Here is a 60948-nt window from a genome sequence, read left to right on the forward strand (position 1 = left end):
TATTACACATGATGATCATACACAGAATACTCATTGATGAAATATATCAATCACAAATCTAATATCGAGACTGACGGTAGAAAATAAGAAGTACAAATTACAGAGTACATACATACGATGGGCACAAGATTGCCACCACCTTTATCTACACAGGGATTCAGCTAAAGTTATCAGACAAATGAATCAAACCCAGATCTCATAGACTTCAGTTCCCGTTCTCAATGCTAAGAAGACTAAAAGGCCGTGAACAAATAATCTACCTTCAGCAAATGGTAGCTTGTTTGTATGAAATATGCCACCTACACTTCAGAAACTGCTGTACTGGTTAACAGGAACCTTTCGTCCATTTTCACAGCGGGAAGTTCAAAAATTCCGCAATCTGTCTACTATAATCGAAATGAAATTGAGGGGAGGGGAGGAATCCCTTTCATTTGTCCACCAGGAGTTTGCCAATGAATTGGTAAAATTGAATAAGGTCTACATTATGGCACATATGCAGGAATCTGAATCTTCATCATCAGAGTCACTCGCATCACTGGAGGCACAGAAAGGAAAACAAAGTTTCAGCAAAGTGTCTATTCGAAAGGTATTCATTAAACTAGACAATCACTTTGCTAAATCACCATCTTCTGAAAAGATTTTCACCTTTAATCTTTCCAGAATAATAAACTGTTCTTTCCCCCCATAAAAAATAATGGATAAAGTGAGCATCATTTATTATTGCTCTACCAATGAGTGCAAAGAATCTCCAGTGAGTAGCAAAAGTTTCTCCGACTATTATAACATCGCACACTTTCTCGAAGCAGTTGTTAGTAATGTCATTCAACACAGCAATATGAATGTCATCACATCAAATTTATAGTTTCACTAAGCACTATCAAAATCAACTTCTACATAACAGGTATGCACACTTACTACGACCGTCCGTGATTAGTTTTCATTTGTGAACAAGCTACATGATACTATCCTTAATTATGCTATTAAACACACATTTTCATGTAAGTAACCGCATACTCATCCCCCCACAGATCACTCATTTGGCTAAACAAGTTCTTCATGCATTTCATTGACAAAAGAGTATAAGAACTCTTTCAGCAGTTGCAGTTGGGACTCATAAAGTGCTTAGGTTTGAGTTGTGACTATTTGGCGTGAGAGGAATTCAAGATGTTTTGAAGGGGTTGAAAAGCCTTTATTTAAAATTAAAAGTTTTGTGGTTAGTAGTTTGTATAGTTGGGACAAGGGAGAGTGTAATCCCTCCCTTGATCATTTTCTAGAGTGGTTTGAGTTGTTCTTTCACTAGGTGGCGTATAGGGCCTTTTTGTATACGGGTGGCATTCCCTTAATGCCTTCTTTAATATAATAATTTACTTATCAAAAAAAAAAAAAAAAGTGCTTAGCATTTTGATATCTCATTTCATGACACTATGACAGTGAAGTCGGAAATATGTAAAGACAGAAAGACCGTGACTTGAAATTAAATTCAAACACCAAGAATGAGAAGCAAAATCAAATGGTGGGGAAAATAAAACAAGTCTTTACAGCACCTAAGCACCAGAAAATTCTGAACCCTTACAACCTACTAGAAAAAGAAGTGCCACACGCACACGCTTAAGCCGATAGAACCGAAGCTGGATTTAGATTACAGACTGCAGATTACTTTTGGACTATATGTCGATTCCAGGACACAGGGAGAGTTCAAGCTGCCCTCCCTGTCAGTAATTACACACGAGAACTATCAAGAGGGCTTAATTCTTAAGTAAAATACCAGAATAACCGTAGACTTTAAAGATAAAACCACATAACTACTTTCACATTCATTTTGAATGAATTTGTGCTCTTTGGCTCTTCCCTTAATAGTTAAGAAAGCCCTTGGTTTTGTAATCTCCAACAGAAGATGCAGCTACAAATTCCAATCCACAGGTGTCTTAAATGTCACATTCCTTCCACAGAGATCAACAAAAAATGATAAATGCTTTTTAACCCAAAAACTGACAACCAAAATGTTATGACAAAAATAAAACAAACCAATCACACAATAGCACTAAGGTTTACATGGTTAGCTTAAATCCTACGTCCAAAGGTGAAGAGCAACTGAGGAATCTCACATCAAAAACCATAGAGCCCCTAAAACCTATATAAAGCAAGAAACCGCAAACCCATTACCTTGGAAAACTCTATTTCAGAAACCGGCTGGACCTATTGGGTGGCAAACTGGTCAGAAACATAACCAGTTCAGGTTGACTCAACCCAAAACACACACTAAAAGAATTGCAAAAGTAGAAACCTTGGTTGAAATCCCACTACCTCTGCTACCTTAGAACTCCGAAAGCATATAAATAGCACAATACCCAAAATATGTACTAAATTAGAACTTTAGATAAGAAATCTGGGTTTTGTATCCAATAACAGCAAATCAGGCCGGATCTACCTGGTCGTAAACAGGTTATAGCCACAATCTATTGAATTTCAGACAACAAACAACACAATAACTTTTTTAATCCATATAAACAAACTGAAAGATCAAAAGTTCTTATAACTAGACCTAAGGAGTTGCAAAAAATGCATTACCTTCTTTGAAATTCCACTACCTCTGCAAGCTTACTCCCATCCTTGTCGTTCCACTGCACCTTCAGCCGCGGCTTCCCCGGACTTTTAGACATCCCACCTCTCCGAGGCGGCAACAACGACACCTTCTCCTCTTCCCCTTCTATTTCTCCATTCAATTGAATTTTTTCCGAGCCTACACTAAGCAAGGGCTTAACTTTGGAGCTACTTTTCACATTACCAAAATCCTTAGCCCTTTTATCCATTGATGATATTCCCTATATAAACCTATTCATACATATACATATCTGTATATATCTACTGTAAAGCTCAACCTAACAAATGGACAAAGAAACTGAACAATGAGCAATTGCTAGAAAAAGCAGTGTCTTTTTTTTCATGGACTAGAAATTTCAAGTCAAAAACCCTAGCTCCAAGATTTGCAGAAATTGAAAGTCAACCCTGATTTGGATTGCTAATCAAGGAAAACCAAGAAAAACAACAAAAACAAGCAACAAAGAGTCAAGGAAAAACCATTATAAAGATGAATTACCCATAACCCACGAATTTCACCGAAAATTAGGCTATTGTTGCGTCCTTGATCGAAATTTCACGAGGAAAATTCAATTAAACTAAAAAGTTGGAATTTTTTGGAATGCTGAACTACAAATAATGCTACTTCTCACAGAGGTAGATGTGATTTCGCTTAATTTCAACAAAAGCCCTAGAATTGATGGAATTGAAATGGATCCGGGAGAGAAAAAGGGAGCGAGCATATGGGAGTTGGGAGTTTTGGTGGGAGAGAGGGATATCGTGGACAGTGGATTTATATAAGTATATGCGTGTGAGAGAGTATTTGTGAGCGTGTCCAATGGTTAAAATTACTATAGCCACTTGCTACTTCTAACACCAAAAAGTGATTAAAAAGTGGTTAGTTGTAAAATGGAAGGGGATGTTGTCAAGGAACACTATGCAAATTGGTGCACATCGATCAATCTGACGGCTTATCTTGGTAATTGATGGTTCGAATCTTAATTGAGTAATAAACGGTTTAGATTTGTATGGGCTCAGATTCAATCCGAACTATCCGTGCTAAGATGAAATCGACCGCTCTGCACCCGATCGGCAGACCCTCTCCTCTCCGATGCTTAGTTCTAAAATAGAACTCAAGAGTTCCAAATATTAACTAACTTTCTGTGGTGGCGGCTCGAATAAGGCAGCAATGGCATTGTCTGGCGATAGATTTCTGCAATGGAGGAGATGGCAGTGGAGAAGGCATTTTGGCGGCAGCGAAGGAGGCGATAGCGATTGAGGTGGCTGGGGTTCGGACAAGGACGAGATGGGGTTCAAACAAGGCGACCTCTGGCGAAGGGTTCCCGGTGTGATGTTGGCTGTTGTGATTGGCTAGGGTTTGGGTGCTTGGGCCTCAACCCATTAGGTGTGTGTTTGGCCAGTTTGGGTAGGACATTAAAAGGATGTGCTTTCCTTTGTTTTGTGGGAATTAAGCTTTAGGTGTTTTGTTAGATTCTTGTAAACTATCTTATTTTGAAAAATCAAGGGGCCGAGGGGTAGGTTAAGTGATGGAATTGCAATACTAGGAGAGTATAATACTCTTCGAAGCTCTCTCGATGGATTCGTTTTTTCTATTGTACTGTTTTCATATTGGCATATTTGTGATTAATGAAAACTTCTTTTGCCGTTCAAAAAAAACTCTCACTCCACTTGATTTTCTCCCAACTTTTTTCACCCCAATCCAAACTGCTACTTCAAGTTCAAAAATAATTGCCTTCTCCGCCACACGAGGACTTTAAAAAAAAGTCTTTTTTCAAAAAATTATATTTTATTTTTAACTTTCGTTCAAAATATATGTTTTGATTTTTTTTTCCGTCAAAACTATGTATATAATATTAAATTTTCGAGATGCACGTAAACAATTGTATTTTGTTTGTAAATAAGCAAAAGAGTTAGTGAAATATTTACATATGTATCGATGTCCAATTAAGTTGAGTATTTGTACAGGTGTTTAACCAATGCATTATTAAAACGGAAATGCTAGGAACAAGCCTCTCGTCCACTCTCTAAACGTGTGATTGTTGTTAGAAAACAAAGTTTCGAGGAGTATAGGAAAAACGAGTAGGAGTATTTGGGGGAGGCTTTGAAAGTTTCAAAGGAGATAATGTGAGAGCATGTGGGCATATGCATGGGGGGTAGGTGTAAAAAGAGACAAAACGTGGGACCAAGTGCTCATCAATTAAGAAATGGACGGCTTTGATTGCTAGCCGTTGGTTCGTTATATCGTGGTCACGACCACTTCAATTTTTTCCCCGAACTGAACCAGGTCATGGTTTTTCTATACTCTCCGGTTTACGCGCATCTCAATTTATTTTTGGAGATTAATTTCGCTGTCCACTTGCGAGTATTTGGATTAAAAGCTAGTGTTTTGCTCTATATGAACTGGCCTCCCAAAAAGCTGGTACACCTAAAAATTTTCAGAAAAATATAAAAAAATTGTGCGTTGTACGTCAATTTTTTTAGGTTAATAATTCGCGTCGATGAGAGGAATCGAAGAATAGAAATTTTGACTAAAAGTCCCACAAAGTTCACTAGAGACAAAATATATGTCGAACGAAACGATTTTCACTGTCTTTTTGTTCCTCGTGGAGACTTTTTTCCAACTCCGATTCATATTCTTTAGATTCCTTTCGTCGAAACAAATGAGATCCAAAAAAATTTGCTGAGTAATCAAACAAAAGTTCATTGTACCTTAATAATACCAACCTTAGAACATAAAAAATAAAAAAACACACACACACACACTGTCAAGTGTCAAACGTGGTGGTTAGTGAGATGAGTTGGATCAAAAATGTTACGCGTCAATTGTAGAGTATAGGAGTATTATTGTTAGATACTTTAGTCCATGTGCTAATGTCCAATGATGATGTAACAAACTCTCTATTGTTTAATTTTTTATAACTCTACTATTGGTCAGAACAACTAAGTAACGCTTTTCTTTGACTAATTCTAGCGGTCCAATTCAATCGCCCGCTTGCATGAAGTTTAATTAGGTTATATTTGGATGACAGATATCTTATTGGAAATGTGATTTCAGAATTCTAACATTTTTATGTTTGTGAAGAGTAAGAATGGGAATGAGATTAGTAATCTCCCAATCCATGGGGAATCACATCGCTGAATACAGGAGAAATTTGATCCCTCCCATACCCCATGTGTATCTTGGATTCCTGGCTCGATCAATATAAAAATGAAACGTTTGATTTTAGGATATTTCCAAAATAAATGATTCATAGAGAAAATTACTTAATTAATTCAAACGTCAGAATAGAATTTTCAGAGTATCGAATTACCAGGAATTTCTATTCCTATAAAAGATTATGGACATCTAAACTGAGCCTTAAAGCCGGAGCAAAGATTCATATGAACTGGCCCTCACAAGAGTTTCTAATACTTGGAAGGTTTCGAATCGATGACTTTAGCAAACCCTCTGGTCTTAAACCTTGACCCCCGGACAATGCTGGGTTCAAAACCTACGAGAGTGGGTGGAGACACCGATAGATGTTACGTTTATGCGTATGTAATGTATACATATGTTTTTTTATTATTCACTTAAACAAGTTAATTGGATAATGATTCACACTCTAAGTGTTATTTAATCAATTTTTTTGTCCTAGAATAGTACGGAGTACTAGATACTTTGAAGTTTAAAATACTATACAAAATTTTTGAGATGCTCCTAGCCGTCTAAAAAAGAAAAAAGAAAAAGAATCCAAAAACTTTCCTTGTTGGCTAAGGCTGTCATGTAAATTACTATAATAATTCTTTTTTTCTTTTTTGAAGAGAAATTACTAATATTGAATTCTGAATGCTACATGAATGAAATAGACGAGAGAATCGCTCTTTAGGAGTACCAGTGGGCCGTTATCTAATGATGGAAGTAATGATTGTTGGTGTCACCGTTGAGCTCGTTGGCATTTCTTTTCCCATTGTGCCATCAGAAAAGTCTGCCTCCACCGATGCTCCCACCGCAGTACTTAATTTTACCGTCCGTTTTGTTAATTAATGGTCCGGATTTTAAAAATCTTCCAGCTCTCTCTCCTGAAAGAGTTTTAAAAATTCGGACTGTCCAAAATACTTGTGGACAGTGAGATTGAGAGCGGTGGGACAACCGGTGAATGAAAGTGGTAGGGGTGGACTTTTTGTTATACCATTGATAGCACACTGCGTTGTCAACAGAAAAGAAAGATGCAAAAAAATACTAACAATTTGCAATACCCTTTTCAAGACACTCTAACGCTTAGAAAATCACATGTTTTGGTCATTTTCTACCTTATTGATAGCTCATTGGGCTATTTTTAGCATTTTTTTATGTTAGGAAACGACAATGCATTGCCAAAATTAATACAACAAAAGATCCAGAAGGTTTGAAAAAAATTAACAAAATAAAAACCACATAAATAGCAGGTGCGATGTTGGAGACCACCGATTTGCTCGCAAATGTGACCGGAGGAAGCTGGAGGAGTCACGGCGGCGATGGAGCTCACCATCCCTTGATCCCACTGTAGTCGTTGCTACCTGATGCAACCATCGCTAGTTCGTTACTCCGGGAGAACCCGTAGATTCATCACCTAAGAACAAATATTCACTATATAAGGCTTCCCTAAGAAGGAGGGGTTGTAAGTGGAGTGGTAGCCTAATGGTAGACACTAGACATTTTCATGCACCAGACTAATGTTTGAAACACACTAATTACAGCTAATAATTAAGCCCTTTAAGAAAATACATATATACCCCATGGGTGGTCATTTTCGTAATTGACTGGTAGTTGGATGGAGACAAACCAATGGACCAATTACCAATTGTAATTGAGAAGTTAAAGTGATAGTTGTAAACAATAAAAGGGTCAAAACAATTAACCAATAATATTGAAATTGGACATTTTATCAAAAGGGTATTACATGATTGAGGATTACAGGATTTTAGTTACTGTTGTTGTATTAATTGCATTTGTTTTTTTTCCTTTCTAAGTACTCTTGGTTCCTAAGAGTTGGTGGAGAGATATAGTTCTCTGCTATATATCACCAATGCCTTCTCTTGGGCCTGCGTCAGCTGGGCTGGCTCCCACATCGGAAGTTTGGGTATTGTGTGTGTGTATTTAAGGGGTCCATTATGCCTCTCTCTAGTCAGCAATTGCCTAGGTGAGTTGGTATGTAGAATTACCCTCTTGCCCTCCTTCAAAAACCAATACCTTCATGTAGTTTATGTATCCGAGCAATTTTTGCCTTAGAGGATGCAATCTTGGACATCATTGGAAGCTCGTTTGTTTGTATGTATATGTACTTACGGTATGACGTTGGAGAGAGAGAGAGAGAGAGATTTATGGGTGGTAGCTAGGTATTGCTTCAAAGTTTGCTAAACATCATTGTATCGTAGAACTTAAATTGCACTCAAAGTGCCTTACACTTCTTAACTGAGAGTTCAGTGATGATGCATTTCTTTCACCTTTTACTCCCCCACATACCAGAGAGAGAGAGAGAGAGAGAGAGAGAGATGGAGATGCCAGGAATAGCATGCTTTGAGAGGGCATCCCCAGCACTGAAGGAGATTCTGCTCAAATTGCACCGGTGAGAATCGTTACTTCTGATTACATTCATCTTCTGGGAAATGGTACTAGGACACGACCCGTAGCACTCCAACCCATTAACCATCTCAAAATCACAAAACCTTTGTGTTAAGGAAATAGAGTCTCACATTGCTTGGAAGTGGAATGGGTAATCACTTAATAACATTTGAGACCTCTCCACTCATAGCCGGCCAATTGGCTTTGAGATGGACATAAAGTTTCCACATAGTATCAGAGCGGGGATGAGATGGATATAAAGTTTCTACACTTTGACTTGATGGTTAGGCTGGCTGTAAAACATGAACGGAAACATGCTACTGCATGCGCGCTCTAGGAACGACTAACATAATACATCTGTCTTTCCTGTCTTACCGCAGCTTATAAATCAACCAAATTGAATCACAGGCAGACTACGAAAAATTTCAGACAGTTTTAAAACCATTTTTATGAGCAGCGTTTTTTCTTTTTCGTGACAGTTCTGAAAAGCCTATGGAGCTTGATCATCACTTGCATGAATTTGGATCTGTCGAATATCACATTCAGGTAAGACTTTGCAATATCCTAACAGTACAATACTTTGATCTAATCTTAGCATTCTAAATCGTATCCCTTTGCGGTTTGATTAATAGAGAGTACAAATGAACTCCCACAGTGACACATATAATCGAAGAATGGAGATACGAATATTCAGGGGTTGCAGATTTTAAGATCAGTGTTGTAGAATGCTTTTTAGAAACCGTTTTCAAAAATAAAAACTCTCATTGTTGTCAATAATTTTAAGCATCATGTCAAAAAAAAAAAAAAAAATTTAAAGCAGGAAGACGTATCCTGATGTTGAGGCCCAAAACCTTCGATCCCACTTTCTAAATGGGGATGAACTACTTGATCAGAAATCCATTTCAAGGATTTGAATGCATCTTTTGATGGCTTTTTGAAAATGGGTTCTTTCCTAAATGAAATACCAGAAAGAAAGTAGTGATAGATGTTGCCGATGCAATTTTGCGAGAAGAGTTGCTGCAAACGTTAGTGTCTCAAATCATTTCACTTTTGACAAGAAGTTAGAACATGTCCACAAAAGAGAAGGGGCATAATTTAAGCATGTATGTATTTTCTATAACGATGAAGCAATTTGCCACACGTTGCAATAATCAGACTGCTATTTCCATACCTTCTTTTAACAGTCTTCAGCATCGAATCAGTATAAGGCCTATTTATCGATATCAACCCCACTGCTCTCCCATGGTGGCCAGCTCTCATATGAGCTTCCACGCTCTTCTATCGAACTGGTGAAAGGACTGTGTTCTGATGCTGTGGAAATTGTTGAACCTGCAAGGGAAGGATATCAGCTTACTCTGGAACTTGATTTAACTAAAATTCCACATGGCAAAGGTACGTTCGTTTTGTTCACTCACTCTGTTCATGACCGTGACTACAAAAATATCAGTGTCCTGTTTGGATGATTTCTTTAGAAATAAAACAACTCTTTCATTGACCATATTGCTGATTGTAAAGTACTTAATTAAGAAACTTTCTATTAACTATTAGGCATGATATATGATAAAACACAATTGCTGAAATGGAGCTTTCTAATAACTATTATGAGCCAGATTCGACTAAAAAGAAAACAAAAAAGTCAAGATGAATGGGCTGCCTGATTGCAATATTCAGGTCATACATGAAAGCAAATAAAGTTAGAATGCTTCCATAGAGCGCTTATATCTGAAGACAATTAACCATTCGGAGAAAATATACACATAGAAAAAACAGTTTCCAATGTTTCGAATCTAACTAACATTCCCAGCACAGAAAAAATGCCTAAAGATGATATGTGGAACCATCATATAGGATGCAAAGGAACTCATCATTTTTCACTAAAAAGGAGCAAGGGACAAACTCCTGATGGTTTGAATGACAGTATAACCTGTCAGTCAGTTGACAAACAAATCTACAGGCTATGCTAACCCGGTTGAAGGTAAAAGAGTATCATAGTAGTATGCCAAGACGAAAATAACCAATAACAACAATGAAATGAACAGGTAATGAAAAACTAAACAACAACAGGAAAACCGAGAAAGACAGAGAAAAGGAAGAGAATCATAAACTGTAGATTACTCCAGCAGGAATATTTGTTCCAGCAAAATTATGCTATTGCGGGACAAAAACGATTTTTCTCCAAGCACTTATGCAGGTAAGGAAGTTCGATCAAAAGGCTTACGATTACATCATTGTCTTTGTATGTGTTTTCTTCCAGATTCTGTGAAGATCATCACACAAATTTCCACAGTCCAAGCAGTCATATTGAGCTCTCAACTGAAAGAACTGTTGAGGAATGTCAGTTCGCAGGATGCATCTCAAGGGAAGTACAAACCAATCAAGCTCGTTTATCACCCAAGAGAGCCTTTCTTTGTCATCAAACAGGTATCTTTACGCTTTGGGAACAAATTTTTTAAGTTTACAAATTGAAAAACTTTTGGCATCTTGTTTCAATTTCGGGCAATCTTTTTGACAAAAGTTGAACATCGAATTGAAGATACAAACTTTGATTAGCAAATATTATTCAAATTTGGAATGACCAAATACCATCATAAAAAGACGTATATCAAAGAAAAATGCAATGTACGAGCTTTAAGGATCAACAACCGCAACTTTTTAGCTTCCAATCTGTACAAATGATTCTGAACATAAATTTCTGCAATGTAATTGCCTTGATGGAACTGAGTGTGTTTGTTTGACAGCCAGCAAAAATTACTGCAGTTTTCCCGATGCGTTTTAAAGAAAATACAGACGTCATAATAGCGACAGCCTTCTTTCAGGTTAGTAGCCTTGAGACATAGATATTAATTTTCATAACATCGAAATAATATCTTCGAGTACTCTAAAAACAATAGAATTATTTTGGCAGGAACTAATGGATGTGGGAAGTTCGGAAGCATGGGCTAAAGCACCTCATTGCACCTGGTCCCCCATTCCACCTCCTGAGCTAAGAGGAGAACTCCTTGAAGATTTGAGTACTAATGGAGGGTTTGTCACTTTCGGTATCTACTTATCCTACCATATGCAAACATCATGTCAAGTATTTTTCGACCACTTCTAGCCGTGCAAGAAAAAGAATAAACACAGACAACCAGAAGGCACAAATACTCGAAACAAAACCACAACCCAAATGATAAGCATAGATCCATCTTTAACCGTGTCTGGTGACTAAATATGAATTTTGTATCAGTGCTGTTTTTCCAAAATATACATATGTACATACGTACACATATATTATACACACATACACACACATATTTATATATCAGAAGCCCGATCAAGATGCAAAACACTAACCCAAAGCATAATCAATTGAAGTTTCTTTAACCACGTTTCGAAACAAATCTCAAATCTTAAAACAGCACTTTTTCAGAAAAGAAAGCATGTTCACACAATGCACCCAAAGCGTAAGGCAATAGATCCATCTTCGACCAAGTTCTGTATCAGAGCATGAATTTTGAAGCAGCGCTTCATTTAACACATTCACAACGCTTGAATTGGGCTTTGTCTAATACCAATGTGGTGGACATATGCACAGATATTTCTTCGCGTCATGTTGAAGGCAAAAGGCTAGACAAGACCGTATGGAGCCTACTAAACTTCAATGCTTTTGTAAAATATCATGTCAAGGTAACATATCTCTGATCTATCTATCATCAAGCACTGAATTGTCCTATGGTTTAAAGCTGATGAGACTGGAAAACAGTGCACCAGGAGTTTCATACAGAGGAGGATGAGAAGCCGTTTAGAAAGTTTGGTTCAGGTGATGCACCTTAAAACTGTCATCGCAGTGGTTGATTCTTTCGATTTTCTGCAAGCACAATAAGCCAATGCTTTGATCATATTAAGGGAAAACTTATCCAATGGTTTTTTTTTTTTTTTCCTCATTATTACGTGTTTATTTTTCCAATTTCCAGGTGCTGCATAAGGAAAATCTAAAGGATGAGCAGATTGTAAAGAAGGTCAAAGGTATTCATTCGAACATTTGGATCTCAAATAAGATGACAATTGACAAACACAAAGTGCAATATCTAAGAACAGTACAGTTTCTAACCATGGGCAAATTTGGTTTGATGCAGGAGTTAGGAGCATGAGGAAACTTTTCAGTTTCTCAAAACCCAAAATGATAAGAAGAAGATGTAATTTTGCCAATAAGCTCAAGAGAATCCGCTCCAGAGTTAAAATACGTTGGTTAAGTCGTTTTCGTCGACGATGGCTGTCAATCTCCAAGTGTTCTTCTGTGAGGGGATATCAAAAGCTGGACTAGTTTTCTTTTACCCTCAAGAACAATATACCGTCGATTGCAGTTAAAACTTCCCCATTTGATTGGGACACATGGATCGGTTAGGTTTGGTTTGCAGTTATAACTTCATCAACATCATAGTATGAATTGTGGACTCTATAATGTACATATGATGAACTACATTTTGTCGACTCCCACGAAACCTTAAACGTCTCCGCATATGACTTAGCAACATAAACATGCCAACCATTTCTGTACATCATGTTTTCTGGTCAATTGTGAATGACCATGAATAGGGAGGAAAAAGCAAATTCCTAACACAAATTCTAAATCGAACCACGTCTGCTGCAGGCGGGCGGATGGAGATAATTCGCAGATTGCTCCGTACAAATTTACAATGGAAAAAAAAAAAACTCCTGTTTGTTGTAGGGTTCAGGAGATGCAGGAGATTTTGCTCACGTCCTGCTTTAATAGGCTGGTAACTAGATCAACGTGTTATTTCCCATTGGGTTTTGTACATCATGGACACTTCTCAGAATAGGAATTGATATATCTACAATCCTTGACCTTCGATCAGTTAAAGACAGAAAAACACCCACATGAAACTTCTGGTTCGAGACAAATTCATTTAAGTATATTTTTTTGATAACTTAGGTGACCTAGTTAGGTTATGCGCATCTCGACTATATACAATTTTTTTTTTTCAAATTATCTCATTCATTGTAAAAACATGTTCAGTACAAGTTGTGATGAACATCATATAATAGGAACTGGCATAAACAATAAACAAACCAACCAACCCATGTCGTGGTTGAAGTTTCCACGTATTGGCTCCGACTACGGCAGCAGGGGAGAGAGAGAGAGAGAGGGGGGGGGGGGGGGGGGGGGGGGGGGGGTAACTCTGGCCTGGACGCAAACTTTGGTATACTGGCCGTAAACGTTTGTACTCAGGACGCAATCTTTTTTATTCTGGCCGCAAACGTTTGTATAAAATCGTTTTTGTCTGTAGTGATTTTTTGTTGTATGGAGACAAATAATTCAAAAAAAATAGATGCAAAAACTAACAAAGGCAAAAATTTGTTGAATAGAGACAAAAATTAATCCAAAAGGATTATTAAGCCAATCTGCTACCTGGTACTTTTTTCTTTATTATTGTTCATGAAAACCAAAAGCCAGAATCGAAAAATAAGCCAACGGACGAGCGAATACTAACTCATTTATGTGCTTATAATATAAGGAGCCGCGTTATATACAAAATATGTTTATTTTTATTAACTAAACATTCTCGTGCATTATTTTCAAAACTTTATATTGATTTTAAAATTTAAGCGAGATCCTTAAATCGATGCAATTCTTTTTAAAACTATACTTTATTTGTTATCAGTGACAAAAAATAATATTTGCACTCTACTTTCTTATTAATGCACTTCAAAATTTTGCTTGTAGTTATTGTACTGTATGTAATTTTAAGCATTAAAAGACAAACTTATAAGTGCATTTACAGAAAATATGGAGTGCAAAAATAATTACTTGAAACCGAAACTGAACAGAGATCTAATTCAACTGAACTGCATTACTACTAAAACTGACCAAATTTAACAAAAAATGGTCCGGTCTAGTCGGTTGGTTGGTTTGATTTTCCGATCAAAACTTTCATCCACATTCGGAACCATTCAATGCACGTGAATTCCACACGTTAGATAAGACGATTGTGGAAGATATTCGCAGCTGGGTTGTGTCGAGAGAGTGGGCTTTTAGTTGGTGTAACAGAGCCAATAAGCCATCAACAAAGTAGCTAGCGCATTGGATTGCTAGCATGTGTAGAGATAGGACTTTTACTTACTTCGGGTTGTATTCTGCCCATTTTAGATGTTGTTTTGTGTAGAGACTTGTCATTGTAATGCTTGTTGAATACATTGACATTTTAAAAAAAAAGAAAAGAAAAGATATGAGACTCATACATTGACGTTGGAGCTGATTTTTACAGAGTCCCATAAAAATAATATTCAAAAATTTATGAACATTTTTCGAGATTTTTATAGGACCCAGAATAGGTCCAAATGCGTTTTTTCTTGTGTGATTCCCTGCAAATCTTCCTTGCAATTAAAAGTTCCATTATATGTATAGAACCAGTCCACCCACACAGACAAAAGTGCACAGATTTTTTTATGGGGCCCACCACGGATCCTACACAAATGATCCGAACCGTTCATTAAATGTAAAACACTTTTTCAAGGGTCCTTACCAAAAATCAGCTCAATCCAATACCTATAAATTCTCGACCCAATTATCTAATTTTTCATTAAGATTTCAAGAAAATGAAAAGTTAAATAATTGGATCTAACACCTATAAGTATCGTATTAAGATGATTTTTCACAGGGACCTTTGAAAAAGTGGTTTACATTCAATGAACGGCTTGGATTATTTGTGTGGGACCCGTGGTGGGCCCCACAAAAAAATCTGTGCACATAATGTCTGTGTGGACAGATTTTCTGATATGTAATATATATGTGTGAATCTTTGCACTTCGCCTTCTATATCGGTAACCTTTTCGACGCGTGTATCAAGAATGGCAGTCAGAACTTTCTTCCTCTTGAGTCTTGACATGGACATGGACGGTTGAAATCTCAGGGCTCCCATTTCAGCGGAGTGGCCGCTGGGCGTGGTTGTTGTAGAGTTTCCAACCAGCCATTTTCCAAACACGAGGTCCACATGATGCATTCCAACCAGCCATTTACTACGAAGGTTATTTTGGCACATTTCTGACCAAAGCCTCATTTTGGAAATTCCCATGTATGACTAAGCCAAAATGTTTGCGGTCTAGGACTATCACATCATTTTTTTAATTCGGCCCGGGCTGCATTTCTAGTAGTAATTTTTTTTTTTTGCCTTCGAACTAACTGCAAAAGACAACTCGTTTCCACTAAAAATATCGTTTAGTTCATTTAATTAGAGAACATGACTTGTCTTGAATGGTGGAAAAGAAGGTGCAAAATATTGAAAATACCGTCGAGTCAAATAGTGAAAACTTAGATGAGAGGTAGTGAAAAGTCTAAGATTGACTACCTTTCTACCTCTCTAAATTCACGTAAATATATAAACATCCTCATCATACTCAAACGTTCCGATAAGTTACCCGAAGACCCGATGCGGATCCCACAAGTTGAAGAGGAAGCCACTGGAAGGGCAGATTCAGATTGTTCTCCTAATGAAATAAAATGAAGACCGTGAGGAAAAGAAATTATTCAAGTAAAATACGCGTTTGAATGGAAAAAAAAAAAAATCAGAAAAACAAAAATCCAAGAAAGCCACCAGCGGTTCAGCACATGTGTGGTCCTGAATCCTCCTTCGAAATCTCTCACAACACCAACCAAATAAAAAGCCCAAAAGGACCCTCAAAATTCCACCACCACAAACTCATATCCCTTCCCACCAAAAACCACCGCAACAAAGTCCAGAAGGAACTAAAGAAAGAAGAAAACCCACCACCGCTGCGGCCGCCGCCACCTCTGATTAGTGAGGTCCTTTTTAGTGAATCTTCAATGGCGGCTTCGATTTCTGTGAATGGGTTCACAGGAGGTTGGTCCTCCGTCTACCGTGGAAGTCGGGGAACTTCCATGTGGGGGGAGGACTACGCCACGTCGGCCCCAACCCAAGTCAGGGTTGGGAAGAAGCCGACGAGGCTAGTACCGATGATGAAGAACGTGAACGAAGGGAAAGGTGTTTTCGCGCCGATCGTCGTCGTGACGCGTAATCTCATCGGGAGGAAGAGGTTCAATCAGCTCAGAGGCAAAGCAATTGCCCTGCACTCTCAGGTACACTGCCCACCCCTTTCATGCGGTTTCTCATTTCATGCTTTTGTAACACAATAAATAATACTATCAACATACAAACATGCAAGATTCTCTTCTATTAATTTTGGCACTCTTAAATTTGTCACACTGACTCAACACACTCCTCCGTCGTCAGATTAGACCTCGAGATTCGTGTATTTTGAGAATCCCAATACATCTTTATAGGAGTACGAGATTCCCTTCACATCGTGTGGTATTTGAGGAGTGAGTTTTATTCCATATTGGATCCTGGCCAAAACTCACATGTGATCTTAGCTTTAGTCTTGACATAGGTCTCATAGGGTTGAGTACTACAGATAGTGATTAGTGGTGTGGTGCGACGGGGCAATATTCCCCTTAAGTGCGCACACAAGAAAAAAAGTATGTCAAGATTCTCCGCGTATCATCAGCTATAAGAGTGAAGTGTATCGAGACAGGAGCACATATACACTTTGAGGATCTTGGCTAAAAAAGTCATTTTTTCTGTGTTTGTTTTTTGGTCTAACTATTTGCCTTCTGTGTTCCCTTTCCTTTGTGAATTCTCAGGTGATTACTGAATTCTGCAAAACAATAGGAGCAGATGCAAAGCAAAGACAAGGACTGATTCGACTTGCCAAGAAGAACGGAGAGAGGCTCGGATTCCTTGCTTGATTCGAAAGCTCATGAAATTGTTCATCTTTCTGTTGTCAAAATCAGAATTAATTCTCTTGTAGCATATAGTTCCAGTGACTCCAGACACATACTCTGTTACTTGGAATGTAAACTAGATTGATCCCTAGTATGCACCTCACATCCTTCAGTCCTCTGTATTACTATTTTGCTTACTGGGTTTGACTCACCTTCATCACTCATGAACCTTTCCTGTTCCAAATTAAAGAAATACGATAAGATTGTCTATCGAATCTGATGGAGGCGAGAGCATTATGCACCACGTACATAACCTTTTGTGTTTCAGTCTCGTTAGGCTTGTGCAATGACAAGATATATAGTTAGTCACGGAAAAACAATCGAGAGTAATGGCTACCTACATGTTGTCGCTCTCTCCACGACACAAGAGAACCATAACAGGCAACCAGCCAAGCGCTCTAATCGCAGCACATATCGAATTTGGACAATTGGATTGCTGTGTCGTAAATCTTGCAGAGTAGATTAACCGACGCCATGATCAAGAACAAATAGAAAACTGCACATTATAGACCCAAAGAAGCATCTCACAATCAGATCACTTCACTTGACACAATGCAGCAGAAACAAGCACACCAATGGGAATAGTTGTGCGATCTAGTGTTTGTCACAAGTTAGCGGCTGAAAGTAGAGAGCTCGAAGATCAATTAAGAGGCGTTTAAGTGTTGTGTCGACTTTTCGCTGATCTTTCCTTTTTTAGAATCCTCCTGATTAAAGAAAAGCAGCAAGGAGATGGCACTGTATAACAGATGATGCCCATGATACTGAAACTTACACGAAAGCTGTAAGAGATCTCATCAGTGACCTCAATAATGTTCTTCCACTTCCTCACAATACTCATCCTCATATCCACGATAATAGTAATGTTAGATTTTCTTGGAGGGTTCTAACCTAAAACCAATGAGCTGTGGAGTAGTCTTTAGAATATTTTAGATAGTTTAGATGAGCGATGTGGGATAAAGTCTAACACTTTCCTTCACGTGCCGTCCCTTCGCGTGCAACTCGAATAGACGTGGAGGTAGGAGTTGAAAAGATAAGAAGATTTGACTTGAGCGACGGACACTCGATCATGTGAGGTGTGTGAATATGGATGCTTTTGTTGCAAGATAAAATTATTCAGTCCCACCTTTCTGTAAACTGTCCGAGTTGCTCGAGCACATTTTATAATCCCGTATGGGACAACAATCGGACTACAAATAGAGGGTAAATCAACAAATATCCAAGAGATATTACCTTGTTTGGTTTTCATTTTTGAAAGTTATTTTTGATGTAATGAGTGATAATAAATAGAGAGAGAGAGAAAAAGATAGAGAAACGTTAAGAGAGAAAAATGAAATGAGATGAGAGTTGAACAAGGTCATGAGATGTGACCTTCCATTCTTTACGTCTTTTCACTTTAGTACGTGTTTCCTGTATTCTTTTCGTCAAACAGAAATGCTAGGGGTACATCAAATTCCGTACAGAAATCGCGTACAGATATATTTTAAGTCCGTCTCGGGTCTTATAAAGATGATCAGAGCTGTTCAGTTTGTTCAAAATATATTGTTCAAGATCCCTATAAAAAATCATCTCAATCTGATATCGGTAAGGGCGTTTAAAAATCATACAACTTTGCTTTAGAATTTGACTTGAATTTTTGAAGCAAAGTTGAATATTTCGTAAAGGCTCTTACCGGTATTGGATTGAGATGATTTTTTACAGGTACCTTAAACAATATATTTTGAACAAAATGAACGGCTCTAATCATCTTTGTAAAACTCGAAATGGGCCCAAAATGGATCTGCATGCAGCTGTTGTACGTGGGTTCATGTAACTGTAGCACAACTGTCCATCAAATCCTATAAAATTTCCCATACAGCAATTTCAAGAATTCAGTGAGTAAAGGACGAAAATTGATTGTTTGTTGTTGAAAAGTTACCGTAGAAGGCTGAAATATTCAGCTTGTTTTTTTCATTAGAGCATCTTCAATAGTCTCAAACACATTCTAGTCAATTTGTCTAAAAAAAGTGTCATTTTCTACTTTAACCAGAATTTTTTCACTCCCCAACAGCCTAGCTTTAAGGATATTCGATCAATTAAATATACACATATATACACAATATGATATGTATATATACAATATATACACAGGCAACAGAGGTACACAAATCTGACAAAATTTCAGCCTCGCCGGAAAATCCCAACCCCAGCCCATCGGAATCTGAATCTGACCAACTGCAGCTCGCCGAAATCCGACATATCACAGCTCGTCGGAATCTTACCAACCATAGCTCGCCGGAATCTTACCAACCATAGCTCGCCGGATCTGACCCCAAGGATTGCTGAAACAAACCCCACCAGAATCCGACCGCTCACCGAAGCCAACGACGGCGACAACAACGAAGCGGACACTTAAGGGGGCGGGCGGGCGGACTCAAGGCAAGGCTTCCGTGGTGACGAGGTACTGTAGCAAATGGGGTTTTGACGAGTTCAGCCACGAGACTGTTGGGTGTTGGTTTTGAGCCATCGGCTCGTCGGATCAGGCGAGAAGGAGGATCAGACGAGGCCATTGGAGATGCTCTTAGGTGCACATCTTCCCGAGCCGAGCCATTTTTGAACTTCAAGCTTGAAGTTGACTTTGCATTCAACAAGCTTATTAATGATCGCAAAACTTTAAATGTGAACTGAGTTTGAATTGAAGTATTAAGCTCGAGCCAAACACAGAGTTGTCGTGCGATATTCGAGTCGCCCATCTCAGTAATCAATAGTTTAAATTTTGTTTTACTCTTGCCGGTATGAACCATCCATTCCCAAAATAAAATTCAAATTATTGATTTCCGAGATTGACGATTCAAATACCGGACTACAACCAAACCTGAGCTTTGCTCAATTAGCACCCAGCACCCCCAAAGACGGATGTATGTTGGGGCATACGAGGATGCGCGGTTTCAGAAGTTAAAAATAATATTAGTTATTTTTTATTTGTTAAGATAAAAACACCTGGATATTGTATTTTGTATAGAGTGTTGTTTAGACATCTAAATGTTTTAAGAATATGTTCGTTTTGAGTTTCAAAACTCAATTTCTCATACGGTCTCTCATAAGTTTTTCTTTTATTATTAATTTTATTTTTCTTTTTTTCTCTTCACTCATTACTCAAAAAACCTATCTCAAAACTTAATTGACTAAATTATTAGATTTTAAAATTTTAAAATTTTAAAATTTTGTTGATCATAATTAAATCCCACATTTACGACATTCTGGTTCCATTCTTGAGCACCCCTGTGAATCAAAACCAATTCTCGTTTTGTCGGAAGCTAAAACATGTTACGTACACGCCTCATAGCACTCACACATCACATGTTTTTGGAGGGCGAGCCAACTTCCACCTTTTTTATGCAGGAAGAAATAAAAAATCTTCTTACCGAAGTGTTGTAAACAAGTGTTTACACACTTAATCGTGATAGTACTTTTAAACTGTCAAGATCTTGATGAAACTTTTCCGGAAAGAGTTAATTATAATCGGTCATAATTAAAAACGAATCACAGCCATTGATTACGCGAATAGACAGCTGAAATTGATTGGTGCTATAAACAGGTTATTTACAACACCTCCGTAAATAAGTGGGTGTTCCGGTTTCTCCGAAAATAAATTTTTAAAAAAGAAGGCAATTTCAAGCTTAAAAATCATGTGTTTACGCAAATAATTTTTCTACCAATATGGATATCATTTGATAGATCTGCAATTCGACAAGTCATTCTTGGGAGGCAACCACCATTGCCGAACTGTCACGCACCCAAAAGCTAGCTCTCTCACTCCATTTGCATGCTTGCCAGGCCCTTTGATCCGCTAGCTTTCTCTTCCCTTCCATTTCCACTTCTTTTGCCACTGGGTCCTCTAAAAAAACCTGCTTCCTATATAATTAAGCCCAGACCCCTCCCTTAGAGAGAGAGAGAGAGAGAGAGAGAGAGAGAGGAACAGAGATGGAAAGCCAGAACAGAGATGCATTGGCGACGGAGGCTCCTCTTGCGCCTGTTACTAGGCAGCGCAAGGTTCAGACTGATTTGGAGACTAAGCTTCCTAAGCCTTGTAACTCTCTCTCTCTCTCTCTCTCTCTCTCTCTCTCTCTCTCTCTCTCTTCCTGTGCCAATTTAAGTACTCCTATTTTGTGAGTGCATGTATCTGTTTGTGGCATTTCATCGGTCAATATGATGCATTTTTTTGGTCACGGTGATATTGGGCTTCTCTTGGGTGAACTCTTTTTTATCTTTTCAAAAGAGCGATTGAGCATATCAGAGTACGTTTGATTTGGAAGAAGATTATGATGGTAACTGTCAAAATGAGAAAGAAAAAAAAAATGAAGTGAAAGGAAAGGAAAGAAAAGAAAGTGTAAAGAAAATAAATGTTCTTCCATGCATACGAGGAAGCAATAAATATAGGAGTATTTGGTTACTAAGAGCATCTATTTACAGTGGAATAATCAAAACCAAAATGTTATTAAAATTAGCAATGTTTGATAAGAAAATTCTTCACATTAGAATAACTAAACCTAGCAACCTCTTAGTAACTCATCAAATTTTGACATTTGAATAATTAAAACTAGCAACCTTTACTCGGATGAGGATTGGGTTCCTTGGGACTCAGACTCTCTCGCGTGTGCACATCAAGATCGCTTCGTTCCTTCACAGTTGCATAGGAAAGCAAAGCAATACCCCCGGTTGCAACAAATTTTCTCTCTCAATCAAGTACGTAATCATTACACAAAAACCTTCTCTCTCTTCCCTTTTTTCTCTTTTTCAACAATGTTTTTAAAAACTAATTTTAAAAAACTATGTATTTTTCAGAATTTTTTTTCTGTTTTTTCAAAAACTTTTTTTTACAAAGAATTGTTTTTTCAAAATTTTTAAAAAGTGTAAGTAAATAAAGTGTGTTTTTAAAAAACTGTTTTTGAAATTTCAAAACTCTTTTACACAAAACTCTTTTTAAAATACTATTTTTTTGGTAAACAGATTTTGAGATTTTAAAACTGTTTTTTACACAAAATCTATTTTTAAAAAACTGTATTTATAGTTTTTAAAATTTCAAAACTGTCTGTGTCAATACATTTCTTTCAAAATTTCTCAAAACTGTATTTACAGTTTTTTAAGTAAACAAAGTGTGTTTTTTGAAAAATTATTTTTTGTTTCGAGTTTTTTTTAATACAACTGTTTTGTTTTTCTTCAAAAACTATTTAATAAACTATTTTTTTTTCAAAAAATATGCATGAAATGAAGGAAAAAAGTTTGGAGAGCCCATTGGTTTTGATTATGAGCAAAAAAAATCAATGTGGGAATTGACATTGTTAACTTTAGTGACCTTTAAATGGATAATCAAAATCTGATATGTTTTGATTATTCACATTTGCTTATTCTACTGTGGATACTCTAACTATCCCTTAACATGCAATTGCATGGATCATGATAGGAAAGGAAAAATTATGAGCATAAGGAAGCAATGTTTTAAAAGTCGCTAAGAGCTAGTTGGGCGTTCGGCCACCTTCGAGCTTCAAGGCCTAGTAATTGGCCCATAGCAATTAGTAATCAGCGCATAGCAATTAGTCTGATCTAGTTGGATAGGCTCTGCCAGCGATTAATCGCTGATTAATTTATATTTTTAGAACAATGATAGGAAGTGTTATAAGAGGTGGTAACTTTCACCACCAAAAAAATATCATTTTTTAAAGCAAGAAATTGAAAGCTATGTAACCAAGCTTAAATGGATTGTACAAGACACTTTCTAAGCACTTTATACTATTTTCATGCTGATTAAATACCAGTCTCTTTCTTGCATTTTCTATAATTTTTATTCTTATCAAATGGACCCTTAGGGTCTTCACGCATTGGAAGCATGTGATGTAGCGAATGTGTGTGAATGGTTTGACTAATCTAGTAAGAAATGCTAGTTTAGGGTCCAAATATGTTTGCCCAAAAAAGCCCACAGTTTTGGTTGTCCAAAATAATACTAGTGGTTATTTTGGTAACAACAAAACACAAAAGGGGGCTAAAATTTGGATTTCATGAGAAGTAGACATATACCATATATGTGTTTCGGAATCTAGGCAATGGGCAATTTGCAACAGAAGTTCTTCTTTCTTGTTTCCCTCCTCCTTTCCTTCGATCTCTAAATTGGAAATTTTTCATTAGGGCCACACGTGCGTTTTAAATAAACCCTGTTAGGTATTATATCGGCTGTTACCCAATGGGATTTTAGACCTTTGATAATGTCATTTCCTTATTTATCATCCGATACTGTGCAATATTGGCCGATAAATGGCTAAATTTCCCAATACTGCGATTGGCCACACTGACAAGTGACTAACACATTAGAGCTAATTTACCATAGTTGATGTGCTATATATGGCCTATGCAAAGCGAAAAAGATAGCCTATTGGAGTCAATGGCTTGATGAAAGCAGGGACATTTGGCCAGATTGTGTTGGGTCGTGACCCGACCCTCAAATCCGCACCCCAAGCACAAGCACGCAAACAACCAAGCACAAACATGAGAGATTCGAGGAAAAACTCTGTAATTGTATTATTCACAAATCAAATACAATTTACATGAAAAAACCTCACCGGCACGCCACAAACCGGCTGCCATCACTCCTCCCTCCCTCACTCCGGTGGCTCTCGATCTGACAGTCTCTCTGGGCATCTCCGAGGAGCCCTGCCCCCCTCGTTGGGGGAGCTCTCACGCTCACACTCTCTCTGCCTCCTCTCTCTGTCTCTCAGCACACACCCACGCAACCTTTGGCAGTCCAAACATGAAAGGGGAGAAAAGCCAAGGGTTTTAATCCCCTACACTCACACCCACATCACTTGGGTGTACCCCAACAGATTGTGGGATTGATAGAGGGGTTGATAAGTGTGATGCAATGAAAAGATGCAAATGCATAATGTTGATAGAGAGACTCTTTTGTTCTGGGCTTTGGTGATGGGGGTGATTTCTAGTGTGCATATGCAGAGGAGAGGCGGAGGCAGGGAGAGGGTTGCAGTCTTGATAATTGCTTCGTCGTCTACTCGAAATGAATAAGATCACCCCAAACGTAGGGCTAATACGTCGTAAGAAGCATAATTATCCGGAAGACCGAGTATCGTACCCAAAGGGAATATCCAAATAGCTTGCGTTGATTTGTAGATGTAAGCGTCGCGGCTTTAAGACGGCCAACTTGTAGTGGTTTGAACAAAGAAAATAAATGCGATATTGAGTTTTAAACTATTTAAACTAAGCGGCTAGGTCTAGAGGATTCTAACACCCACAGCTCAAGTTAATTAGCTGTTCTCTTGAACTACTCAGTTTGAGATAGCGTCAACGATCTCTCAACCTAGAAGATTTGTCGTTAAAACCATTTTAAACTAGAAAAAGAGTTGAAACACCAAGCGAGTTCTAGTATTCATCTAGTAAACGCAAGAGATGACATAGCTCTAACCATCATGTGTGGCAACTGGCAAGTAGCACGCTCTTGCCTACACAAAAAAAAGAGGTGAACACCGGCAAGTTTTGATAGACAAACACGAACTCTCTTGATTTTTCAACTAAACATGAATATTTATTGAGAGACAAGCATAATCAACCCGAACCATGGAGTGCTATTCACCTCATGACCAAGCATAATTAACTACTCACTCATGTTAGAAATTGAAACAACAAAGCGAATTATGCAAAACATATTTAACCAACGGAATTCAAAATAAACTTGAGATTTATAGAGATCAAGAGTGCAGTTACAATTTTAATGAAGACAAAAAAAATATACTAAGATTATCTAAGGTATAGAGTGCAGAATTAAGCTAAGAACAAGTAAGAACAATGAAGAACAATAGCAAGAGTAAACAACAAGTAAAGTAAATCTATTCTAGATCTAGAAAAGGTATACTCGTTGACATTTGTAACATAAAGGTATATTTATGCACGCCCCACGTTCGCCCACAAAATATTTCAAAAATGCCCTACAAACCTGCTACGAAGGCCTTGGTATCGATACAAACAAATACCGAGCAGCTTTGATAACTTCTACTGAGCCGCCGTAGCAACTCGGTATTGATACAAGGAATTCTTGTATCGATACCCAATGTCTATGAGTCCACTGGAATCTGCTTGCAAACTGGTATCGATAAAATCAAAATGTGTATCGATACCACCTTCAAATAACCAGAACTTCAGCTCCTCAGCAGCTTTTACAGCATCTTCTTTTCATTTCCTAAACTTAAGTAAATACTACATTTTAAATATTTCTATTACCTTTTCTTTACTTTAATTTATTTAATGAAAATAAGGAAGTACTCCCCATTTGGAAACAAGGGCATTACCAGAAAATTGAGATTTCAATCCAATCAAAATGTCGACCCCCAGCTTTTAATGTAAAACAGAAAATTGCACGTTTTTCTCTAGACGTAATGGCTCAAAACATGAACTTGCTCTTCGAATAAAACCTTGCAAATTTGAAGTTGCTCTTAGAAAAATCCAAGGATCAATTACTGCCATTTTTTTATCTTGAAAATCGATACTTTTTCAGAAAATCATTTTTTCATACTTAGATTTTAAGGGGCCGACAGGATCTTCCTTAGTTCCTTGGGTACTTGGACGCACTCGGGCCATCCATGGCATTAAAAACACGCCTTATTCAATGATTTACTTGAAAACATTAAAAACTTACCTTAAGTGCAATATCAAAGAAAACACCGACTTTATAAACTTAAATGCGATAAAACGAAGGACTTTAAGCACCAAGAATATGCATTATTGGGAGCTTATCAATAATACCTTGGTTTGTAGGTAGGCTGTGCCGATTGGGATGTACCGGATTGATGCAAGTGGCAAGATTGAATCGATCGACATCAGACTCTAGTTATCTTCAGTTATGGAGTGTTTATTTGCAGAAATCAAGCCAAATAGAGAGTTGACCCCCAACCAAGGAATCCAAAAATTGTAACAATGACTTAATTGTTTAGGGACTAGGATTTCTTGGTTTTGGCAGGGAGACTTGCAAGAGTTCTTCGGGATGCTTTTCAGTCTTCCTCAAGGCACCCTTCTTGGTGCCTTCTTTTTACTGTTGTCAAGCTCTTTGACCTCTTCTCTCAAAAAACAAAAGAAAAAAAGGGTTGCACGACGGAAACTCTTATTTCCATTTACTAACTCCTCAAACCCCTCTAAAGAAAGATGGCAATGGTGATTTGGAGACTTCATAAATTGTTGAATTGAATCCATAACTAACCAAAAGTAAAACAAGAAGCTTTTATGTACCTTTATATGAGTTTTGTACACAATATGGTACGGGAAAGAAGTTTAGCGATCGGATACTTAACTACTATATATCAAGCAATGAAGTTAACCAGGCACAATGCTTTTGTAACTAACATAACTTGATATCTTTATTGCACAAATAGAATCCATATCTGACCCCTCAATGTTTTTCCTTTTTGAAGGAAATTGCTCCATCTGCATGTTCCTATCTCCATTTCTCCTAGAATAACCTTTAAGTATGATAAAGGATTTTGACATTAATAATGAGGCTCCAAAAATCTCTTGCTTTATGCTCACTCATCTATATGAACTCAGATATGGCCAGAGCATTGGCTGCTCCTGATACAGAGCATCCATACGGAACACCAGGCCGTTTGCATCATGGATTGAGTGTTTTGCAGCAACATGTAGCCTTCTTCGACATGGACAACAATGGGATTGTTTATCCTTGGGAGACTTATACGGGTAATTTTCATACTATCATTTGATATTGGAAATTCAATTTCTCCAGGAAAACACACTAAAGAGGAAAAAAAACGAAACACAAAAATCAACTTTGTTCTTTCTATTGTCGTTTTAAACAGTGGCCATTAGTGGTAAGTTGACATAGGACAAGTGCCTCATAGGTCACAAGTTCGAATTCGATTGAGCACTTCGTATTCAATTCCCTTATGGCCATCAAGAATATGCTTTGCAATTAAAAGAAGTGCAGGTGGGAGGAAAGATCACATGTCACACAAGTGTTCTCAACTCTTGTATCTATAGGTGTATTATGCATAAAAATGTAAATGTTGGTTGTTCAAGGTTATGAAAGATATCTTATTTCATGGTTGAGCATTGATATTTTCCTTGACACCGATGGTACGTACTGATATAACTAGAAAGATGCATGTGATTCTACAGGCTTCTACTCATAGCTTAGTAACTGTTTCCATATGAAGCAACCTAGATATAAGATCATTGTTTAATTGTGGTGCTTAATATGTATCGAGTCGATGCAATAGAATTCAAAACCTGTCTTCACTTTTACCCTTTTGTTCTGTAGTTTTTTCGTTCCTTAGCTTACTTCTTTTTGTTGAGTTCCATGAAAAACATTCATAAGGCTTGAACGAGTCTTTTGCATTGCACAACTACATCATACCTCATCAGTTATAGCAATGCACTGTGTCAGGATACAAAAATTTTGGAAACATTCCATGTCCAGTGCTTGTACATAACCTTCGGTGAATCTATTTCACAGAACAAAAATGATACTATAAAGCTTTCAACAAATGGCGTTGCGCCTGTTAAAATTGGATACTCATTCTTGCAAACAGCCAGAACTTTGATTTTTTATTTTTCTGATAATCCGGAACGGATCACACCATTGCAACCTTAGGTCGAGTGGCCACTCCGTAAACCGGAGCCTCCTTCCCCAACTATTTACACAAGCTTTCGCTTACGGGTGGGGTGGTTGAAAGAATTTTCAGATTATTGAATGGAATATGCAAAATGTGTATCACTCTTCTTGTTCACTTATTTTCGTTTCTGTTTTAATTTTTGCTCACAGGATTATGTGCAATTGGTTTCAACAAAGTTGTATCTCTTATATTTGCCGTCGCTGCCAATGGAGCTTTGAGTTACCGTACTCTTCCTGTAAGTTAAATACTCTCTCGTATAAAAGTTATGAGGTTCAGAACCAGTGTTGATACAGAAACCAAAACAATCCCATGATTGCATTTGTGTGGCCGTCAAAACATGGCTAAAATGGTTGTTATATACGTAAATTTAAGAACGAAAAGCATAGGTCAAGTTCAAACCGGACCATTGTCAGCGGTGGATTTAGTACAAGACCAGTGGGGGCTGGCTCCAACTCACGTCAGAAACTCCTCTAGTGTATTCTTTAATTATTTATGTTTTAGGTTTGATTTTGACAAACTTTTCGCAAACAAAAATCTAATATTTTTATGGTTCGATTCCACCAATTTATAATACTTTGAATACCTTCTTTATCAATATTAAATAAATTTTGATACGGTTTAAAATTAGTGTGATGTGAGGATTTTTTTCAATGCAATGTATGTTTTAACATGTTGAGGGTAAAATTGTCATATCTTTTGATGAATTTGGTTAGAAAGTAGTCTAGATAAGCTTTTCAACGGTTCAAACCACGTCCAAATCGGAGTTTGATAGTGTCTGTGGCAAGACCGCAAAGCTTGGTCGTTTGTGAACATTAGAGCATGCGCCCGGGGCGCAATGTAATGCGCCTGTGGCACATAGAATTGCGCCTTAGGCGCATAAAAAGTTCACAATATGTCAAACTTCGCAGACTTGTCCCAAACACTCCTGAACTCCGATTTGTGTGTGGTTTGAACCGTTGAAAAACTTGTCAAATCTACTTTATAACCCGAGTATTTTGGATCCTAATTTATTTGAACATCATAAGATATGACCATTTTACCCTCACTTGGTCGAAAAATAAATCATTTCGGTAAAACACTCACATCTCCCTCATTTCAAATCGGATAAAGACATATTATATATTGATAAAGAGGGTTTTAAAAGTACTAGGAGATGGTGAAATCCCACCATAAAAATAATAAATTTAGTTTATGAAAATGGGATTGAAAGCAGGCCACTACAAAGATCATTGGAATACTACAACCCCTCCACTGCGGCACCGCCAACACTATCACCCTAAAACCATCCCTCCACCATCGTCAGTTCACCACTACCACTAACGCTACCACTCTACCATGACCGTTGCCACTCATGCAAGCTCCTCTAGTGTATTTATGTTGTAGGGTAAAGGTGTGATGGCAAACTCCTCAATGGCATGCAAACTCCTCTAGTGTATTTATGTTGTAGGGTTAAGGTATGATGGCAAACTCCTCATGCATGCAAGCTCCTCTAGTCTATTGACTCTATTTATGTTGTAGGGTAAAGGTGTGATGGCAAACTCCCCAATGACATGCGAACTCCTCTAGTGTATTTTTGTTGTAGGGTTAAGCCGTTAAGGTGTGATGTCAAACTCCTCATGCAATGGTCGTGGTAGAGTGGTAGCGTTGGTGGTAGTGGTGGTGAAGTGATGGTGGTGTAGATGGTGAAGTGGTGGTGGTGGAGGGATGGTTTTAGGGTGATAGTGATCGTGGTGGAGGGGTAATACCGTGGCCTGATTTCTACCCCCTTCCCATAAACTAAAGTTTAGTATTTTTATGTTTGGATTCCACTATCTTCTACTATTTTGAAAACCCTCTTAATCGATATGTAATATGTCTTTACCTGATTTAAACTAAGGTAGATGTAAGCGTTGAATCGAAATGATTTGTTTTTCGACCACCTGAGGGCAAAATGGTCATATTTTTTGATGTACAAATAAATTAGGATCCAAACTACTTGGGCTAGAAAGTAGATTCAATAAGCTTTTTAACGGTTTAAACCACTCACAAATTATTGGAGTTTGGAAGTGTTCGGGACAAGCCTGAGAAGTTTGACATATTGTGCACTTTTTATGCACCTTAGGTGCAATTCAATGCGCCCCAGGCGCATCCTCTAACAAACGACCAAACTTTGCGGTCTTGCCATACACTCCCGAACTCCAATTTGAACGTGGTTTGAACAGTTGAAAAACTTGTTTAGACTACTTTTTAACCAAAATAGTTTGGATCCAAAATTATTTATACATCAAAATATATGACGATTTTATCCTTGACATGTTGAAACATAAACTACATTGAAAATATCATCGCATCACAATAATTTAAAACCGGATCAGAATCTATTTTACATCGATAAAGAGGATATTCAAAGTACTACAAGTTGGTGGAATTGAACCATAGAAATATTAGATTTTTGTTTACGAAAAGTTTGTCATAAATATTGAAAGAGAACACTAGAGGAGTATTAATTATTCTCTCTTTTTTGTGTGCTTATTTAAATTCTAGCTACGCCACTGAGTGTTGTAATACTCTCTCTCTCACGCGTGCACTGAGAGAGCTCCAAGTGATTTTAATCTGAAGGCACTCAAAATCGTACAGATGTATATAGATTGCCTCTGATGTCTGATGTAAAGATTGCATAAGATGGATACAGATGTATGCTTTTATAATTTTTGACAACGCTCCTGCAAAGTTTGCATCTTGATGCTTGTCCTGCTTCATTTGGATAGTTGCTTTTAGGTGTTATTTTTTCCGAGGAAACTTAATTTATCTATCTACTATTCCTCTCTTCTGCGTTTTACGAATTTGAGTTCTGTGTGAAAAAAACAAAGGTGGAAAGTTGGTTCTATCGTAGGCGCTAACAGATGCATATTTGGCGATAAATCGTGATTTCCGAGAGTCTCATTAATATTTTTGTTTTTAATCCTTAGATTGGTTTCACCTATTCTTTCCAATATCAACATTTTCAGAAAATAGTTTATTTATCTTATAGCTTGTGGCACTGCTTCTTGTTGGCTTTTTCTTGTGGTTATTTTTAGGCATTTAACTTCAAATAGGCTTTTTGAAGTAATTAGGACTGAATGTAAACACGGTTCTTCGATCAATTGTTCAGAAAGTTCCAAACAATCAACGAGTTGATCATATCCTTCTATGAACCGGACCCCCACTATATGGATCAAGTTGAGATAATCAGTGGTCATCCCGAGTCTAGATAGAGATAGTGGTAACCCTGAGTCCTCAAAAACCTGATCCTACTCCAATCTTATAGAATTCAAGCATCATAAGGTTAAAAGACAGATGAAGAAACTTGGACTCAGAATGATATGCCCAACATACGTAGCCAACACCAAATAACGCCTTTTCTGGTGCTATTTTACCCTTGTTTTAGGCCTCACACTTTCTTGCAGGGATGGATACCTTCTCCTTTTCTCCCAATATACATTGCCAACATTCATAGAGCCAAGCATGGAAGTGACTCTGGAACTTACGACACAGAAGGAAGGTAAGCACAATACACAACGATGGGAATGGAATGATCCTTCCATTCTAACTAGAACACCTTCTGTTGTGACAGAGATTCTACAAAAGCCACAGCCCCATAATTCTTGATTTGGGTTTTTATTTTAAAATTCTACTTTAGCGACCATTTTACAGTAGAAATCCAACATCTACTTTTTGTTAAAATAAGCAGATATATGCGGGTGAACTTTGGAAACATCTTTAGCAAGTTTGCTCGATTGAGGCATATAATTCCTGTATCCCAGCCACATAATTCTTGAGACGTTTTCAGTATAAAAATTTCTGTTTGTAAACAGTTTTCCTCTAGAAATCTGACATCTTTCCTACCCAAAAAATATGCAGGTTTATGCCAGTGAATTTTGAGAACATATTTAGCAAGTATGCTCGAACCGTGCCCAACAAACTCACACCTGGAGAACTCTGGGGCATGACGGAAGGCAACCGAGTGGCGTTTGGCTTTTTTGGCTGGTTTGTTTGTGCTTTTCCACTCCCGGAAACTCTGTTTCCATTTTCAGATGTTCTGCTTTGGAATCCTGAGCTTTCTGTGTTTTTTTAATTATTATTATTATTATTATGAAGGATTGTGAATAAGGTGGAGTGGGGACTTCTGTACTTTCTCGCTAGGGATGAGGAAGGTTACCTTTCGAAAGAGGCGATAAGGCGCTGCTTTGATGGGAGTTTGTTCGAATACTGCGCCCAAATGCACATGGGAGCTGAGGGGAAGATGGGCTGAATCACCATTGGCTTCCATGGTGTTTATGAAAAATATGAAGGCTTAAGTAGTTCTCTAGTAATCTAAAAGGTGAAAACTTTGCTACGTGCTAACTTTGTTGTGGCCGAATATATGTACGTTTGACACGGTCCTTTGAATCAAAGCATCAAGAAAATAAAAAACTGATTACCTGGTTCTTGTATGTCTTTTACAAACGGGATGTGTAGCTGTCGCAACCCAATCGCCTCGGGTACATTTGCTCTACTTGTACCAAATGATTACCCTAGGATTTCAACCCGAAGGAAAGCTAAGAGAAACATTCGCGTAAATTCTCTTGGGGTGAGCTCTTGCTAGCTGCTGCTTTTTCTTTGGAAAATGACCTACAAACAGAAACTTCATCCTATTCCATGGAAAAAAATATCCAACGGGCAACAATGCTAGCAAGCATGGAAAATGCGTTTCGAGTCGTCGCCAGATGTGCTTGATAAAGTATACATCCAAGCATGGAAGGATGAAAGAGTAAGTAGAAGGACAGTCACCTAACCACCAGGGTTGCTCGTAGTTAGACTCACCAATATACTCTTACCTGCGTGTAGGGAGTGAAAACGAGTTGAGCTGAGCCGAATCGAGCTTTGTGTTGTTCAAGCTCGGCTCGTTTATTAAATAAGCCTAAAACTTGAGCTAGATTTATTCATTAAGCCAGCGGAGCCTATTTCAAGCTTAGCTGAGCTTCCGTTGAGCTCAGCTCATTTACAACAAGAATCCTAAACTTGAGCTCCATCTCAAATCGATTACTAAATGAGTAGAGCCAAGTGGAGCCCTTTGCTTCACCCTAAACTTGAGCTCCATCTCAAATCGATTACTAAACAAGCAAGTTGGTTCGTTTGCTGCTACTGGTAAAACTACTACCGATGTTTGTTTTCGTTTTTTGATGTTATACAATCTTCATGTTGATTGAGTCCATACACGGTTAGTAGATAAATCCATTGAACCAGATATACCAAATTACCAAGAAAGGAAGGATGAACTAGTAAAGTTGAAAACAAGTTGTAGAGACCCTATTTTGGGCTGCCCGGGTCAGTTTCCTTATGATCTTTTGATTCCCCAATGATGATTATGGTCAAGAACACCCCGAGGCTAGCGGTGTGTTTGAGCTTTGAGCGTCCTGAACCTCACTCAAAACATTTGCCAAGCCCTGCCTAGATCCTTCAAGCTAGAACCAAAAGGCCTCAACAAAACCGTACTTGCTTACGCTAGTACTTCCCTGGCGTACGCTGGTCGACTGCCACATGTCAGTCATCGACGGTTGACTCAATTAACACCGGCGCACGCATGTCAATGTTCAGCGTACGCCAGTCAAAAGCCGGTCAATAATCACTATTCAACCATGTGCTCGGGACTTTGGTGGCCACCCTGACGTAGGCTACAGTTCCTCTGATGATTATACTCTGCAGAGACGTTCCCCTCTCTCTCCTACATCCCCCATCACCTAGTCCCATGCATTTAATGCGTGGGAGGCTCTCTTCCTAACCTAACCAGCCCTTAACCCAACTGACCAGCCCTCTCCTCAGTCCACTCCTGGCCTATAAATACCCCCCCTTGCATTTATATGCAAGGGGTTCACAAGGTTAAGACCCTCTCTTTCCTTTTTCTTGCACTCTTTCTTCTCCCATTAGTTGAAAGAGAAAGCCAACCCTCTTCCATACACTCATCACACCCTCATACCCATCATCCATCCTTCAAACTACAAGTTCAAAGCTCAAACCTTCCATCAAAGGCCAATAAAAAGGTATACCACATTTTGTTCTGTGTCCTGTTCTGACCCCTGAGGGGTGCTAGCAGGGTCAAGGCTGGTAATTAATACCAGTCTTAGCCTCAAAGCTAGCAAAGATTCAATGATCGTGCGTGATGATAAGTGGCGCGCGCCAGTAAGCACAAGCCGTACGCCAGTTATGGCTGTACGTGCACCACTGGCGTGGGGATCACGGATCGTCCTATTCTTGTTTTATTTTCATTTTATCACCTTTTATGCATGTTAAGAATTAGTTTATTGCTTTTTGTATTTTAGAACTGCGAAGCTGCTTTCCTGTTATTCTTATTTTAAAGGCCTCTGGGATCCTCTGGTCATGTTCCAGAACCCAGATGATGCAAAGCCAAGCACTGGACAAATGATGTAACTGGCGTACGATCTCTGATGATCGGCGTACGACAGTTAGATCGAAGTTCAGTGGCTGGCCCTTGCATGGCAGCTAAGCCCTGACCTCTATTTGTTCCCCCACACTGTTTATGGGGTGTACTGTCTATTCTTCTGCTTTAAATTGTCTCTGCTGTCTGTAACTATATTTTACCCTGCCATTTTGACTGCGTGGTTTGTCCTGGGTGTGTACTGGTCCTTCCAGAGCCCAGAGGGTTGAGAAATAGGAGCTGTGAGTTTAGATTTACCGGCGCACGCCAGTATAGCGGTGGCGCACGCAAGTAGTTTCTGCATGCAGGGGCTTGGCCAGTGCATACAGCTTCCTCTTGCGTGCCTCATTCCGGGACAGTGTGCTCCAGTTCATTTAAAATCCTCACAGGTGTTTGTTCTCAATCTATTATATCTGTCTAGATCAAGCATCCATCTCATTGTCTCATGAATGCAACTTATTACAGTTTTAACCCCCTCTAACTGCTCCCCGCCCTAACTGGCTAAAAAATGATTAATGAGAGAAAAATGCAAACGTTTTATAAAATGCCCGAGTAGAGACCGATCTCCGGATTGGGCGATAGGGGTGCCATAAAACCCTTCCCCTCTCGTAACCTGGCTCCCGAACCTCAGATATCGAAGGTGACGACGGACCAGTCTACAAGCCTTTTTCAAATCAAACAACGTAACAAACGTTTCAAGTTCGGTTCCTTGGGTGCACACCGCAAAATCCGAGTGGCGACTCTGAATTGTAAGCGTCGCCGCGCTTTTCCACAAAAAGGGCGCGCCCGATTTTATAAACAGAATTTTCCGGGGCGCGTGCCCACACAAGTCCCTGGTTACCAAGGTCATCAAACCATGCGGAGCAACTTTCAATGAAAGCAAAATCTAAACCGTGCTTGGGTGGCTCAGATTTCATTTCGGTCAAACAGGTCTCAGCTGTCCATCCGTGCGTCGCCGAGATGAAATCTGAACCGTCCATTGCCGAAATTAGACGGTCCAGATGGGGACAACAAGGTCCCCGGGTTCCTACAAAAAGAACTCAGGGACATGTGAGTCCCTATGTTCCTTGCAAATCCTAATCCTCCTTCTAAATCAGGTTATCAAATGTGTCCAAAATCTAATTCCAGAATTATCATCGCTTTCCTTTCAAATCAAAACCAAGGCTATTAAACGAACCAAATACCTAGTCTCATCCTATTCCGGATTATAATCTCTAATGAAAAATATAGTTCCAACAGCAAAAGCAACACATGCTCAGTCACTTTTGGTTGTTTGTTTATAAATTTGAGCCAAGCGTGAGCATATGGGTATTTTGTTTGGTTTGGCAGGCTCATGAACATGTGGTCATTCTGTAAATATTGCAAAGATATGGTTATATCAACAAATATCCAAAAGATATGAGGTGTGACCTTCCATTCTTTACATCATTAGTACGTGTTTCCTGTATTCTTGCGTACCAAATTGAAAATTTTCTTCTGTGAGATTTGAAAATTTAAGGGTTCATAAATCCTATAAATTTTTTTATTTTTTTGGATAACGGACATGTCCAGATCCGCTTATGCCCACCACGGCTAATTCTCGGAAGACACTTAACACAACAACCCGCCATGGCCTCCCATTTAAATCATGATTTGTTTCAAGTGAAAATCGAACTCTGCCATATTAGAGGCATAAGTTTGCCCTTATCACTAGGGTAACCTGGATGGATAATCTAATAATCCTATAAAATCTTCCATAGAGCAATTTCACGAATTCAGTGTGAAAAAGACGAAAATTGCTTGTTTATTGTTGAAAAGTTGCCGTAGAAGGCTGAAATGCTTTTTTGTTTCAGGTTCCCATCTTAATTCTCCGAGTAGTCAAGCTAATCACGATTACAAAATTTTTAAATGTGAGCCGAATTTGAATAATTAGTCTCAAAAGATTATCAAACTCGAGCCAAGTACAGAGTTATTGTGCGGTGTTCAAGTTGTCCATCTCGAAAATCAATAATTTGGATTTCATCTTGATCATTGCTGATCTGAACCGTCCATTACCGAGATAAAATCCAAACCATTGATTGCCGAGGTGGATGGCTCGGACGCCACACTATAGCCCTTTAGTCAGAACCCCCGTGTCCCAAGCTTAAACGCGTGTAAGAAGGAGTCGAGCCAAATCTGAGCTGTGCTCGATTAGCACCCCCTTCAAAACCAAATCCTCGTTTTGTCCGAAGCCAAAACATGTTACACGCCTCATAGCACTCTCACATGTTTTGTTTCAAAACCAAATCCTCTTTTTGTCCGAAGCCAAAACTTGTTACACGCCTTATAGCACTCTCACAAGTTTTGGAGCGCCCCGCACATGAGATCCCCGACTCGCACGTAGGTAAACAAAGGATCATAACACTTAGATCACAACAAATAACGATGCATTTTATGGCCCAACAAGGGGAATAAATTCTCTTAAACTCTAGCTCTGATATCATATTAAAGCATCCAACTCCAAACCAATTGGCAAACAGTGAAGAGGCCGCCCATACTCATATACTCCCCTGTCCCAAAAAGAATGACAATTTTTGAAACTTGTGCTATTTTTCACCGCTTATATGTTTTAATCTATTATGTTTTTCATGAGTTTGAAAATTTTGTATAATAGAACAGTTGGATTAAATTTTAACAGAGTAGTAGGAATTACTGTAAACTAGTAGCAAAACAATAATAATAGCAGCAAAGATAGAATTCTTAATCAGAAAAAATAGGGATTAGAAAATCCTGTGGATCGAGGCACGTATGTTGGTGCCCTCCTAAGAGAAGATACGTCCCCTTCTGATCTGGGTTGAATGACGCTCTACTCCCAAGATTCAATGATCCTCCAAGAAGTTTTGTGTGTAGCTAAAGCTTACTCACGAACCCATAATTGCCCGTATGCTCAAAATATAGGAGTAGCTTCAAAGTAATATGCAAACTGAAAAACAGATGAATATGGTTTTGTTTTGTTGCTATAGAAGTGTAATAAGAGTACTTTTTCTTCTCTGTGCATTTGATGAGGAAGAATGATCGATGCAATATGTAGCTCCAAAAGAAGACATATAACATAAAGAGGGAATGGGAGAGGAGCCGGTGGACTGCCAAGGCAGCCAAGGAAATGAATAAGGGAGTAAATAAGCATGGGTTGGTGGACTGCCAAGGCAGCCAAGGAAATGAATAAGGGGAGTAAATAAGCATGGGTTAATGCTCCTCTGCCAAGCAATGGCATCCCAACGACAATGGAGTAAATGTGCACTGACTAATTAATATGGAAGGGATACAAAGTTATATGAAAATTTTAAATTAAATGTGCACTCACATGTTTTGGAGTGCCTCCGCACGTGCGATCTCCGACTTGCACGTAGGTAAACAAAGGATCATAACACTTGGATTACAACAAATAACGATGCACTTATAGCACAAACAAGGAGAATAAATTCTCCTAAACTCTAGCTTTGATACCATGTTAAAGCATCCAACTCCAAACCAATTGACAAAGAATGGAGAAGCCGCCTAGATTCATATACTCCCTCAGTCCCAAAAATGATGACAATTTTTAAAACTTGTGCCATTTTTCTATCGCTTATATGTTTTAATCTATAACGTTTTTCATGAGTTTGAAAATTTTGTATAATAAAACTGTTGGATTAAATTTTAACAGAGTAGTAGAAATTACTGTAAACCAGTAGCAAAACAATAATAATAGCAGCAAAGATACTTAATCAGAAAAAATAGGGATTAGAAAAGCCAGTGGATCGAGGCACATATGGTGGCGCCCTCCTAAGAGAAGATATGCCCCCTTTGCACTGGGTTGAATGACGCTCTACTCCCAAGATTCAACGATCCTCCGAGAAGCTTTGTGTGCGGCTAAAGCTTACTCACGAACCCATAATTGCCCGTATGCTCAAAATATAAGAGTAGCTTCAAAGTAATATGCAAACTGGAAAACAGAGTGAATATGGTTTTGTTTTGTTGCTATAGAAGTGTAAGTGTTAAGGAAATGAATCCCACATTGTTTGGGAGTGGAATGGGTGATCACTTAATAACATCTGGAACCTCTCCACTCATTGCCAATTGGTTTTGAGATGGATGTAAAGTTTCCACATGGTATCAGAGCGAGGCCCGTTCCACCCCACATTTTAAAAATTCACAATCCACACCCCACGATGATAGACCAGCAAAAAGGCTGCACGATGATAGGACTCAAAAGTGGCCACACATGACAGACCTCAAACGTGGCTGCACGTGAGGGGTGATGTTAAGGAAATGAATCCCACATTGTTTGGGAGTAGAATGAGTGATCACTTAATAACATCTGGGACCTCTTCACTCATTGCCAATTGATTTTGAGATGGACATAAAGTTTCTACAGTAAAAATACTTTTTTCTTCTCTGTACATTTAATGAGGAAGAATGATGCAATATATCACTCCAAAAGAAGACATAAAACATAAAGAGGGAATGGGAGAGGAGCCGGTGGACTGCCAAGGCAGCCAAGGAAATGAATATGGGGAGTAAATAAGCATGGGTTGGTGGACTGCCAAGGCAGCCAAGGAAATGAATAAGGGGAGTAAATAAGCATGGGTTAATGCTCCTCTGCCAAGCAATGGCATTCCAATGACAATGGAGTAAATGTGCACTGACTAAATTAATATAGAAGGGATACAAAGTTACAGTCCGGATCTGGTCAAGACGTCTTGATAGGAGCTTAGGTTCGGATTTCTCTCACAGCCGTCGGATTGTGTTTTCGATGGTCCGAATGCACGGATAGTTTGTTTGCGCGAACAAACTATCCGTGCATCCGGACCATTGAAAACACAATCCAATGGCTGAGATCGTAGTCCGGATCTAAGTTCCGGTCAGGACGTCCTGACTAGATCCGAACTGTACAAAATTATATGAAAATTTTAAATTAAATGAAATATACAACAAGAACTAATCGAGACAAACAAGATTCATATTGAATATTTTTTGAGATTCATATTGAAAGATATAAAAAATTAAAATTGACACAGATATCAAAATTCAATTTGGGACGGAGGGAGAGTGAAGAGGCCGCCCAGATTCATATACTAATTTTGGAAGAAATAATTAACTTACGTGGGACAAACTCCAGCACCTACTTCCACCTTTCGTGCAGAAAAAAGAAATATTTCTCCTCATGGAACTCTAGCTCTGCAAATTTTTCTTTGTGGCCACCGCCATTGCTAGACTGTCACCCACCCAAAAGCTCTCTCTCACTCCATTTGCATGCTTGCCACGCCCTTTGATCCGCTAGCTGTCTCCTTCCCTTCCAATTTTCCTTTTTACTGTGTAACCGTACCCTTTTTCCACTTCTTTCGCCACTGGGTCCTCTAAAAAAGGCCTTCCTATATAAGCCCAGACCCCTTAGGCCTTAGAGAGAGAGAGAGAGAGAAGAAACAGAGATGGAAAACCAGAACAGAGCTGCATTGGCGACGGAGGCTCCTCTTGCGCCTGTTACTAGGCAGCGGAAGGTTCGGACTGATTTGGAGACCAAGCTTCCTAAGCCTTGTAATTCTCTCTCTCTCTCTCTCTCTCTCTCTCTCTCTCTCTCTCTCTCTCTCTCTCTCTCTCTGTGTGTAAGTACTCCTATTTTGTGAGTGTATGTATCTGTTTGTGGCATTTCATGGGTCAATATGATGCATTGTTTGGTTACGGTGATATTAGGCTTCCTGGGTGAACTTTTTTTCAGAAGAGTGACTGAGCATATCAGAGTACGTTTGATTTGGAAGAAGATTATGATGGGAACTGTCCAAATGAGGAAAGAAAAAAAAAATGAAGTGAAAGGAAAGGAAAGAAAAGAAAGTGCAAAGAAAATAAATTTTCTTTTATACATTTGACTAGAACGAAAACTTCTATGAGAATATCGCAAGAAAACTTTGCTAGTTACTAACTCACCCTTAACATGCAAATGCATGGATCATGATAGAAAACGAAAAATTATGGGCCTAATTGGAAGCAATGTTCCAAAAGTCGGTAGGAGCTAGTTGGGCGGATGGCCACCTTCGAGCTTCAAGGCCTAGTAATGGGCCCATAGCAAATTGTAATGGGCGATTAATCAGCGCATAACAATTAGTCTGATCTAGTCGGATAGGCTCTGCTAGCGATTAATCGCTGATTAATTCCGATTTTTAGAACACTGATAGGAAGTTTTATAAGATGTGGCAACTTTCACAACAACAACAAAAAAAAGTCATTTTTTAAAGCAAGAAATTGAAAGCTATGTAACTAGGCGTAAATGGATTGTACATGACACTTTCTAAGCACTTTATATTATTTTCATGCTAATCAAATACCAGTCTCTTTCTTGCATTTTCTATAATTTTCATTCTTATCAAATGGACAGTTAGGGTCTTCAAGCATTGGAAGCATGTGATGCAGCGAATGTGTGTGAATGGTTTTGACTAATTTAGTAAGAAATGCCAGTTTAGGGTCCAATATGTTTGCCCAAAAAAGCCCACAGATTTGGTTGTCCAAAATAATAATAGTCCGTAAAAAAAATAATAATAATACTAGTGGTCATCTTTGCAACAACAAAACACAAAAGGGGGCAGAAATTTGGATTTCAGGGGAAGTAGACATATACCATATATGTGTTTCAGAATCTAGGCAATGTGCAATTTGCAACAGAAGTTCTTCTTTCTTGTTTCCCTCCTCCTTTCCTTCGATCTCTAAGTTGGAAATTTTTTATTAGGGCCACACCTGGGTTTTAAATAAAGCCTGTTACGTATCGTATTGGCCGTTACCTAATGGGATTTTAGACCTCCGATAATGTCATTTTCTTATGTATCAGCCGATACTGTGCAATATTGGCCGACAAATGGCTGCATTTCATGATACCGCGATTGGCCACACTGACAGGTGACTAACACATTAGAGCTAACTTACCATAGCTGATGTGCTATGGCCTATGCATATTGCAGAAGATAGCCTAATGGAGTCAATGGCCTGATGAAAGCGGGGACATGGGCCAGGTTGTGGGATTGATAGAGAGGTTCATAAGTTTGATGCAATGGAAAGATGCAAATGGATAATGGTGATAAACAGTCTCTTTGGTTCTGGGTTTTAGGTGATCGGGGTGCTTTCTGGTGTTCATGTGCAGAGGAGAGGTGGAGGGGACCCTGGGAGGGGGTTGCAGTCTTGATAAGACCATGGTTTGTAGGTATGCCGTACCGGTTTGGATGTATTGGATTGATGCAAGTGGCAAGATTGATATCAGACTCTAGTTATCTTCAGTTATGGAGTGTTTATTTGTAGAAATCAAGCCAAATAGAGACTTGACCCCCAACCAAGGAATTAAAGAAAAATGTAACAATGAATTGTTGTTTAGGGACTAGGATTTCTTGGTTTTGGCAGGGATACTTGCAGGAGTTCTTCGGGATGCTTTTCAGTCTTCCTCAAGGCACCCTTCTTTTTACTGTTGTCAAGCTCCTTGACCTCTTCTCTCAAAAAACAAAAGAAAAATAAGGGCCACACAACACGGAAACTCTTATTTTCATTTACTAACTCTTCAAACCCCTCTAAAGAGAGAAGGCAATGGTGATTTGGAGACTTCATAAATTGTTGAATTGAAATCCATAACTATCCAAAAGTAAAACAAGAAGCTTTTAAACTTTATATGAGTTTTGTACACAATATGGTACGGGAAAGAAGTTTAGCAATTGGATACTTAACTACTATATATCAAGCAATGAAGTTAACCAGGCATAATGCTTAGTTTTTAACTAACGTAACTTGATATCTTTATTGCACAAATAGAATCCAAATCTGACCCCTCAATCTTTTTCCTTTTTAAAGGAAATCACTCCATCTGCATGTTCCTATCTCCATTTCTCCTAGAATAACCCTTTAAGTATGATAAAGGATTTTGAAATTGACAATGAGGCTCCAAAAATATCTTGCTTTATGCTCACTCGTCTTTATGAACTCAGATATGGCCAGAGCATTGGCTGCTCCTGATACAGAGCATCCAAACGGAACACCAAACCATTTGCATCATGGATTGAGTGTTTTGCAGCAACATGTAGCCTTCTTCGACATGGACGACAATGGGATTGTTTATCCTTGGGAGACTTATACGGGTAATTTTCATACTATCATTTAATATTGGAAATTCAATTTCTCCTAGAAAACACACTAAAGAGGGAAAAAAAACGAAACACAAAATTCAACTTTGTTCTTTCTATTGTCGTTTTAAATGGTGGCCGTTTGTGGTAAGTTGAGATAGAACAAGTGCCTCATAGGTCACAAGTTTGAATTTGATCGAGCACTTCGTAGTCAATCCCCTTATGGCCACGCCAAGAATATGCTTTGCAATTAAAAGAAGTGCAGGTGGGAGGAAAGATCACCTGTCACACAAGTGTTCTCAACTCTTGTATCTATAAATAGGTGTATTATGCATAAAAATGTAAATGTTGTTGGTTGTTCAAGGCTATGAAATATATCTTATTTCATGGTTGAGCATTGATATTTTCCTTGACACCGATGGTACATACTGATATGAAAGATGCATGTGATTCTACAGGCTTCTACTCCTAGCTTACTAACTGTTTCTATTTGAACTAACCGAGATATAAGATAATTGTCTAATTATGGTGCTGAATATGTATTGAGTTGATGCAATAGAATTCAAACCCTGTATTCACTGTTACCCTTTTGTTTCTGTAGTTTTTTCGGACCTTAGCTTACTTCTATTTGTTTAGTTCCATGAAAAATATTCAGTTGTTTCTTGTCCTTTGTGCTTTTACATAGGCTTGAAGGCTTGAACGAGTCTGTTGCATTGCACAACTACATCATCCCTCTTCAGTTATAGCAATGCACTGTGTCGGGATACGAAAAATTTGGAAACATTCCATGTCCAGTGCTTGTACATAACCTTCGGTGAACCAATTTCACAGAACAAAAAGGATACTATAAAGCTTTCAACAAGTGGCGTTGCGCCTGTTAAAATTAGATACTCATTCTTGCAAATAGCCCGGACTTTGGTTTTTTTTTTTAATTTTTCTGATAATCCAGAATGGATCACACCATGGCAACCTTGGGTCGAGTGGCCACTCCGTAAACCGGAGCCTCTTTCCCCAACTATTTACACAAGTTTTTGCTTACGGGCATGTGGTCGAAAGGATTTTCAGATTATTGAATTGGAACATGTAAATGTGTATCACTCTTCTTGTTCGCTTATTTTTGTTTCTGTTTTAATTTTTGCTTGCAGGACTGTGTGCAATTGGTTTCAACATGGTTGCATCTCTGATATTGGCCGTCGCTATCAATGGAGCTTTGAGTTACCCTACTCTTCCAGTAAGTTAAATACTCTCTCGTACAAAAGTTATGAGGTTCAGAAACAGTGTTGACACAGATACCAAAACAATTGCATTTGTGTGGCTGTCAAAACGTAGCTAAAATGGTTGTTATATACGTAAATTAAAGAACGAAAAGCACAGATCAAGTTCAAATCGGACGATTGTCAGCCGTGGATTTAGTATAAGACTAGTGGGGGACGGGCTCCAACTCACGTCGGAATTTTTGAACTTTAGTCTATTCTTGTTGGATTATTTTCCTATTTACCCGTCCAATGTTTTATGTTATTGCTCGTAAACCTCTAGTCAGATTATCATTTCAACACCCCCTGCAAACTCCTCTACTGTATTCTTTAATTATTTTTGTTTTAGGTATGATTTTGACAAACTTTTCGTAAACAAAAATCTAATATTTCTATGGTTCGATTCCACCAATTTATAGTACTTCGAATACCCTCTTTATTTATAGTACTTCGAATACCCTCTTTATTGATATTAAATAGATTTTGATACGGTTTAAAATTAGTGTGATGCGAGGATTTTTTTCAATCTAATTTATGTTTTAACATGTCGAGGGTAAAATTGTCATTTCCTTTGATGGATAAATAATTTTGGATCCAAACTACTTTGGTTAGAAAGTAGGCTAGAGAAGCTTTTTAACGGTTCAAACCCCGTCCAAATCGGAGTTCGATATTGTCTGCGGCAAGACCGCAAAGTTTGGTCGTTTGTGAACTTCAGAGAATGCGCCTGGGGAGAATAGAATTGTGCCTGGGGCGCATAGAATTGCGCCTGAGGTGCATAAAAAGTACACAATATGTCAAACTTTGCGGGCTTGTCCCGAACACTCCTGAACTCTGATTCGTGGTTTGAACCGTTGAAAAACTTGTCAAATCTACTTCCTAACCCGAGTATTGTGGATCCTAATTTATTTGAACATCATAAGATATGACCATTTTACCGTCAATTGGTCAAAAAAACAAATTATTTCGGTAAAGCACTCACATCTTACTCATTTTAAATCGGATAAAAACATATTGTATATCAATAAAGAGGATTTTCAAAGTACTAGGAGATAGTGGAATCCCAGCATAAAAATAATAAAATTTAGTTCATAAATAGGGGATAGAAAGTAGGCCACTACAAAGATCTATAAAGATCATTGGAGTACTAGCTACCACCCCTCCACCGCCAACACTATCACCCTAAAACCATCCAACCACCACCATCACTTCACCATCTACACCACCATCTTCTAGTATTTTGAAAACCTTATTAACCAATATATAATTTGTCTTGATCCGATTTAAATTGAGGGAGATGTGAGTGTTTTATAGAAATAATTTGTTTTTCGACCACCTGAGGGTATCTTTTGATGTACAAATAAACTAGGATCCAAACTACTTTGGTTAGAAAGTAGATTGGACAAGCCTTTTAACGGTTTAAACCACACACAAATCAGAGTTCAGAAGTGTTTAGGACAAGCCCGCGAAGTTTGACATATTGTGCACGTTTATGCGTCTTAGGCGCACTTCATTGCGCCCCAAGCGCATCCTCCAACAATCGATCGAACTTTGTGGTCTCCCCACAAACACTCTCGAACTCCGATTTGGACGTGGTTTGAACCGTTGAAAAACTTGTCTAGACTACTTTTTAACCAAAGTAGTTTGGATTCAAAAAATTTTATACCTCAAATGATATGAAAATTTTACCCTCGTCATGTTGAAACATAAATTACATTGAAAATATCATCGCATCGCACTAATTTATAGCTTGTGGCACTGCTTGTTGTAGGCTTTTTCAGAGATTATTGGAGGTTATCTTACAGTTCCCTCCTATATTCGTTGGTTATTATTATCTCCCTTTTCAGTGGATTCATGATGTACCCGGATGTCAACCCAATAATTGCTAATGTATTGTGGTTATTTTTATGCATTTAACTTCAAGTTGACTTTTTTGAAGTAATTAGGAATGAATGTAAACACAGTTCTTCGATCAATTGCTCAGAAAGTTTCAAACAATCAACGAGTTGATCATATCCTTCTATGAACCGGAACCCCACTGTATGGATCAATGTTGAGATAATCAGTGGTCATCCCAACTCTAGATAGAGATAGTGGTAACCCTGAGTCCTCAAAAACCTGATCCTACTCCAATCTTATAGAATTCAAGCATTGGAATTCTCATTGAACTTGCGTCATAAGGTTAAAAGACAGATGAAGAAACTCGGACTCAAAATAATATGCCCAATATACATTGCCAACGGCCAAATAACGATTTTACCCTTGGTTTATGCCTCACACTTTCTTGCAGGGATGGATACCTTCTCCTTTTCTCCCAATATACATTGCCAACATTCACAGAGCCAAGCATGGAAGTGACTCTGGAACTTACGACACGGAAGGAAGGTGAGCACAATATACGAGGATGGGAAATGGAATGATCCTTTCATTCTATCGAACACCTTCTATTGTGGCATGAATTCTAGAAATGCCACAGCCCCGTAATTCTTGATTGGGTTTTTTGTTTTAAAATTCTACTTTGGTGACCATTTTACATGCGGGTGAACTTTGAAAACATCTTTAGCAAGTTTGCTCGATTGCAGCATATAATTTCCGTATCCCAGCCACATAATTCTTGAGAGGTTTTCTGTGTAAAAATTTCTGTTCATAAACAGTTTTCCACTAGATATCTGTCATCTTTCCTATCCAAAAAATATGCAGGTATATGCCAGTGAACTTTGAGAACATATTTAGCAAGTATGCTCGAACCGTGCCTGATAAACTCACACCAGGAGAACTTTGGGACATGACGGAAGGCAACCGAGAGGCGTTTGACTTGTTTGGCTGGTTTGTTTGTGCTTTTCCACTCCCTGAGACTCTGTTTCCATTTTCAGATGTTCTGCTTTTGAATCCTGATCTTTCTGTGTAATTTTTTTTAAATGAAGGATTGGGAGTAAGTTGGAGTGGGGACTTTTGTACGTTCTCGCTAGGGATGAGGAAGGTTTCCTGTCGAAAGAGGCGATAAGGCGCTGCTTTGATGGGAGTTTGTTCGAATACTGCGCCAAAATGCACAAGGGAGCCGAGGGAAAGATGGGCTGAATCACCACTGGCTTCCATGGTGTTTACGAAAAATATAAAGGCTTAAGTAGTTCTCTAGTAATCTAAATGGTGAAAACTTTGCTACTTGCTAACTTTGTTGTGGCCGAATGTATGTACGTTTAACATGGTTCCCCTAGTGGTCGGGTTCACAGTAAGATCTGCATAAAGAAAACGAAATCCTTTGAACCAAAGCATCAAGAAAACAAAAACCGATTAGCTCATTCTTGTATGTCTTTTGCAAACAGGAAGTGGGGCTGTCTCAGCCAATCGCCTCGGGTATATTTGCTCTACTTGTACCAAATGATTACCATAGGATTTCAACCGGTAAGAGAAAATAGCATCTCTTGGGGTGAGCTCTTGCTCTGCTTTTTCTTCGGAAAATGACCTACAAACAAAAACTTCATCCTACTCCATGGAAACAAATATCCAACGGGCAACAATGCTAGCAAGGATGGAAAAGGTGTTTCGAGTCCTCACCAGAAGTGATGAAAACATCACGAGTAAGTAGAAGGTTAGTCACCTAACCACCAGGGTTGGTCGTAGTTAGACTCACCAATATACTCTCACCTGCGTGTAGAGGTACAAACAAGTTGAGCTGAGCCAAATGGTGCAAACAAGTCAAACTGAGCCGAATCAAGCTTTGTAGTGTTCAAGTTCAAGCCATTTACTAAATGAGCCTAAAAGGCAAACTCAAGCTTGAGCTCAAATTGTTTGTGAACAAGTTGAGCTGGTTATTCATTAAACGAGCCAAGCTTATGAAAACGAGCCGAGCCTAGCTGAGCTTTACAGCGATGAGATCGGTTCATTTACAACAAGAACCCAAAACTTGAGCCCCATCTCAAATCGATTACTTAGCGAGCAAAACCAAGTGGAGCCCTTCACGAGCAGAGCCTCCAGCAGCTCAGGAGCAAGTTGGTTCGTTTGCTGCAAATAGTAAAACAACTACTAATGTTTGTTTTCGTTTCTTGATGTAATACAATGTTCAAGTTGATTAAGTCCATACACGTTTAGTTGATAAATCCATTGAACCAGATACCATATTACCAAGAAAGGAAGGATGAACTAGTAAAGTTGAAAACAAGTCCCTGGTTACCAAGGTCATCACAACATGCGGAGCAACTTTCGATGAAAGCAAAATCTAAACCATACTTGGAAGCCAAAACGACATGCTAGCAAAACTAACAGTCAGTGCCAAAACTGAAAAACCTTTTTGATCTGAGAGCAAATAAGGCCATTGACAGCACCAATACAAGCACCTTTCAACAAAGTATTTCTACAAGTCCATCTAAACCCACACACAGCTATTCTGAGAAATAAGTGTTGACCCTGAATCAGTTGGACTTCTAAACCAAGCAAAAACTCAGACAATCGCATTGGCTGCACTGGCAATCCTCGGCCACAGATCAGCACACTCTTTCCCGATTGGACCAGTAATAGCAGACCCTGAAACCCCCGGTGGAATTACTTAGATTAAAATACAACCATGTTTTGGATAGGCAAAAATACAACCATGTTTTACAAGACACGTACAAAAAAATCCAGCGTGAAGAAAAGAAAATAGCTATGCTGGGAAGAAGTCAAATGGAACAATGACTAGTGAATGACATACCTTTCATTTCACCCTTGGGATTAACAATGACTCCAGCATTATCTGCAGTGACAACCAACATGCATCAACATTGGAAGAAACAATCAATTATTCATGGGAAGAAAACATCAATTAAGTGACCTGCCACGGATCATTCCATACTAACTTTCGATACATCCATGTTCAACAGAATTCTAATGGATGGGAGGAACTTGCAATGTACCAACATTAAACCATTCACAGGACATGCAAATGAAGATGGTGTACAGGAGGATCTTACCTTAAAAGTTAAAACCAATGCAAATGAACATATTCTGGTGATGGTGGAGGTTAGACTTCGCATCATATGCTTTACATATAATTGCGACAAATTATGTTTGAAAGTAGATGACCGTTCTTCAACATGCTTTTAAATTATCAAATACCAATTGAAAATCAAAACAAAACCATTAGAAAGCAGTTTAAACTGGCTTTCTTACAGAGTGTAACTAACATTTACAGGCAAAGTTACACGTCATAGGACACCGAGCAAGAGGAGAAAAATAGATATAATTAAGGTAAACAATCCCCAAACCATCCCAAAGTAATCCAGATTCCAGAATAAAGGTTGAGAGAATACAGCAATGTACGCATCTGTGAAGCATATTTAGAATCTTCTACGGGCATGCATGAGCATACCAATTTTAGGTAACAGCCAAAAAGAAAGACGAAAGTCCGCGCTGAGCTTAAATAATCATTAAGATGACAACACAAAGGGATAAACAGCTTAAAATGTTTGGCCTAAATGGAGCAGATGTGATCTTAAAGAGCACCATCACAACTGTAACGATAGACAGAATTGCTTTTCCAGACATGTAACTGTATCAACCACCAAATATAAAGGACGATACCTGACTTAGTCTGGTGATTTATAGCTTGCTATGAAACAACAATCCATTTAACATGGCTCTTCAAAATAAGAGGAAGACAATCGATAATGGCAACAGCCACCAATGTTTCAAACAACCAGTGTAGAAAGACACCGAGAAAAAAACAAAAGACTTCCAGGGAGCAAATTTAGATGCCCTTAAAAATATTCATAAATCCCAATGATAGAGACCTGAATTTTACAGGCTAAAAAGTGCATTATGTATGGAAATAGGTCCAGCGAACTTAGATACATACAAAACTAAGAGAGGTAATATGTTGCAGAATGTTTTATTTCCACTCTAGCAAGTAAACAAAGAAGTGACATTATAGCCAACTTATGATAAGAGTACAACACCCTTGCAATGTGTGTTCGTGTGTGTGTGTGTGTGTGTGAGAGAGAGAGAGAGAGAGAGAGAGAGAGAGAGAGAGAGAGAGTACAAGATGTCACAATTAAACTGACATGGTTGAAATACCACACATTACTTGGTCAACAGCCATTTCCTAACAATCATAAGCTGATTACCAGCATAAAGCTACATGAAGAGAGAACATTGAACATGTAAGGCCTTAATGTAGCACATGTGACTTCGAACACCATCACATCTGTAACGATAGGCATTTTGATTTCCCAGACGTGTAACTGTATAAACCACTGAATATAAAGGAGGATACCTGACTTAGTCTGGTGATAACAGTGATATTAGCTAGCCGATATCAACCGTGATATTAGCTAGCCAATATCCTATGGAATCCAATATGATTCTCTTCTAACGAAGATTGAAGGGAAAAAAAATAGCAACAGATACCCAGGAAACAAAGCAACACCATCTATTCTAACAAATAAAGGGAGAACACCAATTGGTCTGAACCTATGAAGAACCGACATCTCTAAAAGTCGAAGTATCGCAGTGTCGGACACGGGGACACCTCGGGGACACGTACGGTACACGCCACGTGGCGTGTTTTTTAGGGGACACGGCTGGGGACACGGTAGAGGCCAAACTGTAATTTTTGAGGGACCAAACTGTAATTTTAAAAAAATTTGGGGGTCAAACTGTAAATTTTAAAAAAAAATTGGGGCAAAATTGTAATTTTTTAAAATTTCTGGGTGTCAAACTATAATTAATTAATTATTTATATAAATAAATAAATATACACGTGGCGTGTCCCCCACCGTGTCAGTGTCCCCATTTTTTTAGAATTCCCGTGTCCCAGTGTCGGTGTCGGTGCATCATAGGTCTGAACAAATTGAAGTTGCGTCACATAAGTGATTTCCAAAGTTATCCTACTAGAACATAAAATTTTACAACTACTATTACGGCAAAATAGTAAATCACTCGAGCTCAAACACCCACTCCCACATCCCATGTATTCACAAATGCACACACAAAAAAGTAAATCACTCGAGCTCAAACACCCACTCCCACAAAAAGGGTTATATGCTTAACATGTTTGCCCTAATGGAGCAGATGTGATCGTAAAGAGCACCATCACATCCATAAGGCTAGGCAGAATTGCTTTTCCAGACGTGTAACTGTACCAACCACAAAATACAGGAGGATACCTGACTTACTCTGGTGACACTAACTCACTATGATACGACCTTTGGTTTGACAGATAAAGGATGATGGCAACATCCATCAACAATTCAGAAAAGCAGTGCACTCAAGCTGAGAACGAAAAAAGCGTCCATCAATATTAGATACATTCAAACTAGGAGAATTTCGCAGAATGTTATATAGCTTATATCTTAATTCTATCCAGTTTGGAGCAAGTAATACTAAGAAGTGACTTAACAACGAACAAGTGATAACGCCCTTACAGTGCAGACAGACGAGAGAGAGAGAGATGCCACAATTAAACAAATATGGTAGAAATACCACACATTACTTGGTCAACAGGTAACATTGCCATCCCTGAACAATCATTAACTGATTACCAGAATAAAGCTACACAAAAAAGAAAAAACACTTAAAAAAATGTAAGGCCTTAATGTAGCAAATGTGGCTTTGAATAGCAACATCACATCTGTAACGATAGACACGTTTGATTTTCCAGACATGTAACTGTATCAACCACCGATTACAAAGGAGGATACCTGACTTAGTCTGGTCATATAGCTTACTTTGGAAGTATGGACAATGTATTGGAAAACAGTGAAGACAAAGAAATGGGCAACAGCTATACAGGACACAAAGCAGCATCATAATAAGGAAATGGAAGTCTATCAAAAAAAAAAAAAAAAAGGAAATGGAAGAACCAAAAATATATATTTATATTGACCAAATTAAATGCTCTCAAAAGCATTAATAAATCTAATAATGGATCTATTAATGCATATTAGGCCACTTAATAAGCAAAAATAAATCACCCACATCGAAAAACAGAAACGCCAACAAACCAAAAACTAAAACAAGAAGAGCTATTAACCTTCGAAGTACATGAAAACGCCGTCCTTTCGGCGCCACGGCTTCCGCTGCCTGACGATAACGGCCGGCATCACCTTCTTCCTCAGATCCGGCTTCCCTTTCTTCACCGTCGCCATCACCATGTCCCCCACGCAGGCCGAGGGCAACCGGTTGAGCCTCCCCTTGATCCCCTTCACCGAAATGATGTACAGGTTCTTCGCACCGGTGTTGTCGGCGCAGTTGACGGTGGCGGCCACCGGCAGACCGAGCGACATCCGGAACTTGTTCCCCGCCGATCCTCCACGCCCTAACAACAAGAAATGAATTGACCATTTAGCTTTTTAATCAACAAGAAATGGTTTTCAAACGATTCAAACTCGTTGCTCTTCTTCATTTGTTGCGATTTGCGATCCGCCTCATCGAAATTTACAGCAGATTAATACAATTTTATGTACGTAAATATAGATAAACGTGAAGATATGAGAGCTCTGAGAAGAAAGGAGAAGAACAGACCTCGCTTCGACATTTTTGGCTGCGACTGAAGAATCAGCTAGGGTTTTGTGTGGTATTTATAGATGGAGGAGCTATCTTGGTTTAATGACGTTAAGCACCCTTGTCATTTCACATATAACCAGAAAGGTACCCAGGCCCCATTCCATTAAGAAAACTTTTTATTCAAAAAAAAAATTTGCAATTGTTCATTTTATGCCAAATTTTTGTAACTTATTGAGTAAAAAAAAATTACTTTTATTCAATATATTGGAAAATAATCACTTTTTCGAAAGAAAAAAAAGAAGGCAAAAAAGTCGACTTTTTTTTACTTAAAAGTGATTACTTTTCAAAATATTTTGGTAAAAGCAAAAAGTCAAGAAAATTTGGTGCAAAACTAACAAACGAGAAAAAAATTTAAATAAATGACAAAAATAAAAAAAGAGTCTTAAAAGTACTTTTAGTGCTTAGTGAAATGGGGTACCGGGGAGTTCTGAATTTTGATTTGAGCCTTTTCTTGGAGCAAGGGTCTTCTTTTAAGGATCCAGCTCCACCATACTCTTTTTTTTAAGCCCATTATGTACCCATATTAATTGTTGACAAAATACAATTTTATGTTGGAACATGTGTGAATAATGAGTTCCACATCAGATAATATTTACAAGAATTGCCCAATTGATTTAGGTTAGGTAACTTGTTAATTGGTGCTCCTGTAAAAACACACGTTCCCAATGTTTGCCGATTCACCGCCTCTAAAACACAGCGAGTCATTCGATTTTGCTTTTTTCAAGGGCCAATAGCCCAAAGTTGTTGTCTCACACCCGTTTTTTACATTGCAAAAAAATTTACCAGAAAAAAAATTGATTATGTATATTCGCCCACCCTACACAAAAATTCTAGTTCCGTCTAACATTAGGATAAATTCTAGTTCCGTCTAACATTAGGATAGTAGCTACGTGGTCGAGAATTATATCCAGCTTTTAGTCATATCAGTGCACAAAACCCCTGCTTATAGCAAAGAGTAAAGCTACAGTTCCCGACCGGGGAATCTCGATGCCCCGCCGGGCCCACTCCGGCCACCGGACGGATGATCCGAGATATACACAAAAAATGGAGTGTTCGGATCGGCCACCTAAACACGTCGGATGCCGTTGATTCTCGCGAAGACCCACTCGGAATTTTTTTTTAGAATTTTTGGACGGCTCGGATCATCCGTCCGGTGGCCGGAGTGGCCCGGCAGAGCGTTGGGATTCCGATCGGGAAAATGGGTCGGAAAGTGTAGACTTTCCCTATAGCAAAGTTCGGGACAAGAGAGACCACCGACAAGTAAGCAACTTATTTTTCGCTACTCAAACTAGCAAACACCACCCCAAAAAAATAGCGGTTCCGCCACGAGGCATCCCATCTTTGCTTTCATCAAAGAAACAAAAATTCCATATCATGTACAATACAAGAGTTTTTTTCGCAAAGTGTGCGGAGTTGAGTTTTTCATGTAAGGATTGCTGCATATACAAGTCTCAACTGGCGACATCGCGCGTACCGATGGCTCAATTACATTAAACCTTAATGGCTCAATCATTCAACTCTTATTCTAACCCAGTACTCTTGGTCGAAACGGGGTCTCTACAAAAATGTACAAAATGGTTTTTTTTCATGATATAAAGCTGATGAGTGATTCAAATCCAGGATTGAATTGGGTAGCTGCATTTGAAGGAATTGACGCCGCTAATGTGAGCGAAGATATCCGAGGAATCCACCATTTCTTCTTCTTCTTTCACGACGACTCGTACAGACTGGAAACCCAAAAAAAAAAAAAAAAAACAAGCAAGAGTAAGAGAGACTGCGAAAATGAGTCGACGACAACTTTTAACCCAGCTTTCTTTATAGGCTTATTGCCATGGTGTTTCTCAAGTTCCATCAGTAGTAATTTACATTCAGGTGCTTTTTTATACTTGATGCCCCAAGAGAGAGAGAGAGAGAGGGGCCAACTTTGACAAGATGGAAATCTTAGTTTCTATTAGTAAATCTTTTCTTGATATAGCGTGGAGCGATTGCAGTTCTTCGCGTTGCTTAAAATGTTGAAGTTGGATTGTCTCTAGAATAGGGTAAAACTGGATCGGTCTAGTCCATCTTTGTGGGCAGGCTCACCATGGAGTCTATTTTAATGATTGAATTCGTTCATTTTCATTGATAGAAGTAAGAATATTATAAGATTCTTTGGATGCCTTGTAGAAAAATAGACCGTGTATTCGCAATATCACATTTACTTGGGAAACATACATGGTTTATGGTCAAGAACTTACATCCTCATCAGTGTCCTCTTCATGGTTGCTACAAGCTCCTCTAGACGTCTCCCCTAGTTCGTCGTTTTTCGCAAACCTTCCTCTGACCCGAGGCCTGCTGTCTGCTAGTGTTTTCCGGCAGGCATACTGCATTCGATCGTAGGAGGGATTATTTTCGCATAGAGGAAGAACAAATCAAACTTGTGCATACATATGCGGGCATAATTAAAGAGAGATCGTATATGTATTAGGAAAACTCTAGGAACACAACTTCCAAAACCATTCGATGTACGTGGACCTACATGCACCATCCACCAACTTTGGAAGTACCCTGGCGTATGTAGTTGTCTTTTAAAGTTGCGTTCCTTGCTCTGTGTATTAGTATGAGAGAGAGGGGGGAAAGAGAGAGAGAGACCTTTATTTTCTTGCTAAAGTTCCTCTCACTCCTCTTCTTCATGTATCTATGGATCCTCTCCTTCCTCTCCTCAGCAGAGAGTTTGGTGGTACCCTTGAATGCAGAGTCTTCCAAGCTTGAGACCTCTGATGCCAAAGGAGTAGAACTCCCAACCCCATTCATTACATGTTGACTCTCATTGCTAAGTGCCTTTTTGTAAGAAATATGACGAACAATTGCCATAAAAGAAGAAGAAAAACTACTGTCAAATTTCAGAAAATACATGTATAATGGTTTCGAATTCTCGAAAACCCGAAAACCCCGGGGTTCATGCTGCATGTTGGGCCCATCTGGGCCATCCGCGCTTGGCAATAGACGGCTCAGATTTCATCTAGGCTGAACAGATCTCAGCCGTCGGCCGAGATGAAATCTGAGTCGTCCATTGCCGAGCACGGACGTCTCAGATGAGCCCAACACGCAGGGACAGCATGCTCCCCCAATTCGAAAATCATAGCTCCTCCATAATTGATTGAGACTTTAAGGCTCGGTTTGATTTGGTTTGGTTTTGAGAAATTAACTAGAATGCGAAAAGCTCGTATTGAAGATTATGAACAGAAAAAGGATTCCAATGCAATACGGGGAATGCTATTATAACTTACTTGGTATGAATCAATTACCTGTAGCTCGCCAGAGTGAAAAATCCTTGGCAAAGGCTCCGGGCAGAAAATCCCACCATTGTCTCCTTGGAATTCCAATTCCTGAATATGCATTTCATTTCCCGTGTACAAATTCCCGTTGAAAAACCGCGAATTATCAGGAGCAGAGAAAGTGGCAGTCAAGTTGCTAGGCAAGTACGAGCCGGTGTTGGGCTCAAGAAAGGAGCTAGAAGTCGATGAATTCGCATTCAAGCGCGCATATGAAGGCATGATCGATAAGCACTCGCGTTCGAAACCAGAAGGTAGTTGATGAGTCCCCATAAGAGGGGGGATGGGGTCAGAAGTGAAATGCGGAAAACTATTTTGAGATTGGAAGAGATCAAATTGGTCTTGTTGGTTAACGAGGTACGCGGGCAGGGAAAATGGAACCGAGGGCGAAAAATCTATCGACGCGGAGATATCATTTTCGATCTCTTCCGAGGAGTGGAAGAGTATAGACAGGTGGTCGTTGTTGGTATTGTTAGTGGCGGCGGTAGTCACTGGACCGTTAGGGGGCATATCTGCGGCGGTGGCGGTGGCAGTGGCAGTTTTTGGCATTGTGCCATACTTGTCTACTGTACTATTGGCAAGACTGTTTATGTTTGGATCAAAGGGAAGCTTTTGGGGGTAGGGACAGCTTTCTTCGTAGCAAAAATTAGGACTGGAATTAACTTCAGGACTTTCCAGGGCTTCGCGCAATAAATCGGCATCACATAGGTCGAAAAGTTGAGCGCTTAGGGGGCTCGAAACATCTTCCTGCAACAAAACACGAACAATTAGACTCTTTTTTTTTAATCGGCAAAAAAAATTCCATTCATCGCAAGGAAAAACGTACAATTAGACTTTTGATATGCGTTGTTCGTTATTGGAAACAGAAGTCAAATAATGAACTAAAACTATAAAATCAGAAGTAAAACCAGCAGCCTCATAACCTTTGCTAGTGGCAAAGGTCTTCTGGCATGGTTCTTGAAATCTGATGATCTCATGAGAAAATCCATTTCCAGAGTCACTATTGAAACAGATTTTTGTGAAGAAAGAATGAAGCTCTATGCTTCTATATTAAGACTCACTTGTACTACAGGAATCTCCCTCTCTCTATAAATATGTGATGTGTTTGGACACTCTAGTTCAATTTATGATTCTCTGCAGGCACAGAGCATATCGAAAAGTCGTAAACCCTGTTTCGGTTGTGTTTTTTGTTCGGTGTTTTGACTCGTTTTTTAGGCTCTACTAATATCGAAGTTCGGGGGAAAAGCTACTACTGGAAGTGTATGGAAAAGACTTCTTTTCACGATGAACGTGAGAGAACGGAAAGCATTTTAAGCAGATCGAATCGAAAAAAGGAGGATTGTCGCGAGATGGAAACAATGCGCAACAAAGATAAATATGGGAATTTTGTGCACCATGTGAGGTGTAGGAACTGATGCAAACAAGAAGAACCAACAATTAAACACAGCATTTCCTAACAAGGAAGTTCATTGTATATCAATGTGATGAAAGATTCAGAAATTTCCAAAATTGGACAGACAATGAGAATTGGAAGCCTCATATTGATGTGATGCACATGTAGTGTTGGCATTAGGTTTGCTTCACTGATCAAAACTAATCAAGAACTCGGGACATTAAGCATCTAGAGCTAGATATTCTCCAATAATTTCAAGGGAAGAATGGTCTTTTTGGGGAAAACAAGATTAGGTTATGCAGACACCTTGGTGGGAAGCCATTGAAAAGATTCTGAAATGATCTTGTCAAAGCCGATTTTGGCATGACCCGTGAATGACCCGGAAATTGATGATCGATCAGGCTATGTTCGGTTGAACAGACTACGAATAAGGGGATGTATATGTTACCATAGGACGATTAATCTCGCCGGACTAATAGAGACGCGATTGATTAACCAACGTGTGCCTTGTGTTCTATGGAAGTGCAGTTCCGTGAAATTAGTAATCCGGTCACATATCGAAATTCTTCCAGTGAAATATGTCCTTGATGAGTTACAAATGCATTCTTGTGATTCAGAGGATGCTTTAAGATCAGTGAGAAGTATTACAAAATCCATCTTTTTTTTCATGAGACTTGAATTTCGAGTTCGAGAGAGTGAAATCGATTTCCGTTTTATCGAGAGGGTTTAGAAGGTGAAATGCAAGGGAAAATGTGTGGTTTCTTTTGGGAACATGACATTGAATTGAAACATGGCTTGCTTAAAGGTCCATTAAGGTCAAGATTACATTTTATATTAACGTCGACAAAAGAAAGAGAGAGAGAACATAAACGCCAGAGACTCACGTTTTAATACATGAGGACCACACAATGATGAAAAAACAACCTAATTTATGTGAAATTTTCAAGAGTAAACGAAAAGAGGGGAAAAATCACGAGTTTGGAGACAGAAAGAAAATTTCCTAATTGGGTGAGTTACGCGAACAAATTGAGCTTATGATGAAACTTGACTCAATGCAAATACAGAACAATAAAAATTCTATGACCATGCAAACAGGTTTCCCATGGGCATATGGATTGTGATTAAGAAAATACAATTAACTATTTTATTTAATCTTGTTTGATCGGAGCGCGAACATGCATGAATGTGATATTGAAAGAGCATTGAAAAAATTCAGAAATTTACAATTGGAAGTTGCTCCGGCGGATTAACTACGTCCCTCAACATCGTTCGTCTCGAGAAAACAGCAAACCAAACGGGGCCTTAAGTCTCTGTATCAGTTAGTTCCTGATGTAAACTCAGTGCCACCTTTTCTCAGCTCCAATTGCATGGCTGAAACCAATGGAGGAGACAACTCCATGAGGGGAAAAATTGAGACTTTTAGAGAGAGAGAGAGAGAGGAAAAGGAAAATTTAAGAGAGAGAGAGAGTGGTTTTTAAAGGAAGGAGAGAGGGGGAAGATCTAATTTTATCCAAAATTACAACAAGAGTTAGTTATATAGGTTATAGGAGCTGTACGGCAAATCCGAGAGTACCGGACGACCATTCATTGACTATGTCTATGTTGAATGTCGTACGTAACCAAGAAAATCATACAGTCTTTCCCAAGACACAACTACCTGATGTTCCTGATTTCTCCGCGGTCACCCACAATGTTGGATCCCATATCAAATGAGTGTTCGTGGAGCCGGACTTGAGTAATCTCTTCTCGAGAGGTGACAACATGGAGGTTGTCTTATGTGGGACCTGTTGACATGGCGAAATCTATGCAAATATTAGTAATATAAATGGGCATAAATTGGAAAATTAGTTGATGTAACACAATTTGGATAGGAGATCTTTTTTCCAAGACCCAACCCTATTCCTAGCCGGGTTTGTAGAGTCCGTACTAGGTTATTTTTAGAAAAATTCTGGATTGTAAAATTCCGTGAACTCAGTAAAAGTCTCTTAGAAATATTCCTGTATCTTGTGATGTAGTAATTTTTTAATGGCTCTTACTTTTGAAATGAAATTGCCTATTGTTGAAAGAGTAAATCGCCAATTTTTCATTGTTTTGTTTTTCATTTCTTGAAAAAAGGAAATATATTTGGTCAACAACATTTTCTATTTGTTTTTGGAAGAGTTTTTTTAGCACACAACCTACTTTATTTTTTCTAAAATAAAAGAACTTGCCCACAATGACAACTGAAATATAGCAAAGTTTTGAGGACAAATGTTCTCCCTCAATCATTTTTTATGCTATGTTAGGATCTTGAATTCGCGAGAAAATACTGACTATAGGAAAGTAATTGAGTGAGCAATTGAATGATGGAGGTAATTTTTTTCTTTTGTTTGGTTTTATTAGAGCAATATCGAGAAGATTTGATCGGGCAAGTTATCTCAGTCCATTTTCTTTTGAAAACACGCCACAAATTAAATCAAACAAATAGGTATATATATATTTTCTTCTTCTTTATTTTTCACAAATCCGAAATTCAAATGATTTTGTTTGCGTGTTTTTCGTTTTTCTAAAAGATTTCAGTTCAACAAGCAAAAAGTAACACAAACTTTCGGTAGCCAAACAACAAAAGCACATATTACTAGACATCATCAAATAACTCCAAAAAATAATTATTCACTTTCTCCCTCAACTTTCTCCAACTAGTCTAATTTCGGGATCATTTTTACAAATGAGCTTTTGGAATCATTCCCCTGATGGAGAAAATAATTTGAGTGGGAAGAAAAAGATATCACATTGGTTTTGAAAAGTTCACAAGAGGAGAAAGAGAATGACAAAAAAAACTTTTCCACTCCACATATTTCATTTTCCCTTTATCTAGAAACCTTCTGCGATTGATATTGTAGGGTGGTGTTCCAGTTGGATCTCCTCTCTTGGACCTTTTGAGTTAGATCTAGATTGAGTTCATTCTTCCCATTCACGTTAGTGCCAAGGAGGTCGGAGATGACAGTAGGCTCTTCGATGGCTGAGTAAGTCCCAGTTTAAGGGAGGAAAGTACAGAGCTAGAGTGAGTAAGGATGTCATACCTTTCTATGGTTCAATAGTGTACCTTATATGGGGGCCTACTTGCCTTGGCCTCCAAGATAGCTCGTGCTCAGCTTATGCCTCCCATGACGTCACAAATAACCGTTTCTTGGTCTGACGTCATGCATAACGATTGTTGCGTGCCACTATGTCAAATACCAACGTCACTGAGCCATGTGGCCGAACCAAGACAGGTGCCATGTGGTCGGACCGAGCATCTCGACACTAATGTGTTGCCGCCTCAGCTACACACTGGCCGCCGCCTTGCAATATCTGACCCGACACCTCGGCTCGCCCGCGAAGCTCCGGGCAGGGCGACCCGTTTGGTCGCCTCTGGGTGTTGGCTCTCGTGCCGCCAGGGCCTTCCCCAAGCTGGGCCCATTTAGAAGGGTCCGGATGGACAACCCGCTATTTGACACGCTAGCTATAGATATCTTTATGTCCATTTCAGACTTGAAAAGAGAGGTTAGTAAAAACACATGAAATAATAACTAAAGATTTGTTTATGTAGCAAATTGTTATGCTCACAAGTGTGATGGTTTGGCTAATGCCAAAGTGTTGTGCTCATTTTTTTTGCTACTAGCTACAATAGACATAACAAATTTCGCAATGGAAATTAGTGAGCCATGGCCCCATGTGCACTGTGCCATCACTGCCTTGGAAAATAGTGAGACTGCATCATTGTGATGACAATTGTGGCAAAGTTTATGGTGACCTCCTTTAGCTAGGAAGGGTCGAATTTAGTAGAAGGTAGATATTTATGTAAAATGACAATTTGACATGGGTTTTTTTGCGAATAATAGCAGACCATCACACCAAAAATTCCAAATTTTTTGACTTTTTAAAAGTATTTGTTGAGAATGAATGATCTCTGATGTGGTAGACATGCAGTCATGCCCACATCACACAATGATTATTTAGCGGCACCATTATCTGGTGTTCCAGGAGTCTTTACACCACACATTCGAGTGGGGTCTGAACACTTCGTCTTGGACCCCAAGTGAAGATGTGGTATTATAGGCCATTGGAGCACCACGTGCAAGTAATAGTTTTCCCACATCACATGAAGGCTTCTAGATACCAAAACATGGGAGCAACAGAGCACAAGCATAGATTAGATTTGGTGTACATCGAACAAAACACAAGCCAAAAGTGGGTACCTTTGACGGAAACATGGTACGAAGGACGACATAAACAACCCAAATGAAGCCCTCTCGAATCAAAAAATCTAGA

At 38.8% G+C, this 60948-nt stretch overlaps 7 protein-coding genes across 12 annotated transcripts in view; 4 read left to right on the forward strand and 3 right to left on the reverse strand.

Annotated features, from left to right (window-relative positions):
• Positions 1 to 3452, reverse strand: part of LOC131316361 (uncharacterized) — a 3473-nt gene extending 21 nt beyond the window's left edge. Inside the window, exons 1-2 of the mRNA XM_058345696.1 lie at positions 2569 to 3452; positions 1 to 535 (exon numbers count right to left, since the gene is read on the reverse strand). The exon at positions 1 to 535 is cut by the window's left edge and continues 21 nt beyond it. Coding sequence (XP_058201679.1) covers positions 478 to 535; positions 2569 to 2810 — 300 coding nt within the window. The 5' untranslated portion in view covers positions 2811 to 3452 and the 3' untranslated portion in view covers positions 1 to 477. The remainder of the gene's footprint in view (positions 536 to 2568) is intronic.
• Positions 3453 to 7995: 4543 nt separating this feature from the next.
• On the forward strand, positions 7996 to 12677 carry LOC131315946 (actin-related protein 2/3 complex subunit 2B). Its single transcript, XM_058345195.1, has 10 exons — positions 7996 to 8183; positions 8659 to 8725; positions 9364 to 9571; positions 10434 to 10600; positions 10918 to 10995; positions 11085 to 11217; positions 11754 to 11845; positions 11922 to 11978; positions 12133 to 12184; positions 12295 to 12677. Exons 1-10 carry the CDS (start codon positions 8044 to 8046, stop codon positions 12480 to 12482), a joined length of 1182 nt encoding a protein of 393 aa, XP_058201178.1. The 5' UTR covers positions 7996 to 8043; the 3' UTR covers positions 12483 to 12677.
• Positions 12678 to 15770: 3093 nt separating this feature from the next.
• LOC131316522 (protein PROTON GRADIENT REGULATION 5, chloroplastic-like) lies at positions 15771 to 17070 on the forward strand. The gene is made up of 2 exons (XM_058345924.1): positions 15771 to 16274; positions 16839 to 17070. The coding sequence occupies exons 1-2, from the start codon at positions 15786 to 15788 to the stop codon at positions 16941 to 16943; spliced, it is 594 nt and encodes a 197-aa protein (XP_058201907.1). The 5' UTR covers positions 15771 to 15785; the 3' UTR covers positions 16944 to 17070.
• Positions 17071 to 20841: 3771 nt separating this feature from the next.
• LOC131316694 (peroxygenase-like) lies at positions 20842 to 32082 on the forward strand. 3 transcript variants are annotated; one of them, XM_058346129.1, is made up of 6 exons: positions 20845 to 21045; positions 26553 to 26702; positions 27787 to 27872; positions 31063 to 31157; positions 31517 to 31642; positions 31799 to 32082. In XM_058346129.1, exons 1-6 carry the CDS (start codon positions 20940 to 20942, stop codon positions 31905 to 31907), a joined length of 672 nt encoding a protein of 223 aa, XP_058202112.1. In that variant the 5' UTR covers positions 20845 to 20939; the 3' UTR covers positions 31908 to 32082. The 3 variants fall into 3 exon arrangements, with proteins under 3 accessions (XP_058202113.1, XP_058202112.1, XP_058202111.1); XM_058346128.1 differs by having other exon boundaries at positions 20852 to 21045; positions 31754 to 32082; XM_058346130.1 differs by lacking the exon at positions 31517 to 31642 and having other exon boundaries at positions 20842 to 21045; positions 31754 to 32082.
• A 7123-nt stretch (positions 32083 to 39205) lies between these two features.
• Positions 39206 to 46717, forward strand: LOC131316696 (peroxygenase-like). Its single transcript, XM_058346131.1, has 6 exons — positions 39206 to 39605; positions 42026 to 42175; positions 43306 to 43391; positions 45701 to 45795; positions 46111 to 46236; positions 46335 to 46717. The coding sequence occupies exons 1-6, from the start codon at positions 39500 to 39502 to the stop codon at positions 46486 to 46488; spliced, it is 717 nt and encodes a 238-aa protein (XP_058202114.1). The 5' UTR covers positions 39206 to 39499; the 3' UTR covers positions 46489 to 46717.
• An 811-nt stretch (positions 46718 to 47528) lies between these two features.
• LOC131316698 (large ribosomal subunit protein uL14) lies at positions 47529 to 52040 on the reverse strand. The gene is made up of 4 exons (XM_058346134.1): positions 51907 to 52040; positions 51416 to 51700; positions 48098 to 48139; positions 47529 to 47931 (listed from the first exon to the last, which is right to left on the reverse strand). The coding sequence occupies exons 1-4, from the start codon at positions 51917 to 51919 to the stop codon at positions 47849 to 47851; spliced, it is 423 nt and encodes a 140-aa protein (XP_058202117.1). The 5' UTR covers positions 51920 to 52040; the 3' UTR covers positions 47529 to 47848.
• A 1247-nt stretch (positions 52041 to 53287) lies between these two features.
• LOC131316692 (uncharacterized) lies at positions 53288 to 58142 on the reverse strand. 4 transcript variants are annotated; one of them, XM_058346122.1, is made up of 5 exons: positions 56171 to 56290; positions 55236 to 56009; positions 54580 to 54768; positions 54186 to 54311; positions 53288 to 53675 (listed from the first exon to the last, which is right to left on the reverse strand). In XM_058346122.1, the coding sequence occupies exons 1-5, from the start codon at positions 56249 to 56251 to the stop codon at positions 53559 to 53561; spliced, it is 1287 nt and encodes a 428-aa protein (XP_058202105.1). In that variant the 5' UTR covers positions 56252 to 56290; the 3' UTR covers positions 53288 to 53558. The 4 variants fall into 4 exon arrangements, with proteins under 4 accessions (XP_058202105.1, XP_058202106.1, XP_058202107.1 ...); XM_058346123.1 differs by having other exon boundaries at positions 53289 to 53675; positions 56186 to 56324; XM_058346124.1 differs by lacking the exon at positions 56171 to 56290 and adding an exon at positions 57880 to 58142 and having other exon boundaries at positions 53291 to 53675.
• Positions 58143 to 60948: the final 2806 nt, after the last annotated feature.

Source organism: Rhododendron vialii, chromosome 2a (assembly GCF_030253575.1).
Source record: "Rhododendron vialii isolate Sample 1 chromosome 2a, ASM3025357v1".
NCBI lineage: Eukaryota > Viridiplantae > Streptophyta > Magnoliopsida > Ericales > Ericaceae > Rhododendron > Rhododendron vialii.

Bases quoted from the DNA above. Each gene is read 5' to 3' on its own strand.
- LOC131315946 (XM_058345195.1), top strand. From the start codon at position 8,044: ATGATGCATTTCTTTCACCTTTTACTCCCCCACATACCAGAGAGAGAG. The intron at 8,726-9,363 runs GTAAGACTTTGC...TTCTTTTAACAG, and splicing joins CTGTCGAATATCACATTCAG to TCTTCAGCATCGAATCAGTA. The intron at 11,846-11,921 runs GTAACATATCTC...ACTGGAAAACAG, and splicing joins TTGTAAAATATCATGTCAAG to TGCACCAGGAGTTTCATACA.
- LOC131316522 (XM_058345924.1), top strand. From the start codon at position 15,786: ATGTGTGGTCCTGAATCCTCCTTCGAAATCTCTCACAACACCAACCAA. The intron at 16,275-16,838 runs GTACACTGCCCA...GTGAATTCTCAG, and splicing joins CAATTGCCCTGCACTCTCAG to GTGATTACTGAATTCTGCAA.
- LOC131316694 (XM_058346128.1), top strand. From the start codon at position 20,940: ATGGAAAGCCAGAACAGAGATGCATTGGCGACGGAGGCTCCTCTTGCG. The intron at 21,046-26,552 runs GTAACTCTCTCT...ATATGAACTCAG, and splicing joins GACTAAGCTTCCTAAGCCTT to ATATGGCCAGAGCATTGGCT. The intron at 31,643-31,753 runs GTTTGTTTGTGC...ATTATTATGAAG, and splicing joins GCGTTTGGCTTTTTTGGCTG to GATTGTGAATAAGGTGGAGT.
- LOC131316696 (XM_058346131.1), top strand. From the start codon at position 39,500: ATGGAAAACCAGAACAGAGCTGCATTGGCGACGGAGGCTCCTCTTGCG. The intron at 39,606-42,025 runs GTAATTCTCTCT...TTATGAACTCAG, and splicing joins GACCAAGCTTCCTAAGCCTT to ATATGGCCAGAGCATTGGCT. The intron at 43,392-45,700 runs GTAAGTTAAATA...ACTTTCTTGCAG, and splicing joins TGAGTTACCCTACTCTTCCA to GGATGGATACCTTCTCCTTT.
- LOC131316698 (XM_058346134.1), bottom strand. The intron at 48,140-51,415 runs GTTAATAGCTCT...TTGTCACTGCAG, and splicing joins CGTTTTCATGTACTTCGAAG to ATAATGCTGGAGTCATTGTT. The intron at 47,932-48,097 runs GTATGTCATTCA...CGGGGGTTTCAG, and splicing joins TCCCAAGGGTGAAATGAAAG to GGTCTGCTATTACTGGTCCA.
- LOC131316692 (XM_058346122.1), bottom strand. From the start codon at position 56,251: ATGGATTTTCTCATGAGATCATCAGATTTCAAGAACCATGCCAGAAGA. The intron at 54,769-55,235 runs GTAATTGATTCA...TCTTACAAAAAG, and splicing joins TTCACTCTGGCGAGCTACAG to GCACTTAGCAATGAGAGTCA. The intron at 54,312-54,579 runs GTCTCTCTCTCT...GATCGAATGCAG, and splicing joins ACTTTAGCAAGAAAATAAAG to TATGCCTGCCGGAAAACACT.